The sequence below is a fragment of the Cynocephalus volans genome, chromosome 14, assembly GCF_027409185.1.
Source record: "Cynocephalus volans isolate mCynVol1 chromosome 14, mCynVol1.pri, whole genome shotgun sequence".
In the NCBI taxonomy this organism is placed as follows: Eukaryota; Metazoa; Chordata; class Mammalia; order Dermoptera; family Cynocephalidae; genus Cynocephalus; species Cynocephalus volans.
In genome coordinates, this window is record NC_084473.1 from 55,094,752 (window position 1) to 55,166,840 (window position 72,089).

The 72,089-nt window shown below is 37.9% G+C and overlaps 1 pseudogene; it reads left to right on the forward strand.

Moving 5' to 3' along the window:
- The first annotated feature begins 44,067 nt into the window (after positions 1 to 44,067).
- On the forward strand, positions 44,068 to 48,781 carry LOC134362520 (spermatogenesis-associated protein 31D1-like; annotated as a pseudogene).
- Positions 48,782 to 72,089: the final 23,308 nt, after the last annotated feature.

Below are 72,089 nucleotides of genomic sequence, written 5' to 3' on the forward strand. Positions count from 1 at the left end.
ATTTTACAATATACACAAAAATATCCATCTCCAAATGGAAAACACATATAATATACACATATTAAGAATTTAAAATTGATATCGTTCTCATTGGTAGCTGAGCCTCTTATTGTTCTGTGTGTTTGAATGACAGTCAAATTTAATATATGAACTTTAGATGTCCAGTGATGGTTTGTGTAACTTGCTGGCTAGGAATAGTCAATGACTAAGCCTAGACTTTGCCTACCAGAAAGTGTGAATCTTAGGTCCCATTTGTGATCAACATATGTTAGAAATCAATCTGTAGACTGCATTATTTAATCCATGGAGTATTTCTTCTTTCATGGCTTTCCTAAAATTTTAAGAGCATTCCAAGATAGTTGCAGTCCTGCTGGTTTGTGTATCATCATGATTACTCTTTAATCTCACCATTTGATAATCAATATGCCAATAATTCTGGGAAAACTGCTTAAGAAGCTTGCAAAATTTATACTCTAAATCATGTGATAGATTGAGAGTTGTGTAGATTGCTTCAGATGGAACTTCATTTCAAACTCAGTCCATTCTTCTGTCAGCTAGACCCCAAAAGGAGTGGTAATTTCTGGCAGAGGTTTTTGAATTAACTGGTAAATATTTATTAAAATGAAAACAAAACCAAAAATGTCAAAGAGGAGATGATTGATGACCTTAAGGTTAAGGATGACCATAAGGGGTTAAGATGGAAGGCAAGATTGTAGGTGGGCAAAGAAGAAGTTGGTAAGAAAGCTGTAGCAGATAATTGGAAATAGGAATATCTCAGGATGATGTTCTTGGAAGGTATTGTGGTTGGCAAAATCCTCACTTCACCAGACCAAGTCTCAGAAATAGGGTCTTAGTAGAAACAGAATTAAAACAGCATTAAGTACATTAAAAACTCTATAGCAAATAAAAGCTGTGGAAGGCACCTGCTTTCAAAACTAGCCACATTTATCAGCATTAAAAGCTTGTACCCGCAGGTAATCCTCTTGAATCATCTTCCTTTGTCATTTAAGGACACCTGGCTACAGAACTGTGATCTGCTGAGACAGAAGTCTCCAAGCTCTAGGGTACACAGATTATTTTTGGTTTTAAAGTGGAGCCCATTTTTACTTGAAATTCAATGCCTTTGCACTTGCTTTCTCCCTTATTTCATTTCCTTAAGCTCTGCTGAAATGCTTTTGCCACCATATAGCCTTTCTACAAATTGTCTTGGTATTTAGAGGATGTTTTATTAATTTGAGGGGATGGGACTGCTTCTGGTGCCACATCTGCAGAGTTAGAGGATGTGCAGAAAGCAGCCCTCTCTGAAACACCTGACTACACAGCCCACAAGAGAAAGCTGCAATGTCTGTTGTCTTGTCCTGCCATTTCAAGGATTGAACTGAAATCGATAATATGTAAAAAAGATTGTAGGTTTTAAACTTGTGACCACTGCTCTGGCCCCTTTGTCCTCTGCAGGATGACAGACTATGGATAGCAGTTATTTAAAATTTACCTGGCAAGAGCTTATTTTCTATGTATATTGTGAGAGAGGAAGAAGTAAAAGCAAAACATTTGGGCTTATTAATGGCAATCTGTAGATTTTTTAAAAAATAAGAATTTGGTGTAATTAAGGTGGCTCTGTGGTACTCTATATGCTTGGAGCAGGAGTGGGGGATCAGCAAGGGCTACTATGAGTCAGGCTGTGAAAAACAAAGGACAGCCCCCCCCCCATCTTTACTCCTGCCAACCTCAGGGGAAGCAGCAACCATGGCCACAGAGCAAGGTTAACCTGAATTGGTGGAAGCTGCATCAAGGGAAGATAGGGTTTCAAAGGAGCAGCAGCTCTCATCATCACTGGGTTTCCAGATGCATATATGAGAGTTCTGTGCCAGTTAATACAAGAGCTAGTGGAAGCAGAATCTCATCGGAGTAAGAGGCTAGCAGAACTTCACTGAGAGGCCAAGGCTCTAGCCTTAGTTGCAATTGGCTCCATTCTTTCCAGAATACAAGCTGGGAACCAGGCAGAAAATGAATCAGAAAGATAGGCGGACTTCATGTGAAGTTGATTAGGTGAAGGTGTGGGTGTACATATAGCCTTTGTTCTTACTCTGGAAGTCTTTGTGTAGGGGCAGAGGACCCAATCCTCTTGCTAAATCCAGCTCACTAGTGGGTACGAGTTTTTAATATTCTATTATGTCCATGTTGTGTGTGTTTTGTGAAGACAGGTGAAGATTCAGTGTGGCAACAAAGACTGGATGGACCGGGTAGGAAAAGGCAGGGTCTGATAAAAATGGAGTAACCTGGTGAGACTGCCAAATTAGATTTTAATAAAAACAGTCCTAATATTCCAGAAGTACAGAGTTTGAAAGCAACAACCATATGCTAAAATAAGATCATGTGTCCAGGATTATATATTTCCAACCATGCACTGAAAGTTACTTTACCTTGCTCTGAATCATGTCAGAATTCCTGTATCAAGCCCTTGTGTGTGTTGTCATAACTCAATGAAATTTTAAAATTCAAGAATAACTCATAAAACACATTTGTTACAGAACCATCCCTTTTAAATGAAAGCTTCTAAATATAGCTCAGGTGGAACTGAGAATTGGAAAGAGACAGTGGGCTTGACAATGCCAACACATTTCTTTAATTATACCTTCTTGAGGGTATCGCATAAGATTTAACAGAATTGATTAAATGACAGTAACTTACTAGCTAAAACAAAACAGAAAACACATTATCAAACATCTTTACCATCTCAATTAGTTGAAGAGTGATATTACATATATGCAAGAGATTCTATGAATTGCTAAGAATATCACATAATCAAGAACACACACAGAACTCAACGTATTGAACATTCAGACCACCATCTGAAAAATCAATCTCTCTTCTGTTTTATTTCACTTTTTATGACTACTTCAAAGTTTCAGTAGTCTACAATTTAAGGGTAATGTATTAGTTTTCTATTGCAGTTATAAAAAACTACTACTTTGTGGTTTAAGACTACACAAATTTAAAAGGTGTCAGCAGGGCCTCATTCTGGGGGCTCTAGGAGGATATCCATTTCTTTATCTTTTCCAGCTTCTAGAGGCCACCTTCCTCCGTGTTCAAAGCCAGCAACATTGCATCTTTCTGACTATTGGTCCACAGTCACAGCTCCTTTTTAACTACAGCTGGGAGAGTTTCTCTGCTTTTAAGGATCTACATGATTTGATTGAGCACACCTGGGCTAGTCTCCTCATCTCACAGTCCTTGACCTAATCATATTTACAAAGTTCCTTTTGCTATATAAGGTATCATAGTCACAGGTTCCGAAGATGAGGATGTGGACACCTTTGAAGGGCCATTGTTCTGCCTACTCTTTAATTCTACTTTCTTCCTAACTATGTTAATTTAGGTACCTTTAGAAGCATTGGCCAAGGCAAAGACCCAGTGCTACAAGTTTATTTCAGAGAGACACCAAGAAATTCTGAGAAGGGAGTGAGGAAAGGAGATAGGGAATAAAAGAAAGTCAAGAAAAGGTGTATTCGCAAGCTTGTTGCCATTGGGAAAATGAAGCTTGATCTCACTGGGCTCTGAGGAATAGTGTTTCTAAAAGTTATTCTACTGGAGGAGTGAGAAATCTGTGGCATTTATCCTCCAGACACCTGTCCTTATTGGTTCACGCTGCTGCTTAAGGGAATTATCTCTTAGGCACTCCTTGCTTGTTTGGCATGTGGGCCACACATGTTCCCCCTGCCAGACTGAAGACCTCAAGCAAAGGTCACAGGTCTTCTCAGCAAGCAGCCTCCAGTGTGAAGAGCTGAGTGCCAGGAGTTTGTGTGTGGGGCACCAATAGATCTTTCCACCTCCTAGATTTAATTCTTCAGCAAGTCCTACCTATATTCCTCTGTAATTTCTCTGCACTTCTCTCTTTCTAGTACTACAACTGAGATCAGCCTCTCTGCACCAGTCCACTAATCTGTTTTATTCCACTCCAATTTGTGCTATATATGGCTTCATAATCTGTCTTCCTGAAAAACATAGCTTTTATAGTTTTGCTTAAAGCAGACAAGCAAGTAATTAGAAGTCTTCATTGATTTCCCATCAGCCTTAGGAAAATTTAAAAAGAAAACTCCTCAGTCTAGACCTCAGATACTTCCATTCTAGCTCCATAATAACTTATCTTTGTCTCCTCTTATGCTCATACTATCTTGTGTGTATTAACTTTGCACTGCCTCTGGAGAGCAGGAGCACTGACCCAACTTGCCTGTCTCTGCTTCTGCTTTTTTCATAGTCCTTTACCCTTTGGATCTAAGCCTGGAGGCTCTGGAACTTTTTACCTGGCCTACCTAGGTTGAACACTCTTGTCTCATTACTCATTACTTGTTTCCCTGCTATTTTTGAGCTCATCTTATGCTTTCCTTTCTTCATGCTGTTGATCATAGAGTTTCTTTTTCTGGGCTAATGATCTAATTCCCTCTATCCTCAAAGGTTAAAGTGAAACCTTTTCTGGCCTTATTTAGCTTTCCATGAGCCCATTCCAGCTGGAAGTGAGATACTGCTCATCTCTGAACTCTTTAAAACCACCATTTTAGCTTTCATTATTTTTTGTTCATAATTTTAGCTGTCTTTTCATAGAATGTAAATTTAATCTCCTCAGATAGGTTCCAAAGTCTTTGAAGATAACAGAACATCCTATACTTTTGCCTCTCAAATCCTAGAATGTTTTGATTATAGGATGTACCCTTTAGCTGTTTGTTGATATATTTGTAAAATATAAACAATCTGTTTTGGAAAAGTATGTGCAGTGTATTTTGACCAAAGTGACCAGTAATAAAGGAAAAAAATCAGTATTTTAGTGAAATGTGTTGAGTTGAATGATAAAAAAACCCAATTTTTTTTTTTTGTCACTTAAACCAAGCAAATTAGAGAAAGTTAAAGAACCCAACATGTTTAAAACTAGAATATTTAAAACTATAGAAGTTTGGATGTTTCTCTCTAATTCTTAACGCAGCCCAAAGAGATGTGAAAATTACAAAGATCTTTTCCTTTTTTAAAACTCATGAAGTACAGTTAAAAAATGGGCTTTTTCATTTAAAATTTTCAAATTTCCAAAACTTATTTAAAAAGGATCTAGGATATAACTTCATATTTGAAAGGCATAAATATCCAGTGGCTTCTTAGATACTGGTTTTTCTATTCTCCATTGAGGGGAAGAAAAAATTCTGTTTTTATTTTGGTCTCATGTGTCCAGGGAATGGCCTGTAAAAGGTTGGGAAGGAAGGTTGATGATTTGTTATGGTATCAGCATTGCTTTTCTTCTGTGCACAATTGTACACATCAGGGTCTGAGCTTTGGGTTGCTTTTTTAATGTTGGAAGTAGTACTTCACAATGGCTTTAATCTGGCTCTTTGGACCCTCAGCAGCATTGCAGTACTGAATAAAGTTATCTGGTAGTGGGAGCATACTTTTTTATCTCTGACCTCATTAACCCCAATCAGTTGAGTCAATAATCAACACATACTGCTAGTAACACTATCCACCCCGATTCCTGGGCCCCACCTGCAGATATTTCAAGGTAGTAGGTCTGAGCTGTGTATTGGGCATCAGGAGTGTAATATCAGTCTCAGGTGATTCTAATGAGCAGCCAAAACTAGAAACCACTGCTCTGGTCCCTATTGTCCTCTGCAGGCTAACAGCATATGGATGGATAGCATGGATTGTAGAACTTAGAGGTAATACAGAAGTCATCTCCTCTCCTCTCCCAGGCCATTTAAGAGCTGAGCAGACAGATCCAGCAGTATTAAGAGAAATGACTCATATTTATAAAATAGGAGTCAGAGCTAAATTGCAGGTCTCCTCACATCTAGGCCTCAAGTACAGGCCTTGGACCAGCAGTGCCACTTGGGAACTTATTAGAAATGCAGAATCTCAGGCCGTACCCCTGACCTCCTAAATCAGATCTGTTTTTAACAATTTCCCTGGGAGACATGTATTCACATTCTTTTGAGAAGCATTCTTCTTTACCATTTGATGGAGTTTGTATGTGTTGTCCCCACCAAAACTCATGTGGAAATCTAATTCCCAATGTGGCAGTGTTGGAAACTGACTGAGTCATGGGGGTGGATCCCTCATGAATGGATTATGCTCTCCCTGGGTGGAGGCGGGAGTAATGAGTGAGTTCTCACTCTATTGGTTCCCACAAGAGCTGGTTGTTTAAAAAGACCCTGGTGCCTCCTCTCTCCCTCTTGCCTCTCTCTTGCTTGCTCTCTCTTGCTTCCTCTCGCCATGTGATCTGCTTGTACCCACTGGCTGCCTGCCACTTTTCTGCCATGAGTAGAAGAAGCCTGAGGCCCGTGCCAGATGCAGCTGTCCCAGAATCGTAAGCCAAATAAACCTCTATTCTTTATAAATTACCCAGTCTCAGGTATTTCTGTTATAGCAACACAAAACGGACTAAAACACCATTGCTTAACTGCTGTCTTTGAGAGTCTGGAGTCTCATTTACTCTGTATGCTCAACAGCTAGCACAATGTCTAGGACAGTTTAACTATATGTTGCGTTTTTTTTTTTCACTGCTAATTTTATTTTATTTTATTTTTATTTTTATTTTTTTAAATTTTATTTTGTCGATATACATTGTGATTGATTATTGTTTCCTCATCACCAAAACCTTCCTCCCTCCCCGCTCCCCCCAACAATGTCCTTTCTGTTTGCTTGTTGTATCAACTATATGTTGCGTTTTTAATGCATGTTTGCTGTAAAATATGTTAGACATATACTTTAAAACATTTATTGTTTGAATAAATGAACTCGATTATACTTTCTATATACTGTTCAACATTTCATCTGTGTGAGCCTTTATTGAGTACCTATTTTGTACGAGGCACCATAACTACAAAGGTAAATGAAATACTTTATAGGAGCTCACTATCTAGTTGGGGAGAAGAGATGGATGATAAACAGATGTGATAATACTGTGGGGTAAGAGCCAAAATGGAAATATTGTGGCATAAGAGCCCACAGCGTTTGTTGTGGGAACATGGAGAAAGAACATTGGATTTGGGTCTTTGGAGAGTCTTGGGGTTTTAAAGGGCAAGTTGAACGGGAAGTTGACTTCAGACAGTGATCAGGAGTCAGCCAGGTGATGGAGTTAGGGGGGATGCAGACAGCAGTGTTCAGAGGGCACCATAAGATGAGAGTGCAGCCTAGGCAAAGTTTCCGAGTACAGAGACCTCACCTTGTGTGTCAAAATACAAGGAAAACTACACTTGGGAGTGGCTACTCTTGATAATCCAATAGAAGTATGGCTGAAGGTGGGATGCAGGGAGAAGGGTTTCTGTATTTCTTATTCGCCTGGCTTTAGATGTAAAGGAAAATATTTAGAAAATCAGGGACAGCCCAAACATTTTATAACTTGGAAATTTTGTGTGTATGCATTTGGAGAGCTTGTAATTTTGCTCTTTTGGTCTATATCTTCAGAGCAGTCTAGTGGTCAGAACTAACAATTAAAAAAAAGCAGTCCAGTCCAATCCAGACTGAATCACCCAATGCCATTACCTTCAGAGTAGCTTTTCTTCTCAAATGAGACTGCGGGTCTAGAGATGTATTGTCCAATATGGCTGTTTGAGAGCTTGAAATATGGTTAGTCCACAAATTGAGTTGTGCTCTAAGGGTAAAATGCACACCAGATTTTGAAGACTTATTATTTAAAAAATATAAAATATCTCAAGCTTTTATATTAATTAAATATGGAAATGATATTTTTTATACATTGGGGTTAAATAAAATATATTATTAAAATCAATTTCACCTGTTTCTTTTCACTTGTCTAATGTAGCTAGTAGAAAACTTAAGATTATGTATATGGCTCACATTATATTTCTATGGGCAGAACTGGCCTAGACTATTTTAACCTGAAGATGCTACCAAATAATTACCTTTCTTTTCCACCCTGGAAACACTCCCAATTTTATCTGTGGCTCCAGATGAGTTGAAAGGGATTTTAGGTTTTGAGTTATAGAAGCACAACTTTTCAATGGTTGTGTCAAATTGGGGTAAAGTCAAATGAATGATAGGTAAAATTTTGCCTTTATCAAGTTTTAAAAAAAATTTTCATTTTAGTACACCTTTTAAACATCACTCGAATTATTTTTATTTCATGGTTATGCAGGTTTATGACTTGTCCAACTTCTAAAGCCTGAATAAAATGTCATTGTCACATACACCCTATCTAATCTGTGTTATTTGACATACTCTAGGTAGGGCAGAGCTTTAGGTTCTGTTTTCACTTCAGTGCAGATGTAAAAGTTCCACTTAATGAGAGCGTTGTGTAACTGTTTATGTTTCGGGAAGAAAAGGCTCCTGAATCTTCCTTAAAGCTTTAGATATTCTGTAGAGGGAATAAAGTGACATGCTCAAATTAACTGTGGCCAGACAGATCCACATGATATGAATATAAATGTTTGAGTCTTGCTCAAATTAAGGTTCTTGGCATCAGGGAAAGAGCTTTCTTACTAGGCAAGTCAAAATCACTGTATCTCACTCTTCTACTTGGGCATGTAGTAGAGGATTTGCATAGAATTCAACCGTGAGATTTTATACAATACACTTATTTTAACACATTTAAAAGGAACTTTTTTAGTGGTTAAAGATTTTCAGTCCACCTTTTGGAGGACTTCAAAAATCTTTCTGCTTTATATTCCATGATGATGTGGTTAATTGGAAAGACTATGGAGGCTGGAATGTGGGTTTTGGAGCCAAGACAGGTTTCCATGCCTCACCATCAGGTGATGAGAAGCAGGTCAGTTCACCAATAAACAGCTTTCTGATAGACTGATTCCTCAAATTGCTAATTCTCTAAAAATTACTTCTCAGAAAGTCAGTTCAACAAAATTTAATTCCCCTATTGAGCAATTCATGGAATGACCAATTTGCCAAATGAGCGATTTATCAAAACTTTCCTTCTGTTAGGTTTCCTAAAGTTTGTAGCAAATCCTGTTGAATAAGGTGACTGTAGCAGCTTTGGAAGATATTTCGAAGTTTCAGTTTTAGTTTGGTTTTAGTTTTTCTTGGTTTTTATTTTTGCTGCAGCCATTTTACATTAATTGATAGGCTCTGGCTAAAATGTGCTCTGGGTTTTCTCATAATATTGGTCTCTGTATTTCAAATCACAGTGTTGTGCTCATCTTCAAATCAAAAATTTCTTAAATTATAAAGATGAGTTTCTACCATTCAACTCATTTTTAATCTTGCCCATTGCTTTTGTACATTTTTCATTCATAGATTTGCTAACTGGATGAATCTAATGGATACTTGCAATATATTCAAGTTATAAATTATAAATTGTAGCATTTTAAGTTATAAATTATAAATTATAACATTTTAGAAGTCCCTGAAATGTAAACATATAGGAAATGACATTTAGCTGATTTGGACTGACAAATGTGTTGCTGAATTGCTGGGCTGAAATGGCTATGACAAAATAAAAAACTAAAACTAGGACTACACAAAATTAAACTAAATATTCAAAATATCATTAAGGGATGTTGAACCATCCTATGTAATTCAATTTCCTAGAAATTTTATAAAATGCAGAAAGTTTATGGCTTCTATGTCTTTGGCTGTGTAGACTTGGTATTAGTTTGCAGGAATGTTTGAGATGAAAGGCATTAACCATTATAAGTGGTAGAAAAGAAGTTGGAATGCCAGAAGGGGTTTTATAATAGACCATGTAATTGGTACCTCAAATTTGATATATACTCGTTACCAATACAAAATGAATTTAAATTCCTAAAAATTGTTGCCATGAAGACAAAATGAAAACCAGTCAACTAAAACTAAAGATAATCGTCAACAGCTTTAATGACTACGGATAATATTAACTGCTGTAAAAGTTAAAGATAGTTTAATAAACAAATTCTTGGTAAATTCATCAAATTGGCCATTCTTCAAATTCATCATTTGGTAAATTGGCCATTTGATGAATAGATTTTCAGCACATTGACCTAAAGTACATGATTTGGAGTACGTTGGTCTAGTCAACTGTTCTAAATCTCACTTCCTTTACTCTATGAATAGTAAAGATGACTACCTCTCTTAGGGAGTTTGTGAAGGTTAACCCCAAGGTTGTGTGCTCTTCAGTAATCCCAAGGAAAAACAAGTTTGGTCTAAGCCATGGATTGAAGAGGGGTGGAGGAATGGAAGGAGCCAACTACAGTGATATCTCTGGGTGGCCCTTGGTCTCAAGCAGATGTCCAAGCTCCAAGCATCAGTTCATGTCCAAGTACACCCTCCTCATTTATGCACCTAGATTATAGGAGTGTTCTAGGGGTGCCTGAAGGCTGACTGGGCACCTACTGGAATGTTTCCCAGGTGAGAGCAACCTGTTGGTTTCTGCCCCTGTCCACTCTACTTTGGATTTTTTAGTTATCAATATTGCACATTTGTTTGCTATCCTTAAATAGTCTCTTATCAAAAGGAGATAAGCATACACTTAACTGTACTATAGCCCCTGTACATTTCTGTGCAAAGCAAGTCTATTCTGGCTGAAGCACACTTGTGTATTCAAATTAGTTAGAATAATAAATTTTAAAAAAGAAACTTTTCCTAGAGCAGACCAACAAACTTCTGTTGAAAATAGCTACTGCCTAATTTTAAAAGCTATAGAAAAACTTGACTCTTTCTTCTTGATATTTTATAATGTTAGAGGTTTTCCCAAACACAGCAAAGTTTACAAATACATTTATGGTGCATCTAGCCAATACTAACGCTTTAGACCAACTGCATTACTCTATATAGTTTTAAGTTTCTCTATCTTCAGGACTTCTAAACAAAGTAAAAAGCACACACTTTCTTTACATTTCCATCCGTAAAATGCAGCACAAATGTCATTACATTTATTCAGGGGAAAAAGAAAGAGACATCTCCATGCTCTAGAAACCATTGACAGAACATATTGCAATCTTTTCATTAAGTTCACACAAAATGTGGATTTAACGCATGGGCAAAACATTCTGTCCCTAGAGGTTCCAATGCCCGTAATCCCACCTTGAAAATAGCTCCATATTAATTGTTGCAGCCAAGTGGACACAGAGTTTTACTGCTTGGCACTTCTACTTCACAGATAACTAACTGCAATCATGGAGCCCTTTGTTTTTCATTTTCTAACACATCCTTATTCAAGCAAATATTTTATTTGTTCCTTTCAACCCAGAAAATCCATGTGGATCAAGCTAAACATTAATGCCTTTACTGTATTTGTATCTTAACAGTATGACTTAAAATATTTATAAGTACATATACTTGTAAGTATATACACATATGTAAATATGTGTATATATACTTTGCTTTAAAATTTGACATCTGAAAATATCATATTTCATAAACCGATGTATTGCAAACCAGTCATCCATATTATGAAAAAACTAGCTGAAGCTCCCTTTAAGTAACCATATCCCTAGTTAATTTAAAATATGATTCAATTTATAAGTATTTTATTTCACTTCACTCCTGGGATGCATTTATTGTTTAAAGTGAGGTACACCTGGATGAAATGAATGTTTATAAGTTCTGGCTTACCTTTCCAATTTCTGTGTCCCAGGTTGTTAACTGTTGAAGTCTTTATCTAAAATCATGCACTTTAGCCATTTAATAAACTCAGAATAAGTGAGTTCCCAAGATAACCATTGGGACATATATTACACTCATTCTCTTAAAAAAAAGAAAACAATTTCCTACATGGTAAATCCCTCACTACCCACAATTCTACCTTACAAATAAGAAGAGCTCAGTTGTTTCAGGGGATTGTACACAGTTTGCAACTCTGGCATGGTAAAAAATCCTGGCACATAAACAGGCAGTAGGAGTAGGAGTAATGTGCCAATTTTGAATTGTTCACTGTTTTTATTATAGGTTCTAGGTTTCAGATGAACAGGAGCCTCCTATTGCTTTTATAGCAGGATATTAAATTGCAGCGTCTGGCAGGCGGCACCTGCCCTCTTCCTGGCATGCTCCAGTCAGTTGTTGGTCATGTGATACTCTAATGCAATGTATATTTTGTGATTTGTTCTTCATGGGATTTAAACATTGGGGAACACAATCTTTCCCTGAATGTATGCAACCCGTGGTGTCAGGTCTTGATAAAGGCTTCACACTACTAAGATTCAGTGCCTATGGAAGGTCCTGCCTTCCACAGAGGGTTTTTAGTGGTGGAATGAAATAAAACCTTGTGAATATCTTAGACAAATGTATACAATATCTTATTGCCTTTGGATGGGAATTACCTGATCACTGTTTTGCCCTGGAAGACTGTTGATCACACACTACGATGTGTTTAACATCACCTAGTATTTAGAGAATTAATCATGTACACACACACACACACACACACACACACACACACACACACACACACACACACACACTCTCTCTCTCTCTCTCTTTCTCTCTCTCTCTCTCACACACACACACTGATCTCTTGTATGTGCTCTGTAGGGGGATCAGTATATTCTCCCCCAAAGCTGAAATCAGGAGTATTTTAAATAATAAACTTTGCCTATACTGTTTATGATTTATCTGTGAATACGCAATGATAGATTTCAAAACATTGGAATGAACAAATAATGCAGTTTTTTAAAAAAAAATTTCAGTTCAGAACAATGCTTAAGTTTGTTATTAAAATGAAAGACACAACTTTAACATTCTTAGTTTTGATAGCATTATCTGAAGTTCATTCGTATGGCATTTTCCTTAAAGGTCCTGATGGAGTTTGGATATGTTGTCCCTACCAAAACTCATGTGGAAATCTGATCCCCAATGTGGCAGTGTTGGATACTGATTGAGTCCTGGGGGCGGATCCCTCATGAATGGATTAATGCTCTCCCTGGGGGAGGGGGAATAATGAGTGAGCTCTCTTTCTGTTAGTTCCCGCAAGAGCTGGTTGTTTTAAAAAGACCCTGGCACCTCCTCTCTCCCTTGCTTCCTCTCGCCATGTGATCTGCTTTTTCTCGCTGGCTGCCTGCCACTTTTCTGCCACGAGAAGAAGCAGCCTGAGGCCCGTGCCAGATGCAGCTGTCCCAGAATCGTAAGCCAAGTAAACCTATATTCCTTTTAAATTTCCTAGTCTCAGGTATTTCTGTTATAGCAACACATAAACAGACTAATACAGGTCTATCCTCTAGAATTGTTTAGCTGAGCTTGCATCTTATTACTCAGTTAAAAATGGCAATTAAATCTATTATTGCAGAACTGTGGAACTATGGATGGCTTCTTGGAACGTAATATGTTTAACCTTTACCTATTTATTTATTGAAACAGAAAAATCATAGGATTAGAATAGATCTTAAAGTTCTTTATCCCAATCACCCATCTGGTACTTAAATCACCTCTAAAACATTCTTGCTAAACCGTTGTTGTAGGTGTAACTCAATTATCATGAGTCACCCCAAGATTGGTCTTTTATCCAGCATAGCACATCCCCAGAATGCTGCTTACACATTTGATTAAGAGGAAGTTGAAGCATCTTCTGAACCAGAGAAAAGGTTACTACAGGGTCTGTTATTGACTCTTGAGGGTGTGTCACTTAATTTTAAGTTTTAAATACCTATGTGCCCTTAGAAATTAGGGTTTTGTTTTTAACTTCCTTGGAGTCTATGTCAAATGAAATTCAGTTACTACAAGTCAATAATTGAAATTTGAAATGGTGTGAGAGGCAGGGGTGTGCTGAAGTGGGTCCCCTACGTGTTCTTATGGCTCACAAGTTAAGTGACATCCCTTTGGTAGCTTGAAATCAGCCATGGTGGGAGCATTTACACCACAGAAATTGGCAAGTAATTTAAATCCTCCTCAACTTACCCAGTTGTTAAACCTTTATCAACACACTATTGCATAAGATGCTCATAATTAAAGGAGACAACAGGTGAAGTATATTCCAGATACGCTGCCTTAAAGAAAGAAAATATGTTAAGAGGTTCTGGCTTTTTAAAATAAACATTATGGTAATGTAAACAACTGAAAGAATGAAATATAAAACCTTAAGCTAGAGACTATTGTAAAAATATCCTTTCTCTTAAAATGATGGGTTCTATTTGGGTTCAGTTCTTTAACTTCTTTGGTAAACAACAATTTACTTAGCTGGTTTGCAGAAAACTACTCTTCTTTGCAAATATTCTATATGGTGTAATTGCTGCATAGTTTTGGATAACTAATCCGTGAACTAAAAGTCTCTGAGTTGACTTGTGGAAGCATTATACAAAGTAATGATACCCATTTTTTAGAAATCTGTGATTACGTATGGATGTGATAATCTGTAGCAGCACTATCAGATAAATAATACATATTTAAAAAATTTCTGTAATTACATGTTTACCCAATAGGCCAGAACGACTCTGTCCCAAGGAGCTGTTACAGACTGAGTAAATAATACATGTTTTAAAGTCCATAATTACATATGTAAACGATAGACTATCGAGTAAATAATGCACATTTTAAAAAGTCCATAATTACATATTTACATGATAGTCTGTAAATTCTGTAATTACTTATTTACACAATAGACCATAACAGCTGTTACAGTCTATTATGTTAACTCTCATAGAATTATATTATGGATTTTTTAAAACACCATAAAGAACCTAAGGAATGGAATGATAGAAATGAAATAAAATATAAACTTCCACTCCCTATAGCTGTCTCAAAAGAGGAGTATTTCAAGTTCAGGTAAAACTCATAACTTTATTGATAATTGCTGACTTAAAATTTATTTGCAAAAATATAAGTTAAGAAATCATAAAACCAGGAATAACTGGGTGATATGTCTTAGGCTAAGTTTTTCACCATTTCCGTGTGTAAAACTTGTTCTTGGTGGCATAAATAAGTCATTGTATGTAACTTTTATGATCCTTAGGCTTCTCATAAAATTACAGTGAAGCGCAAAAACTAAAATTGTATTTGTGTTCTTCATTTATTCTTTAAGTATACCGGAGTATCCTCTAGTTGGTACATAATAATAAGATGTTGGGGCGTGTGTGCATAGGTTATATATAATGATAACATGCATTTGTATGTTTTTCATGAGGATCATGGTTGCTTTCTTGACCTCCTCAGTGTCCTCATGGGTTATGGACTCATGCGGTACGTTTTATTTCTCAGCGTCCTGAATTTATTCTAAATTAAAACACTAGATCAATATAACTAAAGGAGATTTCTGTTCATAATTACTATTAAATAGCAAGGCTAAATCAAACAAGTGAGAATCTGTCATTTACTGATGTTGGATCGTATACTCATATTCTTAGTAATGAGTCACAGTATGGAAGAAACCTTTGGTCCTATAGGTTAGGTATTAATTTGTAAAGTATTTGACAGCTTGAAATAAGTCAGCGCTTGATTTTCAGAGAGCTGTTATACAAAAATAAATCTTCACATTTTATAAAATTTATTTTCACTTCATATTTGAGCTATAAACTTCTGACATTTCTCAACAATATCCATGGACAAGGTTATTTAAACCAGTGACTTTCAAATTTCTTCAAATGCAACTCTTGGTAAGAAATATTTTATGTCTGGATCCAGTACACACATACATACATACAAAACTTTTACAGAACCATACATACCCTTATAAAATGTAATGTACTTTGATATCTATTCTATTGTATTCTATTTAATTTTGTAAAAATCCTGGTAATGCACCAAATTGATTTCATGATCCACAAATGGATCACAATCTGCAATGTGGAAAACACTGAGTTAGACAGTGCTTTTTATTGCTGGGGTATACAGGGCTTCCTTACTTCATAATAGGTAAATAAAATCTGGTTAGATTTGGAATGAAAGTCTTCTACTGGTGGATCATACTTGTGTAATCTAACAAAGGTTGACACATTATTTATGAATCCAGAAATATATAATAAAGATTTAAAGTTTTCTCATCTATGTCTCTAGCATTAAAAACATTGAAATAGCGCATGCTAGTGTACATTATTGAAGGGTTTTGGTTATTATTGACACTGTAGAAATTACTTAATGGGCATTTTTTCATATGTCTGTTGGCCATTTGTATATCTTCCTTAGAGAAATGCCTACTTAGCTCTTTTGCCCATTTTTTAATTGGGTTGCTTGTTTTCTTCTTGTAAAGTTGTTTGAGTTCCTTATATATTCTGGTTATTAATCCTTTGTCAGATGTATATTTTGCAAATATTTTCTCCCACTCTGTTGGTTGTCTTTTAACTCTGTTAATTGTTTCTTTTGCTGTGCAGAAGCTTTTTAGTTTGATATAATCCCATTTGTTTATTTTTCCTTTGGTTGCCTGTGCTTTTGGGGTCATATTCATGAAGTCTGTGCCCAGTCCTATTTCCTGAAGTGTTTCTCCTATGTTTTCTTTAAGAAGTTTTATTGTTTCAGGGTGTATATTTAAATCCTTAATCCATTTTGAGTTGATTTTAGTATACGGTGAGAGGTATGGATCTAGTTTCATTCTCCTGCATATGGATATCCAGTTATCCCAGCACCATTTGCTGAAAAGGCAGTCCCTTCCCCAGTGAATAGGCTTGGTGCCTTTGTCAAAGATCAGATGGCAGTAAGTGTGTGGGTTGATTTCTGGATTCTCTATTCTATTCCATTGGTCAGTGTGACTGTTTTTATGCCAGTACCATACTGTTTTGGTTATTATAGCTTTGTAGTATAGCTTAAAGTCAGGTAGTGTTATGCCTCCAGCTTTATTTTTTTGGCTCAGCATTGCTTTGGCTATGCGTGGTCTTTTATTGTTCCATATAAATGTCTGGAGAGTTTTTCCATTTCTGAGAAAAATGTCTTTGGAATTTTGATGGGGATTGCATTGAATTTGTATATCACTTTGGGTAGTATGGACATTTTCACTATGTTGATTCTTCCAATCCAAGAGCATGGGATATCTTTCCATCTTCTTGTATCCTCTCTAATTTCTCTCAGCAGTGGTTTGTAGTTCTCATTATAGAGATTTTTCACCTCCTTGGTTAACTCAGTTCCTAAGTATTTTATTTTTTTGGTGGCTATTGTAAATGGGCAGGCTTTCTTGATTTCTCGTTCTGCATGTTCACTGTTGGAGAAAAGAAATGCTACTGATTTTTGTGTGTTGATTTTGTATCCTGCTACTGTGCTGAAATCATTTATCAATTCCAAGAGTTTTTTTGTAGAGGTTTTAGGCTGTTCGATATATAGGATCATGTCATCTGCAAACAGGGACAGTTTGACTTCATCTTTTCCAATCTGGATGCCCTTTATTTCCTTCTCTTCTCTGATTGCTCTGGCTAGTACTTCCAACACTATGTTGAATAGGAGTGGTGAGAGTGGGCATCCTTGTCTAGTTCCTGTTCTTAAAGGAAAAGCTTTCAGCTTTTGCCCATTCAGGATGATATTGGCAGTGGGTTTGGCATATATGGCTTTGATTATGTTGAGATACTTTCCCTCTATACCTAACTTATAGAGGGTCTTTGTCATGAATGAGTGCTGAACTTTATCAAATGCTTTTTCAGCATCTATAGAGATGATCATATGGTCCTTGTGTTTGAGTTTATTAATATGGTGTATCACATTTATTGATTTGCGTATGTTGAACCAACCTTGCATCCCTGGGATGAATCCCACTTGATCGTGATGAATAATTTTTCGTATGTGTTGCTGTATTCTGTTTGCTAGTATTTTAGTGAGGATTTTTGCATCTATATTCATCAAGGATATCGGCCTGTAGTTTTCTTTTTTGGTTATATCTTTACCTGGTTTTGGTATCAGGATGATGTTTGCTTCATAGAATGAGTTTGGGAGATTTGCATCCGTTTCAATCTTTTGGAATAGTTTGTAAAGAATCGGTGTCAATTCCTCTTTGAATGTTTGGTAAAATTCTGCTGTGAATCCATCTGGTCCTGGGCTTTTCTTTGTTGGGAGCCTTCTGATAACAGCTTCAATCTCCTTTATTGTTATTGGTCTGTTCAAATTTTCTACGTCTTCATGGTTCAGTTTTGGGAGCTTGTGTGTGTCCAGAAATTTATCCATTTCCTCCAGATTTTCAAATTTGTTGGCGTATAGTTGTTTATAGTAGTCTCGAATGATTCCTTGTATTTCAGATGAATCAGTTGTAATATCGCCTTTTTCATTTCTAATTTTGGTTATTTGAGTCTTCTCTCTTCTTTTTTTTGTTAGCCATGCTAATGGTTTGTCAAAAAAAAAAAAAAAAAGAAGAAATTACTTAATGGGAGCAAGGTGGTGTGATATATCAGATGCTCAGAATGTCCTGCTTGATCAGGGGTTTATTTCATGGGTGCTATTGGTGTTCCCAGGGCAGAATTGGGAGCAGGGGAAAAAAGGGAGAAATACTTGTTAATGTTTCCTAACCCCAAAATGATAACTAATCAGTAAGAGCTTTTCATCTTATTTTTATGGTGATTAAGTTCTTGAATAATGAAATTTCACAGGGTATTGAAATTTATCTGAATTTTAATGAATGAGTTAATTTGAAATTAGGTTCTCAAATGAAAAAAGTCACAGCTATTAATTTGTAAAATCAAATATTTAGAAAATTGTTTTACTCTCCTTTCCATTATACATGTTAATGTTCACTAAAATATAGTATGCTAAGATTTTTTTTTGTGAGATACAGAGTAGAAAAATGTTGAAGAAGCTGTGCTTCTGATTGTGTAAACGAAAGGTCTAAAATTGGTAAATATTTACTAGACACAAATATCTAAAATCTATACTGACTGCTAGTCTCTATCTTGTCCATCTTTTACATTTGGTGACCAGAGAGAATGAAGATTTGTGGAGGTATTCTGTAACATTTATAACTTTGGATAACCTCAGTGGGTAGAATACCTTCATACCACAGCCAGTTTAGTTTTGTCAATTCAGTCATAATCTCAAATAAGTATCATGCCAAGTCTTTTATTTTGGGTTTTAAAAAACACCCTTTGTGCTCTTGTTTCATTCACTTCTCCTGGATTCCTTCCCTTAGAGTCCTCCATTCATCCAGCCTCTCAAGCTCCTAAGTCCCTCCCTCACTCCCCCCCCATCAGTCAAGACCATATATTTTATGGTCTAATTTTCTAAATATTTCTTGAACTTGCCCCTTCTTTCCATCCCCACTGCCATTTTCTACTTTTAGACACTCATGATTCCCTACCTGAGTTCCTCTAAATCTCTGGGGTGACCCTCTTCCTGCCTCCCGTCTACCTCTGTCACTGCATCTTTGACCCTGCTGCTGGGGCAGACCTTCTAAAACTCAGATCGTGATCATGCCCGCCATCTGCTGAGAATTCCCTTTGTTTTTGCTTTCTCTGACCAGCTTTGCCCATCCATCAGGACATGGTGGAAGCAGTGCCTCCTCCTGTAGGGCTTCCGTGGCTCCCCTGAGGCCCCGTAGAACCCTGGGCATAGCTGTATCGGAGCACCATGCAACTGTTTTACTGCATGTTTGTCTCTCTTCCCCTAAACATGTTAACTTCTCACAGGTAGTGACTATATCTTTTCGGCAGGAAATATTAAGCTCTCAATAAATATTTGTGTAGTGATTAGATGGCAGAGCCACTGTCTCAAAATGTTAACCTCCAATTCAGGCTGGTATTTTTCAGTTAGATTTGTCATGAGTTGAACTTGATCTTCTCAATGATTACTAAAGAAAGTGGAAACGGGACATAGAAGTCTTAGAGAGGTGAAATTTCCCCTCCAAATTACAGACTCAGTCAGGAATTGTGTGGGTCTAGAATACAAACTCTTGAATCTACCACTTCCATCACAAAGACTGTCATAATTTGTTCAAAAACATCATATTTTTAAGAGAGATTGAAATCTGCCCCCTTCCTGGCTGTTTCATATGTACATATAAATTGTTTCCACATTGCACGTAGCAGCTTTTTCTCTAACTCTATACCCAAATTGGATGTTGCAGTTTTAAGACCTGGACCACTTATTTAAAAAAGAAAATCTAAAGAGGTTTTGTTAAAGAGAAAAGCTGAAGAGCTATATTCTGTAACTATGCATAGACATCATTGTGAGTACTTTTTTATGAAGAAATTTTCCTCTTGTTATATTGTTTTGAAAGTTTGTGATTTAATAGCCAATGATTGCATCACTTGCCTATTATAATGCCAAGTATGTATGTGTCAGAGAAGTTATTTTATATGTATTTGTTGTTTTCTTTTTTATTATTATAATGAAATTTGAAGACAGAGATAGATTTCTTCCCTGCAGTGTTAACTCCAGTAAGGGTTAGCATTATGGAATGTCATTTGACTGGCTCTTATAATGATAAATATTTCCAAGACAAAACCTATGGTGAACCTGCCTTTATGCTCTAGAAATTTCTCTCTCCCTTGGCTACTATTTTACCTCAAGGAGAAAGCAGAGAAAATATTACTTCTAAAAATTTGACAGAAATTAAATAAAACTCATGTGTATAAAGAACATCTTTCCCTTTATATTATTCTGCCATCAGTTATGCAGTATGTAGATCTTTTTCTTTTCTTTTTTTTTTTTTTTTTTGCCCTTCTTATTCAAAGTTGATGCTCTTGGTGGTGCTATTGTCCATTTATAAATATGCTTTGAAATACAGGGTGAATGCCAGAGATATTGATTAATTAGATTCTTTGTCTAGTGACCATTCGTTCAGCTATTCATTAAAAGTATTATTGAGTACCCCTTGTTGGAAAGATAAAAATGAACACAAATTCTGGCCTCAAGGAGTGTAGAGTCTAGAAAGGGTGATGAGATATGTACACAATATGACAGAAATGAAAGAGTGATATGTTATAAGACTCTAACTTCTTACCAGCTCTGTCACTACCACCAAGTCTGAGTCACCACCTGTCTTGTCTTGCTTACATAACCGCAGGGGCCTGCTAATTAGTCTCCCTACTCTTATTTCTCACACACCGAAGCTATTCTCGCAGCTATTCTCGACACAGCAGCCAGAGGCTTCTTTTGAACTGAAAGTCAGATCATGTCACTACTCAGCACAACACTCTGTAATGGCCCCCATTTCACTAACAATCTGCCCTCTAAAGCCCCCACACCAAAACCAGACCCTCCAACCCCATTTCCTGCTCCCTTTTTCCTCCCTCCTTTCCTCAAGCCACTCTGGTCTCTTTGCTATTTCTTAAAAATAGCAGGCGTGTTTCTAGCTCTTTGTATTGTGTCTTCCTGCTGTCTGGAATGCTCTTCCTCACATATCCATGTAGAACTTCAACGCCTCCTTCAAGTCTTTGCTCAGATTTCACCTTCTCAGTAAGTCCTACCTTAACCAATGTATTAGGCCGTTTCTGTTGCTTCTAACAAAATATCTGGAACTTGGTGATTTATAAAGAAAATGAAATTTATTGCTTACAGTTTCTGAGGCTGGGAAGTCCAAAGTCCATCTGGTGGTGGAAACAGTGACCCAGGGGTGTCACACTGCAAGATGGCGGAAGCAGAGAAAGCAGAGAGACAGACTCTCCTCTTCTTTTTAAGCCCTCAGAACTACACCCCTGACCACCATTTTTAATCCATTCACTATGGCATGGTCCTATAATCCAATCAGCTCTTTAAGACTCCACCTTTCAATTACCATAACGGGATTTCCCACCCTCTTAACAGTCACAGTGGGGGCTAAGTTTAATACATAAAATTTGGGGACATAATTCAAGCTTCAGTGAGTTTTGGGGGGACATAATTCAATCCACTACAACCAGAGTGTTAAAAATTGGAACCCCCTGCATTCCCTTGCCTTTACTCTGCTCTACATTTCATGTTCCAAAGAATCTATTACCTTTTAGATGCTATGTGATTTTTTGTGTGTTATTCTATTGTTTTTGTCTGTTATCCTTTGTTGGAACCTCCGCTCCATAAGGCAGCAGTCTTCTGTTTGCTGATACATCTGAAGCTCCTAGAAAAGGGCCAGCCCATAATAAGTGCTCAATGAATATTGGTTGAATGAATGAAAAGATGAGTGAGAGTTACAGATAGAATATTATTCAAATTTACAGGTGAAAGAGATTTATTCTAAGAGGAGGGATTGGGAAAATCTCAAGGAAGGTTTGTCTAAGTTGAATCTTGATATATGAGTAATGCAAATACATTTTGGTGAAACTGTCTTGTTCATCATTTTAAGTTTTTATTTCCTTTAATATTGCCTCGTAATTCTTATTCATAATGCTTTTGTTAAAGTCAGTAAGAGGCACATTAAAGGATTAAGTACATAAAGAAATAGGAAAACCGTTATAACATTCTTTTTGGTAAGAGAGTATACTTATCACTTAAATCTGTGTATGGTTCATTTTGTTTTGCAGTCTATTTTCTCCAGACCAAAAGGAAAAAAAAAAAAGAAAAATTTGCAGCAATCACATTGTCAGTCACCTTTCTCTTACCCTTTCAAAATTATCTGAGACCTGATGTCCTCGAAGCTGCCTTCTGTTTGACTTAAGTCCAACATATGCTTTAAAAATTCAGTCATTTGAGTGTTTTGCAGCTCTTTAACTTCTTTTCATTGACATATTTAGAGAAAAAAAATAACTACATAAGTACTAACATCAGTTAATTAACTAGTATGATATAATGCTAACAACAACACCATTTAGCTTATAGAAGGATCCTAAATGGAAATGTCTGCCTGATTTCTGCCTTTTTTTACTTCTTACTTAAACTGCTCAAAATGAAGCTTTTACTGCAGCACCAAACACTGAACTCAGAAGTTCAGTACTAAAATGACTGGAGGCCATGCTGAAAATTAAGCAGCAGAGAGCTAAGGAACAACATCAAATGCAATTCCAAATGATGCTTTGCTAATTTGGTGAGATACTGTTGCTAAGGTACTGGTTTTCTCTGCATGCTCACCTCTTATTCTTTCTTGACCACACTCCAGTCAGGCTTTTATTCTTGTCACTCTATGGAAATTTCCTGTACTCATTGTTGACATCTCAACAGCATCTGATGTGTTTAAAACACTTTCTTGGCTAGTGTTCCTGGATATCATGCCCATGGTCACTCTTCTGCCTCACTGGTCTCTCCTGAGTGTTCTTTGCTGGATCCTCTTCCTCCTCACTACCCCTCCACATAGTGGTGTGTTCCAGGGCCCACTCTTCATGTGTCTCATCCTCTGGATCTGTACCCACTCTTGAGGCAATCACACTTATTCCCATGGTTTATATACCATTCGCATGTCCTTGACCCCAAGTGACCTCTGTAGCACCTGCCATTCTTCAAAGATCTAACTGATTATCATCGTCTAGTAGGCTTCTCAAAATTAACATGTTTAACACAGAAAACTTGGTTTCCACCTAGACTCACTCTGCAAACCTCTCCTCCCTCAGTGTTCTATATCTCAGTAAATGCTACCATCACCATTCATGTGATTGCTTAGGCCAAAAATCCTCGACTCATTCTTGACTTTTCTCTGGCAGACTGTGCATCCAACCCATTAGCAATTTTAGCTGGCTCTGTCTTCAGTGTTTATTGCAAATTTGATCCTTCTTCCCAATTTCTGTGCCCATCAAGTCACCATCATGTCTAGGCTATGCTGCATTAGCCCCCTAACTGGTTTTTTGCTTCCACTATTTTCCCCTTATAGTGCATTCTCAACCCAGCAAGCTAGTGAAGTTTTGAAAAATAAGTTAAGTAATGACACGCCTCTCAATGAGTTTCTACCATACGTAGGGTAAAATTCAAAGACCTTTCATAATCCACAGGCCCCATACGATTTGGCTCCTATTCCTTCTCCAATCTCATTATTCATCTTCTTCCCATCAGTCCTGGTACTCCATCCTCCTGGTCTCCTGCAGCTCTTCAGCCCCCTCACAGCCTTTGCACTTGGTGCTCCCTCTTTCTGGAATGTCTTTATCCCAGGCAGGCACATGACTTGCTTCCTGTCATCATCCCCTGCTCTACTTTCATGTCACCATCTCAGGTAGAGTGTCCTTGCCCACCCTATCAAAACAGCACCCCACTCAAGTTGCTTCCCAGCTTTGTTTTCTCCATAGCAGTACCACTATTTATTGATTTTGTGGCGTAGTGTTTGTCTTAAGACTATAATATGAAGGCAGGGACTTATTTGTTTACCTCTCTGTTCTCTGGAATGTGGTAGGCATTTGATAATTTTTTTGAACAAATGAATAGTTGCTGAATAAATATAAATTATTTAAGTCTGATTTTATTTATTTTTGCCTCCCTTGTTTTCCTTGTTTCTGCTTTCCTCATCAAAAACATGTCATATTTGACCACTCTACATGTCCTATCAAGGGTGACTTTTAAAAAAATTATATTAATCAGAAAACAGTATAGACCCTGGAAAACTTTGAAAATATTCACTGGAGGGCCGACCCTGTGGCTTACTCGGGAGAGTGTGGCGCTGGGAGTGCCGAGGCCGCAGGTTCGGATCCTATATAGGAATAGCCGGTGCACTCACTGGCTGAGCGCGGTGTGGATGACACCAAGCCAAGGGTTCCGATCCCCTTACCGGTCACAAAAAAAAGAAAAAGAAAAAGAAAAAGAAAATATTCACTGGAAATTATAAATCTCAACCCATTCATACCCTCTGTCTGGCATATTATATTAGCTTAAGATAATTCAGATACTGGCTGCAGTTTTTTTTTAAAGGTTTTCTAAGAGATATGGATTCTCATCAAAACCAAATAGAAAAAGAACGTGAAGGAGAGAGACACAGACAGAAAGAATATGAATATTTAGTGCCTTCTGCATAATTTCTATTCAGTCCGTGAAAACTTTGTGGACACTAGATGAGTTAGTTCCTATTTGCCATGACCCAATTCAACCTATAGCCCTTTGGCTGGTGAGATTGGAACTAGATTTTGTGAAGGATGTTAATAGGAGTTTAACATAGAATCATGGGGATAAAAAATAAAATGAGAAATGAAAGCAAAATTTCAGGACAGGAGTGAGTTGCCCAAGCACCTATGTACTGACAACCATAAGAAGACAGAAAAGGGGGCCATTTGATTCCTGGGCTCCCAGTTGGTCTTCCCCATCATCCCGTTCACCTTAGGGTCTGCTCACCTTCTTCCTGCACTGGATTCTGCATTGATGGAAAAGTAATTATAACACACTATTTAGTTACTTCCCACCCACCGGGGCAGAAGTAAAGGTGAGCTAGAGCTTTAGGATCAATCTTTCCCTGATGCTTTGGCTATTTTGTGTATATATTTGCTATCAGGAAATTCTCAAAGGAAAATTGTAAGTAATATCAAAGTAGACCTATATGAAAAGTTCTCTTAGAAAAACTGCTTGCCTCTGGAGCAAAGGCAGGTGATCCTATGGTCAGTGGGCCCAACTAGGAGTGTATCAGTGCACATGATTTTGAGCAGCCTGTGCAGATATTTATTATTTGATTAAGTAACTGCCTACATTTTTTAAACCAATAATTTATTTAATTAAGTTAGTCTGAGAGGTTGGTAGAGGCTAGTCTTAGTGAAAATAATGAATTGTGAATTTTTTTTAAGATGCAATTTATTTTCAGTCACAGAAACTAGCAGCTAATGACACTTTGTCAAGTAGAGATCCTGCCAGATCAAAAAGAATTGTTTCTTATTAGTATATTGTTTATGTACAAATGATGATACCAAAGGACTGAAGAAAAAAAAAGTTGAAATGCATTAAGGAGGTTAATGTATATGTTCTCCGTAAAATCTTATTTTTTGGATTGATATAAATTAATCTTGACAATATTTACTTTTTATAAATTTAGAATTACAGTAGACAAAGAGAAATTTTAAACTGCGTATTTGAATAAAACATTAGGATATACAAACTGGTAAGTAAGGAGAGAATATTTGAAATGGAAAGTATTTTAGAAAACCTGGGTATAAGGCACATCATATCGTTGGTTATCTCCTGGGCCCAACTTCTTTCGTCACTACAGGCATAGAAACTGAGGCTGAGGACGTAATGTGGTTTGATTATGATAAAATTTCTGGTGGGTATAGATGAAAGTATATTTGAATACAATTCATTCGAAACAGTGTTTGGAGATGTTTTATTCAAATGATCTTCCTATTTTGTAGAATTATATTTTCACTCTGATATACAGATAGTCCCTGACTTGATGATTCAATTTATACGATTTTTCAACTTTATGAAGAATTTATCTGAGTATTAAATGCATTTTCAATTTACAATGTTTTCCAACTTATTATGGGTTTACTGGGACATAACCTCATCATAAATAGAGGAGTTTGTGTAATTACAAACTTTTCTGAAGTCTTTCTTAGATATATCTGTGGGCTTACGTAACCTTTACATAACCGTTAGTTATATAGGTTGTTAAAAGTTATTCCATCTAGTTATTAATTCAGATAATACTAATCTATCATAATGCATCCATAATGTTCTTAATTCTTTTGTGTTTGGTAATTTTGTTTCCGTTCAAACTCAGTTTGTCAGCCTCATTATATTTGTGTTCGTTCTTTTTTGTTGTTTTTTAAATGGGCATATGGCACTTAAAATTAATTAAGCGCTTTTTTTCAGATGTTTTCTTGTGGTGTAATAACTATAAGATTAAACTGAAGAGCAAAAATAACATTCTGTTTAAAACGACTACAGTGTATGGCTACAGTAAGTTTTTAAATCATGTAAAAATGAGTATATTTCATCAGTAGTTTTATAAGCTTCGTATATTATTCTTTTATGTCACATGTTTTAAACAAATCAGGCACAATAATGTGCATGTTAGAAACCTACCAGAAGTCTGTGCAGAGATGATTGGGGACTTCACATCCATTTTCTAATTCCTAGTTCTCATACACTTCCAAACTTGGGAGAATATTGCATTACACAAGCCATGAAGAAATTTGTTAAAACAATTATTCTTTTCTTTTCTTTTTCTTACTTCTGTGGAAATTAAACAACGAAAAGAACTTTGTTAATTCAATACTGTATTATGCCTGAGGTTTTAAATACACAAAAGTCAGTAAAATAAAAGTGATGGTTCCTACAGCAAGTATAATTCAGCCATATTGTACATATATATTAAAGCATAAAAGTTAACACCATATGTACAAAATACTACATGGGCCCATTTGTGTCACTGATGATAAATGCATAATTCCTATAGGAGTGGTGAACTCTTATAAAAGCCCAGGATTTGAGTCTCAGATATGAGAGAGGTTTAGGTACGGTTGTGGGAATACTGCTGCATTTATTCTGTAAATTTTAAATTTCAACCAGAAAGCTGTTGAAGCTAAAATTTCATTAGGGAAACAATGCTAAAATGTCTAATTTTTCTACATTAGAACTGTAGAAACAGTCTGTTTCTACATTATAAATTCAGTGTGGTCTTTGCTGTTTATTGGTCTTTGTGGGTCATTTATTAATTTTTTTAAAATAAATATTTGCTGATAATTTACTAGTCACCAGACTACCCTAGACATTTGGATCAGCAGCAAACCAGATGATAGTCTTTGCCCTCAGGAAGCTTACATTCCAGTGAGGACAGGCAGACAGTAAACATAACAAATAAGTGAATTATAAAGTATAAGTGCAATAAAAAAGGAAAAAAAGAACAGGGAAAAATGGTAAAAAGAAGCATTAGGAGGTCAGGAGGTTGGTAGATATGTTGCAATATGAAGGTACTTCAAAAAATTTGTGGAAAAATAGAATTGTAAGATAGTATGAATCCATGAAGTTTTTGAAGTACCCTCATATAGTAAAATAGGGGAAGAGGTGAGAAAAGACTGGAAGGCAGTAAGGGAGTCAGCCAAGTTCACGGATAGAAGATGGTTTCAGACAAGGTGAACAACTGGAGCAAAGGCCCAAAGGCAGGAACGAGATGCAGCCTCAGTGTGGCTGGAAGGCATGAGTGAGAGGGAGAGTAGTAGGAGATGGTATCAAAGTTAGTTAACAAAAGGCTCAACAGTGAAGGGCCTGGAGGCCATTGTCTGGGTTTTGACCTTTTAATTTAAATGAAAGGGTGCAAACAGAAGGCTTTATGCAGAGAAGTGACGTGATCTGACTTTACTTTTAAAAGGGTCACCTTGGCTTTTGTGTTGAGAGTAGATAATATAGGGACTACTGTAATAGTAAAGGCTTTTTTGGAGACTCCTAGAATAATCCAGGCTATAGGCTTGAACCAGGCTAGCAGCAATGGAGTAGGGAGAGAAATGTTATACTTTGGAGCTAGTTTGAAGGTAGAACCAACAGGATTTCATAATAGGTTGGAGATGGAGTCTGAGAATAAGAAGGAAATCAGAAGTGACTATAAGATTTTTGACCTAAGCCACTGGAAAGATGGTGCTGCTATCATCTTAGATGTATAATTGTTGGTGAAACAGGTTTGGGAAGGAAGATTAGAAGTTCAGCTTTGAATATGTTGAATTTGAGATATCTTTTAGATATTCAAGTGGAGATGTAGTCAGTTGGATCTGAGAATGTGGAATTCAAGAGAAAAGTCTGGGGTGGAACTATAGATTTGGGAACCATGAGCTCTGGATGGTATTGGAAAGTCAAGTGTCTGAATGTGATCAAGGGAGTGAGCGTAGGTGGAGAAGAATAGGGCCCTGGAGCACTCTGATGTCAAGAGGTTAAAGAACAGAGGAGGAATCAGCAAAGGGGACTGAGAAGAAATGACCAGTGAAGGGAGAGAAAAATGATCAATTGGGTCAGATGCGGCTGATGGATGAAGTAATATGAGGACTGAGCATTGACCACTGGATTTAGCAATGTGGAAGTCATTGGAGACCTTGATAACAGCAATTTTAGTGTAATGGTGGGAGTAAAAGCTTAATTGTAATGGGTTCAAGTGAAAAACTAGAGAAAATGTTTATGTATGACTCTTTTGATGTATTTTGCTAAAAAAGAAAAAGGAGCAAAGAAATGGAATACTTGGAGAAGGCTGTGAGGTCAAGAAAGTAGTATGCTACTTATAAGTGTTTAACAACCAGCTTTCTGGGAAAAAAACAATTCTGATTTGTAGCTTTTGCCAATTTCAGTAGTGTAAATTCCCATATCATGGCTGATTTCACTGAATGCAGAGTTGATGTGCCCAACTGACTCTTGTTTGTATATCCTGAAGGGACTAATCTGGTAGAGAACTGAAAATTGATAATGTAAGTAAGAAGGGGGAGAACTTTTGGATTAAATTTCCCAGAGTAGTTGAGAAGAAATATGATCCAGTGCACGAGTAGAGGGACTGGCTTTAAATATAAGTATATATAGTTTATCTATATTAACAGTGGGAGAAGCTAAAGCATAGAGTGAGGATTCTAGAGGTTGTAGAAGCTGCAATGTTTATTTGCATAGAACAGAAGCCCATTTAAAATTAATAAAGTTTTAATGTAAAAAATAGTGAATTTTTTAAAGGATATACTGGTAGCTCAGAAGACCTACGTGAGACTAATTGTAGTTGAGCCTCATGAGAGAACTCATCTCTTTGCCCTTGAGTTTTAGACATTTCTTTTTCTGTCCCTGGAGACTGACTGTCTTTCTTCCGTTTTCTCATAGCCAAATTCGGGTTCTCTGCTCATGTATCCAATAGAGAAAGGCAAATTGCAAATAAGAGAATCCATTAGCTTAGCTGAATCAGTCTCCATCCCTGGTCCAATCAGCTTAGATCAGAAAGCAGGAGCTACTGGCCAGTTAGAGAAAATTCACTCTAAGGGTCTGGCACAGGTTCTCTAAGCAGGATGGGGCAAAGGATGAAAGGATAGCTATCTCCAGGATGGCCATTAGCAGTTTGGGGAAAGTATTGAGTAGATATCTTCTGTGTCATTCATTCCTTTTTTCATTTATTCACTTGTTTATTTATTCAGAACCTAATTATTAAAGAACTACCATGTGCCAAGCATTGTGGTATGTAATGGAGATATGAAGATGAATGAAAATGTCCTTATCCCTATCATTTTTTTATTTCCATTTTTCTAAGTGGTTTAGTCTTCATCATTATGAAAATGGTTGTGGTGACAGTACTGGTTGATCATGTCTTAAGGATCAACTGTTGAGAATATTTTGTACTATTTTCGATACAAATGTTAGTCATTAGCCCAAAGGCATCATGTACCTACCAAAAAATGATTGTTAAAAATCATTTATTGTCATTTTAATTTCCTATTAAAAATGAATCCTTTTTGGTAATATTTTATACTTAGTTTTGTGAATTATTTAGCCTTTGTGATAAAAAGAGCGTGGATTCATTACTTTCATATATTAAAAAAGTTGAATTACATCATGTTAATGTTTAAAATAATTTGTCTTCCAAATAATTTTTTGAATCATATAATAATATATGTACATTGTTAAAGGGCTAAACATTACAGGAGGGAGTAAAATGGAAGTTAAAATCTCCCTTTCTGAGCTCTTCCCCCTTAAAACTCCTACAACCATTTCTTATGTAGACTTTGGGAAATTTTTATGTATATTTAATATATTCATACACACACATAGACATAGTCTTATGCATGAATAGCAGTTGATGTTTGTTCTTTGACATTCCTTGAATATTCCTAAGAATATTTATAGCATTGAGATAAAAAGTAACTTAAATCCCAAGGACTAACTTTCTCCCTTGAACAGACTTGAGATAGAGTCTCAAGTCTATATTTTTCCTGTAATAATAATCCCATTTTACTGAATTGTGTTTCAGAGAAGTTATATTACTTGCCTATGGTCACATAATTAGCAAATGGCACAAGTTGAGATTCAAAACCACACTCACATTATACGGGACTCTACTATCTCCCAAATGTCCTTAACACTTAATGATATGCAATTATATCCTTTTCTAATGAACTTTAAAAAAAAATTGTTTTCTGTAAACCTTGTTATAGTGGCTGTTGGTAATGGAGGCATCACCACTGAAATATTTTGCTCTCTATGGTAATGAACTTCACAGGTTCACTTTTTTAAATTTTTAAATTTTTATGTTTTTATAAATGCAGAATATTTTGTAATTCTTACTCTTGGATTTGATTATTTAAAAAAAAATGTATTGGGGCTGTTTTCCTGAAAGTTATAAAAGACCATGACTTTCTCTTATGGTCTTTGGTTGCCAAACTAGGTTGACAGGTTCACTCTCATACCTTCCTGTAAGAACAATGGTAATTGTTTTGGAAAGAAGGGATACATATTTTCAAGCATCTTTAAAGCCACATATTCTGTTGGCTGAATACTTGAGCCCTAGATTTGATGTGTTTGTTCTCTTTAAGAAAACAATATCCCGTATTTCCAAGGCTGGAAAGTATAACCTTAATTTCCTTCTATAACTCTGCAATTCTGATTGCAGATAGAGAAAAGAAGGAAGGGCACATAGCTCTTTTTAGTGTTTGAGGATTTGACTTTTCCTGTACCAGCCTGTAGATTACAGGAATCTCTAAAACCCATTTTCAGCAAAAGAGCATTAGTTTTTAAGGTCAGTGTCACCATGCATAACATTTTTGTACTGTTTTTATTAAAATTTTTTTTGTTTTAGTTTGTTTGTTATAGTTTTCTTTTGGAAACTGAGTTGCCTGCATGGTAAGGAAAATGCACCTGCCTTAATAGTTAATGATGGAGAAATTAATTTAGGGACATAAAAAAAATAAAAACCAATAAAATTCCACCAGTGATGTGGGAAGTGAAAATATCCCCCAGGTAATATGGAAACAATGTCAACTTTGCTTATTGCCATGTGTTCGTTCCCTCTCTCTTGCTTAGCTGATACCCTGCTCTGTCTTCCCAGTGAGTCATGCACATTTATTGAGAGCCCAGCAATATAAGTGCTGAGGGTAGATACAAAAGAACCAGAAAATAAGGATAACTACCTGGAGGAATTTATAATCTAGTTTCCTTTTTTATTCCTGTTTTTCCCACTTAATCTTTCTTTGTTTTAATCCATTTATTTTTTTTTATTTGTGGGGTCCTCAAACATTTTATTTGACTGTCATGTTCCTTTTTATCCTTTAAGTAGACTTTATTTCATTCAGGAGTACAGTTCAGACATTTTTATTTATTTATTTTTAAAGAAAATGTAATTTTATTAATATTATTTTTAACATTCTAGGATGTTATTGTGGAGCAGTTGGGAGGGAGGGGGAGAGGGAAAAGGGGAAGGAAATGGGATGGAAGAAGGAGGAAGGAGGAGGGGCAGGGTTGAGGCTTGTGGTGCCCCCCTCATTCCCACAGGGGAGACCAGTGGGCTTCTAGTGGTAGCTTGGTCATTGCTGGGCTGGGTGCAGATTTTGGGGGTGTGGCAAAAGCCCTCGACCCCCACCATCCCAGCTTGGGAATCTGGGCCCTCATTGCTGTGGCTTGGTGGTCATTGCTGGAATGGTTGCTTGTGTTTGGTGGGGCGTGATCGAGGCCCTCACCCCCCAATGGCCCTGGCTCAGGAGAGCCCAGGGCACTTCATGCAGTGGCTTAGTGGTTGCCACTAGGCTGGCTGTGGGTGTTGGGGGGGCGTGGCTGAGGCCCTCAGGCCCCTACTGCCCTGGCTTGGGAGAGCCCATGGTGCATCCTGCGGTGGCTGAGTGGTTGTCACTGGGCTGGCTACGGCTTTCAGGGGGGCATGGCCAAGGCCTGAGGCCCCCCACCACCCTGGCTGGGAGAGCCTGGGGTGCTTCTTGTGGCAGCTCAGTGGTCATCACTGGGCTGGCTGTGTGTGTCGAGGAGGGTGTGGTTGAGGCCCTCATCCTCCACCCTCGGGATTGGTTGCAGGTGTTAGGCATTGCTGAGGCCCCCCGCTCTCTCCTCTTTCTGGTTTGGTAGCCCAGGGGACTTCCGGTCCTTCTAGATGTTATAGGTGTTTTTTTAGTGAAATGAGACCTTTACTAGTTAATATCAAACTTTGTCTCTGGTTGTGGATACTTTGTTTTTTCTTTCATTTCTGTGTTGGATTATTTGCTGTTCCCACCGTTTAAACTCTGTGCTAGAACTAATTTGTTGTCCTTTGCTTACTTCTAAAATGGGGGAACTTCCTGTGGGGACCAGTACTTGAGCCTTGTGGTTGAGCTGAATTGCTGCTTTGCTGCTGATTCTCTAGGGAAGTTTTTTTGTGCAGCTCAGGTTTGAATGGTTGACTTTATAGGTACTTTCGGCTCTCATGTGATCTGGTGCACCTGGGTTGTGTAGAGACTCTGAGTCTTTTCATCAAACCACACCCCATGCAATTCTATATTCCTAACCAGTCTGTCTGAGTGGTCCTGCACTGATTGGGGGTAGATCAGCTGTTATTACTATGCCCCAGTGTTCCCCTGGTCGGCTGGTCTCCTCCACCATCTGCACTCCAAACACTTCCCATGGGATGGGCCATGCGCCAGTCCCTTGTGATGACTCACTGGCCTTTGAGTGGCTCCTTTTTTGCAGTTGTTGTGGCTCCTCATTCCTATGTGGGTCCACGGGAACCCTATTGGTGATCTTGCTGGCCCGGGGGCCTCCAAGGCCCTCTTCTCCCCCGCCGCCTCCAAGCAACTCCATCTGAAGGGCACAGCTGCGGCTTTTGCCGGCTTCTGCTCCATGCGCTCAGCAGCTCCAGCCTGGGCATGGCCGGGGCTTGAAATGGTCAGAGTGGTTTTTTTCTTTCTCTCATCATGGCTTCTCCCACCTTCTTGTGCTCTATAGGTCTCTCCTCCTCTTCCCCTGAGCTCTACTGGTCCCAGCTTGGCTGTTGTTGCTTTTTTATAGTTGTAAATTGGTTGATTATGGGAGAGAGTGATGCTGGGAACCGTCTATTCTGCCACATTGACCAGAACTCCAGAAATTTTTAATTCTCACTTTTTTTTTTAACATAGGCCAACGGCATATGACTGTGCAGAGTAAGATTGTAAATATTTTAAAGACAATTTTATAGGTGATCATAATACTATAGGAATATGTGTATATGTATAAAATCCTGTAGGCCTAGTTATAGCTATGTGTTTCAATAAGCAAAGTAAGCCAGGCACAGAAAACAAATACTGCATAATAACACTCATATGTGGAATCTTAAAAAATAAAAAAAGTGGTTCTCATAGAAGTAGAGTGTAGAATAATAGTTACCAGAGGCTGAGGGATGTGGGGATGGGGAGGAGAAGTGGTGGACTAATGGGTTCAAAACTATACTATCTACCCAAAGTGAATCATTGTTCAGTATATGCATGTATTGAAACAATACATTGTACCCTACAAAAATGTACAAGGAAATGTTAAAATACATTTTAAAAATAATTAAAATGCACATTTCTGTAAAGTCTATGTTAAAATGATCAAGTTGTGTGTTATTACTGATTAAACATACACAGTTGTTAATATATATTTATTCTTACCCATTTTGATTGTAGTTAATTTTTGGAGTAATTGCAATAACATTTGACAGCTTTAATTAGACCTTTCCCAAAAATGCTGCGTCAACACAGATAAATAATCATGAAAATACCCTGTATACACATACAGACTCAGAGGAATTACTGCTAAGACTTTGTCTACACTTAGCATTTCAGTGTCCTGTTTCTGTTTTTACCACTGAAATTTCTTAAATCTGTTTTTGGTGATTGAGGGAAATACTAATATTAAGCAAAATAATGTGTCTTTTGCAAATATAAGTATTTTGAACAGCTTAATTGGCAATGTTCTAGAACAATGTCTTAAATACACACAAACCAAAGAATAAAAAAATCTCTCCCTCTCTTTTCTTTTTTCCTCATTTTTTTTTTCAGTGGGGAAGAAGCAGAAAGAATTAAAGGGGTGGAATGATGACTCTGGTAGATTCTAAACCTCAGATTAAATGCCTCCCCTTATGCATCTGTACTAAGTATCTATTCAATTCAGTTTAGTTATATGACATTGTGCTAGTTAGTGGTGCAAGGGAAGCACCGGTCAAAAAATAAATAAAATTAATTGAAATTTAATCAATTTGCAAATTTATTGTGGTTGTGGTTAAAAATAAAATAGAATCACTATAAGTGGGCTTAAAGCAAACACTATGACATTAAAAGACATCTACTGTTTAGAAATATGTATTAACTAATAAATACTATACAGTGTTTCCTGCTTTATGCAAAAGTCTACACCACCTACACAACAAATGAGTAGCCACCTAGTTAAAATATTGTTAACCTAATGTAAAAAGGATAATGCTTAACATTCAGGAAAAAAAATTGTCATACAATTAGAAAAAGGGGAAAGTGTTAAACAATTTACATTATAATTTAAAATAGATGAAGAATTTTTTTTTAAATCTGACAAAGGGGCCGAGCCCGTGGCGCACCTCCTATATAGGAATGACTGGTGCACTCACTGGCTGAGTGCCGGTCACGAAAAAACGACAAAAAAAAAAAAAAAAAAAAAATCTGACAAAGAAAAATATAAATTAATTTCTTTTGAATGTGGTTATTGTGTTAGTGTGTTTCTTTCACTTATAACAGAATACCTGAAACTGGATAATGTATAAAAAAAAGGTTTATTTCTCATAGTTCTGGAGTCTGGGAAGTCCATGGTCCAGGGGGCACATCTGATGAGGGCCCTCTTCTGCAGTGAAACGGTATCACATGATGGAAATGGCCTGAGCAAGAGAGAGCTAACCTCCTCACTTGCTGTCCTTTTAAAGCCATAAGAACCACACCTATTACTCTATGAAAGGATCAGTCCATTCACAAGGGCACAGTCCTCAAAAAGGCCCTACCTTTCAAATACCATATTCAGACTTTATACCCTCTTAGCACTGTTACAATGGGGAACAAGTTTCCAATACATGAACTTTTGAGGGACACATTTAACCCATAGCATTTATGTTTGTAAAGTAGACTGAAAAACAGACAAAGCCCTGAGTTCACAAAAAGGCCCTCCTCTTATGGTGACCATGATGAAGCAATGCCAGCTCCCGACAGTTCTCAAAGGGCACAGAGAATGCCTGCATCGGGTTGAATCAGGGCGGGCAGGGCAAAATGTTTGATGGTTCAGAATGGATGGTAACTTCAATGAACATTCTGGTTGGTTAGCCTGATCCATACCACAACATGGGATTTACATTTAACAAGTTGCAAAGAATAAGTTGACATGTTGGAGCCAGCATTTGTGACATTGAAATGAAAGTGTTTTGAGAGAAGGAAATGAGAGCCATGATTAGAAGGCCTTAGCTAGCGAAAATAAGACCAAAACAGACTTTCAATATTGAAGGTAGTTTTTTCCCGTTAGAATTGAAAGTATTTCTTTATTGCAAAAGTAACAAATTTTTTCTGTGAAAAATTTTTAAATGATATAGGATGAATGACCTCCTCTTGGAGATAATCACTCCATTTTGGTGTACATTATTTCAGATGTTAAAACATATTTAGAAAGTCAGAATTTTATACACACAAATACTTTCACATAAATAACAATGTATTTCTAGGTTTCCATATTTCATTGGGTATATATATTCATACAGTTATATATTTGTATGTTCAGATTTATGAATTTCTCAGATTAATTCATATATCTGAATATATAATATATAAATAAATGTATAGATATATAAACATATGTATATATCAGCCTCATCTTTTAAAAAACCAGTTGTATGTATTCATCTAAATGCATCATAGTTAGCCAACTGGATGTAATTTTAACTAAGTTTATATTGAGTCCATTAAAAATGTGTTTTTATTAGTTTGTATTAATTCACCTCTCCATTACCTTGATTAACTAAAAACTGACTGCATATTATTAGGTAACTTCATAGAAAGAAGCATTTAAAATTAACTTTTAGGGTAAACTAAAATCAAAAGACCTGTATTGTATTTCTGGCTTCAAGAATTAGATATGTGAATTCATAAAAACAATTTTGCACTAATGGTAGTAAACATATGGCAGATGATATGTGGTTATAGATTTGTTCTCTAAGTTTGTTATAATTTTTAAAAGAATTCAGAGTCATGGTTGACAGCAGCTCTCACGAGACATTTCTAGGAAACAGAATCAAGACTACCCACAGTGACCATCAGTTTAAACCAGAGAGATATTTTTAATGGCTACGTGAGAACTTTATGTTAATAAAAATGTGAAAAGTTATCTTATGAGATGGTTAATAATATTTATTTTTGTTTTCTACACTTTTTTTTCTTGTTAGACCATGTACTGAACTAAACTGCTGTTCATCCCTGGTTTTATCCTATTAACTATATAGCAATTTCTGAAACTTACTTCTCCTTTAAAGCTTCATCAGCATCCTTGATTCCTTTAGATCCCTTCTCTTATGATTGTATTTTTGTTAGTGTTGAGCTTTCTTATACTAATTTCCTTTCCACAGTTCAGTGAATTCTGAAACATTGATTACTTCTGGATACTTTGTCTATTGTTCATAGTTTTGCGTGCCATTTTCTTCCCCCTTAGATGACATGAGGAATGAGTGGCTCAGTAAGCTTTTTATATTCTGGCATTATTTTCACTCTAGAGATTACTGTCATATTTTGTTAATTTGTAAATTTGTAATAGTCTTTATCATCTGCTATATCCTTCTCTAGCTTTCTTTATATAGCATCAAAGGAATTAAATATATGTATATTTTGTGCATCTATCTTCATGCAAGTGTTTATGTTTTTGTGTGTATGTGTATATATATACACAAACATAAATACATATGTATGTATACATTCTGTCTCATACATGTATACATAGATGTGATTCAGTTTCACTTTTTTTCGTTTTTGGTGACACAGTTGTGTAATCTTGGTAATATTCGAGTTCTAGTTTCATTTAGAAAATGAGGCTTGTTTTTTTCTCCTTGGTGGATCGTTAGGCCCTTTCCTCATTAGAAAATTATTTATAAACTCAAGTTCTGTAAGAAATCCAGTTTCAAGAAACAGGAGATATTTTTAAATTTTTAAATGATGTGTTTAGAGCTTAAGAAATGGGGCACAATGATTTCCAAAGCATCCATTTTTTGTGTGCTTTGATAAGTGTCACAATATAACATTGGATTTCATATACATTTTAAAGCTCTGATTCATAATGTAGATTGTAATTTAATAAGAAATTTAATTTTGTTAGAAGATATACTAAATATTTGATAGATGTCCTGAAGACAAATGTTGTGTGCTAAAGAGAGTCATAGTTTAGCAAAGATTAAGATAGAGCTGAATCCCCTGCCTATTAGTTGTGAGTTGAGCAGATTACAGGGGTGTATCCTTTCCTTCAGGGAAGTCTAACTGGTATAATGTAATTTACTTTGGATTTTCAATATCTTTTGGTTACTTCTCCTAAAAGGATAACTTTGAAAGTAAATTGCAAAAGCGAACATATTAGACCCTTCTGATGAAGAATTAGAAAAACAGATCAATATAAGCTGAAGTGTGTATTTTTCTAAATCAGTATTAGCATGGCAACTAAGAAGTGATGTATATGCTTAAAATACAAATCAATCATCAATTGAGTTCTTATATCATTCTTGCAGTTAAAATATTCGGGAGCTATGAGTCAGGAAAAAAAGGTATTTTAAGCTCCTTGTGACCTGATGATCGCAGTATTTGACCACCCAGCATTGCTGCTGCAAGGTGGTCCTGCATATAAAAGCATATGCACCTGCAAATGTTGAGATTTTACAAATTGTTAATAAATCCAGTAATTATGAGGCATACTTGATTAGCCTCCTGTGAACTGAAAGGCATTGTTAAGTACTCTGTCCTTCCCACACATGGGATGCAGTGTATGAGAGGTTGCCCCTCTCCCCCAATAATCTTTCAGTTCTTACACTTTCTCCTGGGTGACAATTCTATAATGTTAGCATCTATCTACTAAGAACTAAACTGAGACGTCCTGTCCATTTTGCATAGAATACAGGACAACCATTAAAATGGAAACAATACTTTTTCCCTCCTGATGCAGAGAAGATTTAAATTGGTATCCTGGAGGTGAAAAGGGCATAGCTCATCACGCAGTTCCCAGGCTGTAGGGGATTTTTTTTTTTTTTTTTTTTCACATAGGTACCAGAACATGATTTTTCCTCCCCGATTTTGGGGAATGTAGTCATTTAAAAATATTTTTATTAGTATAATTGCTTGTATAGATCATGACCCTTAAAATATTCTAATTTTCATGGATCCCTTTTAAATATTTATTATTCAAATTCTGAGCAAAATGCATAAGTCTGTGTGTGTGTGTTTATTTCTGGATTTATAGTAATAGTGAACATCCATATAAATGAAGTAAAGAATTGGAGCTTTCAAATCAAAGTCTTTATTATTTGGAAAAAAAGATATTTATTGTCCATATTTTTGTCAGGTTAATATATGGTGGTATGGCTACGAGTTTCTGTCATTTCTCTTAGGTTTTGTTAGTTGCATTTTTTTTTTCATTTCATGAATAAAAGAAAATTCAGTATTCCTCTAATGTATGTACACTTGGCAGATTATTTTTCAGAATCAGTCTGTAGCTATAGTTTCTGTACCTATAGATGGGCAGATTGAACCAGTCACTGAATTCCCTTCTGTCTTTGAAATTCCTGGTTCTATGAAATTTGAGACAGAAACTTTCTGCCTTCTTAATGATCTGAGAATGAAGGTAAATTAAAATAATTTCTTTGAAAGTAAGATTGCATTTTCAGAAATAATTCTCAATGTTATAACCCCAAATGGCCCACCTTATAATTTCCTGACATGGACCAGCACCACTGCCTACTGTAGATGTGGTCCTTCTGAACTTTGCTACACAGGCCTAAGACCAGCAGTTAAATACTTACAAATTGAGTTGCACTTGTGTTAGAAACTGGATTGATAAAATAAATTACGATATCTTGTAGGTTAAGATTTGAGTTCTGCAATTGTAGCTGTTACGAATTACCTGAAAACCCTTTCTATATTGCATTTCTTATGGCTGTATTTTACAATTGCTCTAATAAAAAATTCTATACAAAAATTGTTTGATATTAATAGCAATCATTAACAACTTGATAGATTCTTGTTAAGTATATTTGCAATACATTTAATCTTATTAAACTCAGCCTTGAGTTGTTTCTTCCAAATATTATAGGTCTTTATGAAGCTAGCAATATAAAGAAGAGATTTCAACCATTTTCGGCCAAAAATTAGGTTTAGCTTAATGGATCAATTTTTTTCTTATTAAACTGCATCTGACCAGTGCCAAGTAATACATTCAGCATTGATCTTGTCTCACCCTGCTGTAGCTTGCATTCTCTTTATGTACATGAAAAATAAGGTGCCAGGAATGAAAACAATGCCTGTATAATACAAATATAGAATTTTTCTCAGACTTCCATTTGGTTTATCATTTCATTTTGTTATTAATGCCTTGTCTGCTGCTTTTCAGAAATGTGTTTTTAAAAAGCACATTTATTTCCATAAAGAATGCTTTCTTCTCGTGTAATTATAAAAAACATACACTATATACTGGAGTACATCAATTGTTTCAGAGGCATGGACAAAATGCATGAGCCCTGTTCACATGTGCAAACAGCTTGTTCTAAATGTGAAGCCCTCTGGGGACTTGGCCCATTAACACCAGGGATCTGAAGTCTACTGGTTAGAACTGCGTCTCAGTGTTGAAGTTATGTTTTTCATTCAGTAAAAATAGAAAGATAAATGAAAATGAAAACAGGTTTTAATAGATACAGATCATGAACATGACAAATATGAAGTGATGTCAGTGCTGCTTTGAAGTTTTTAGTCTTTGAGACATTTACAGTCATTAACATCAGCCCCCAAGCCTCTTCATACCACTCCTTCTCCGGCTTTTTTCTGCCCTAATACATTCTGCTTACTTTATTATTATTGTTATTATTATTTTAATTTATCAATATACAATATAGTTGATTTTCATGTCCCTTTACCAAATCCTCCTTTTCCTCCCTCTCTCTCCCCCGTCCCCCTCATCAACATCATATCTGTTCACTTGTGTTAACAAAATTAAGGAATTGTGATTGTTGTGTCTTCTAAAGGGAATCTTAAATTGTTGCCTCAGCTTGAAACTTCCCCTTGCTTAAAAATTTTCATTGACTCTTCATGGCCATAAAAGGCAGAATTGAAACTGGACACCTGGGCACTTAAAACTCTGGGGAACTGGGCTTCAAATTGGCTTTTTACCCTTGACTTACACCTCCCCTGCGCAAACCTTCGACTTAATATGTTTCCAAGTACACCTTGTGCATTCGGTTGCTCACACTCTTACCCTGGTTAAAATGCCATTCTGTTCTTTCTTCCTCTTTTCCACCTGTCCAATTTCTACCAATCCTTCAAATCCCAATTTCATATGTCACCACTGCTTCACAAGGTTGCCTACTCACTTTGCACAAAATGGGCTTTCAATGAAAAAGCAGACTTTGGGGTCTAATAAATTTGGTTGGAATACACCATAGACTAGATAGCTGCAGGACCTTGGACAATTTAGTTAACCTCAATTTGGTAACTTCATTTACTCCAACTTCAAAGTAGAGATTATAATATTAATTACATATGGTTATTGTGAGAATTAAATGCATTATATACATAATCTTGGTGTCTGAGAAATAATAATGGTTTTCTTTCTTCCCCCCTGAGCTCCTGTAGTCTGGACCATTCATTTGGCACACATTATTGCTGTGTTGCAATAATTTTTCTCTTTCTGTATTTGCCATCTCATCCACTGGTTTTTAAGTTTCACTTTCTATGATGATGGTCCCATATAGTACTGTATATTATCATGATGCAGAGCACAGTGACCCACACATGGTAGACATGATTTGATTAATTTTTTTAAAAATACTTTTCTGACCAATGAGTAAAAGAGAAAAGTATATTCTCCATTGTCTTTTCATACATTGTCCTTTGGTCCTTTGACAACATCAGGAGCCAGTCTTAGAATTAGTTTTAGATTTTTATTTTGATTGGCCTTAAAAAAACAAACAAACAAACAAAAACACAAAGGAAGTGATACTTGGTGGGGACCCAGAGCTCCTAGTAACCTAGAAGAGTGATAACCAATGTGAGACGTGTACATTGCAGGTAAGAGAATGCATTGGGATTCAAAAGACTTAAATGGTGTCTTTCAGCTTGAATCAGGTGTGGTTCCACATTCTCCACTGTGTTTTACCAGCAGTGACATGGTGATTTGATTGCAAGTCCTAGATAAGGCATTTAGAATATCTACCATACTGCTTGAACATAGTTCCAATGTGGGATACACTGTTGTATCTCTAGGGATAAGAAGTGATAGTCCTTGGAATGCTATTTTGTATTGCTGGGCCTTAGAAAATGTGAGGTTTTCAAAGCCATGACCTTTCCCATGATCTGATGGGAGCACCTCCTATCAGGAGTTCAGGCAGTCCTGAGAATATAGAAATCACAGAATATAGAAAATCATCTCGGGCAGTTCTTTGTAACAACTTCAGGGATGACAACAGTTAATAAGTATGTTTTGGGGAAGTATATAAGGAGCCTTAAAGTTGGGCTCCTTAGTGGTTCAAACTTATATAGATAGTAGAGACATAAACTATAATTTCATCCAAGGCAGCCAAAGTGCGAACATATGTTTTCTTTACAGACAGGTGAGGACAAACAAACCACATACACACATATGCATGCGCACTAATACAGCAGCATCAAAAACGAAATATACAACTCTATATGTGTGAGTGTCAAACTGCACAACCGGCCAAAGGATCTATTCTAAGTTTTCTGGGTGATCAGTACAGTCCTAAAGGTGTTCTATGTTGGGTATATGTTATAAATTAAAAACAAAACAAAACACAAAAATGGAATGGTTTTTAGAGTAATGCAGTTTTAAAAACAATATTTATATAAACTATGTTTTTTGTCATATCCACTTCCTTAGTCTCTTCTAATATCTAAGTAGTTACTTTTTACATTTTAAAAAGTGGGGGCCTGGAGACACACCACCAGCGCCTCAGGACCCACCAGGGGACATGAGCTGTGGAGAAGAGGACTGGACCCCCTCCAACAACCTGGCAAACTGCTCCAGTGCCTTGGGGCCCACCTGGGGACCCAAGGCATGGAGAAGGGGACTGGAACCCCCTCCAACACCCAGGCATACCTTGCCAGCACCTCAGGGCCCACCTGAGGACCTGAGGCTTGGAGCCCAGGACTGGATCCCCCTTCCACAACCAGGCACACTGCACCAATGCCTTGGGGCCTGCCTGGGGACCCAAGGTATGGAGCCAGGGACCAGACACTCCCCTCAACCAGGCACACCACTAAGCACCAAGGAGCATGCCAAAAGGATCACCACCAAGTGGGTGGCCCACCACAGCCACCACAATAATCATGGCTGCCTCAAAAGCAGCTAGATGCCACAACCACTATGCAGATTGTTCACCAGCCACTGGAGTGCATTAACACAAGTAGAGTCACCAGCAGAGATAAAGAAAAGGGATGTCTCTCTTCACGAAGCCCATTTCAGAGTGACAGAAGAAGCATCTGCTCTACGATAATATTGGGGGACCTGGTCACACCTCTCAGCATTGGATCAGATTATCTAGGCAACAAATCAACAGAGTAACCATTATTCTTTCAGAAGGAGAGAAGAAATCTAGGGTAATTAGAGGGGGGAGAGGAGGGAGAAGGGGATGGGGAGAGATCGGACAAGGGGCATAAAGAATAATTATGATTTGCAAAAATTGTATATACTAGTAACATGGATTTGATCAACATATCTCAATGTTGAACACCCAAAATATGTACAACCAATTTTGATTCAATAAAAATTCAAACACACAAAAACGTGGAGGCCTGGCCCAGGGGTGGGGACTGACAGGCAGCACTCTTGGGCTTTCTCATGGTGGCAGTGGTGGCCACAGGTCTCACTTCTGGCTTCTGGCTTCTGTCTCCCTGGGCTCCAGAGGCGAGATTTGCCTCAAGGAGGAGGTTGTGGCACAGCTTCTGGCCGCCCGAGTGACGTTCCTCCCCTGGCCGTTGGGTCCCCGAGGGGAGCGCCTCGCGGACTGTCGTGGACCTGCCACGCGAGGCCAATGGCTACTGAGACCACGGGGGAGCTGGGCTGGGCAGCGCCTGCAGGAGGTGCTGGGTGAGCGCAACAGGTGCTACAACTACTGTGGCTGCGCTCAGCACCGGTGTCCTGGCCTTGACAAGCAACCTGAGGTGCCGTCATAGGAGTAGCATGCAAGTGAGACTGATGTCTCATTTCATCCTATCAGGGACACACAGGCACTTCACATACAGATGGTCAGCTATGAAGTCGAGAACCTAGAAACTATGGCCAAACAAAATGGTCAGAGAACTTTCAAGGGAAGCTGAGGAGGGAAGAAAGCTGCCTTGTATGCCAGAAAGCCACATGGGCCAGCATCCAGCTACCATCCATTTTCGTCATCTGTTATGTCCAGACCCCCTCTGTGAGGTGCATAATAGAGCAACTGCTGAGGTCAAGACTACCCTCCTGGGAGTCCCTGGAAGATGCTGCTCCATCTGTGGCTCTTTTGGCTTCCACAGATCTTGTGACTGAGTCATCATTCACTGTGACATCTGTCCTCTCAGCAACCCCTCCAGGAAACCCCAAAGCCCCCAACCTGAGCCTTCTCCACCTCCTCCATCTGTTCTCTCACCTGACCTGATTACCCCCTTCACCCACTCAGTTTCACCTTCTCCTCTGGGTGACTCTCTACTCCCAGAGCCTTTTCTCCCTTGGATTCCAGATTCCCTGAGGACCATCTCCCACCCACCTGCTTGCCTTTCTCTCCATTCCTCCACATCACACTCAGTGAGGAAAGCCTCTTCTTCAACCAGAGGTCACTTTGCTATGGACACCATCTTTTCGTTTGACCTCACCATTTTGCAAAATATCAATCCCTTACCCAATTTTACCCAGGCAGTGAATCCCAGTGATTCAGGTGTTGTCATTGTGCACCACCAGCCCTGTCTGCTTCACTACCACCAGACTACACTTTAACTGTGACTGAATCAAAATCGATATCCATCCTATTGAGCTTTTTGGGGAGATATCATCTCTAGATAGTCCTGGTGGGTTGTCCACTTATGTCCCAAACATCAGAGGCATTGTTTTAGTCAATTTTTGTTGCTTATAACAGAAATACCTGGAACTGGGTAATTTGAAAGAAAACAAAATTTATTGCTTACAGTTTTGGAGACTGGGAAGTCCAAAGTCCAGGGAACACATCTGGTGAGTGTCATCTTTGGTGATGGGGCGGGGTATCACATTGCAGATGGCGGAGCTAGAGAGGCTGACTCCTCACCCCTCCTTGAAAAGCCCTCAGAACCATGCCTATGACCACTATTATTAATCTTATCAGGGCATGGTACTCACAATCCAATCACCTCTTCATGGCCTCAGCTTTTAATCACCATAATAGAATTTCCCACCCTCTTAACACTGTCACAGTGGGGGTTATGTTTTGGGTGGACATTCAACCCACAGCAGCGTTGACTGTTCAAACCTGGTAATATCAGAAGTCTTCATATGGCAGGTTCATGCCAAGAACTTGTTCCCTCCAACTTGGCACAGTGTGATTTCAAGCAAGAGCTTCTTGCTGTCCATTCTTCTGAGGCCTCTTTTAAAGGGAAACGCTACAGCCAACCTTGTGGAGCCTGGTAAAGTCTCCTTTCTCATCCCTGATGTTCTGGAATTCCTGGAGAGACAAATCAAAAAGAGGGGCTCCTATAACACCAAGGTCAAGGGTTTAGTTCCCCATACCAGCCAGCTGCCAAAAAACAAAACAAACAAACAAAAAAAACCGAACAATCTTTTCCAGAACAAGTTAGGTCAGACTGCTAATTAAATTTTTTCAGGGAAAATGTTAGAGTCAATTACTGATAAGTGTGACTTCGTGGTCTCCCTTTCTTTTACGATCTGCATAGATAAACCAGCGGGGCTACACATGCATCAGCAGCCCCCATATCCTAAGATCTTTCAGGAACATTTAGAGCAAAAATGTATCCAGCTCTCCTGGGTCTTCCATCTTTGCAGGGCAAGTCTGTGCACACTATTGTATTTGTCTCAGGTGGCTCTTTCTCAGCCTCTGTCTTCAATAGAATCTCAAATACCTCCATAGCCCACCAATCACTATACATCCCCATCTGCAATCTCTGTCCTTGCCTGAGACCCAACCTTAACCCTACCTCAGACTCTTACCCAATCTCTACATCTCACTCAGGGCCAGTCCCAAACCTACCTTCAATCCCTACTCCCAATACTACCATACAGTCCTTGTCACAGATTATGATCTGTGGAGTATGTTTTCATAGACCCCAGAATGAGACTCAGTATCTTATCCCACATGAAATTCACAATCTGGAATGGAATGTGTTGCAGAAAGAACATGAAAATTTATTGCACACCTTCTGTGGTGCAGAAATCTCAGGAAGGCTTTTGTCCTCCAGCTCCCAATCTCTCATTGGTGAGCCAGTCCTCCAAGGCCTATGTTCTAATCTCAATCTTCCCTGGAGACTTTCCTCTCATCAGTGAGCTTCAGAAGAAACTAGAGCTCCACCTTAGAAAGAGGCTCATCCAGTAGGGCTTGCCCCATAGGATCCATGAGTTTCTGTCACTGATGAATCCTCAGAGAGAAATTCCTGAAACATATGAGTCCAAGAGGACTTATGGACTCTCATGGATCTCTTTGTTTAGGCGTGAGAGCAATAAAGATGTAAAGTATTTTGAATTGAGCCAACCAGAAGCTTCCATGACAGGAGCTCAAATGTGATTTTGCGAGGGAAAGGTATGGGGAGAGATCAGGGGCAGAGCCCTGAGAATGACCCAAAAGACCTTCTGTAGAATGACTCAGAGAATTTTTCAGATGAGAGTCTGGTGTCTAAATCTGAGAAAGACCTAGAAGGTCACATGGTGAGTCTCAGGAAATAATTCAAGGGCCTCAGGGGTGAGCCCAGGTCAGAAACAACTCAAAAATGCCATGAAAGTACATGTGAGCAAGAAATCTGAGGAAATGAATGAGGTGTGGATTCCTGGAACTATGCATAGTTCATGGCATTTTATCAAGCAGACCCTGCCTTTTCCTGAGAAATCTGACAGCTGAATAAAACAATAATTTGGCACCAAGTGGTGGATGGGGACCACTACCTGAATACCTTCCAGGATATTTCCTTCCTTAGTTCCAGCAAACAAAAGACATTGGAAGACCATATTAAAAGTTTTCATTCATGTGAGGATAATGTGGGGCCTTCCCCACAAGATCCTAGAATCCATACAAATCTTTAACCTGAGAGAGGACTCATCCCAGTTTCTTTCCCATCCCAACACTCTCTCCTCAGCCAACCTTATTTCTGGGGTGGATTCCAAAGCTAGGGTCTTCAAGCCTCTTAGAGGAAGCTCTAAAATTTTCAATGGAGATAAGGTAGGAACAACAAAGTCCCTGTCCTGGACCACTCTCTGCCACCTCACCTGTGGGCAAGGAAGGACAGGGAGCCCTGGGACAATTACTCCCCATATCATACAGGAGCCTGTTGAGGACATTCAGAAAACTAAGAATGGCAGATGACCTTTCCTTCCCACCCACCAATAGCATTATAGACGAGTGAGTCCAAAGCAGACTGTGCCAGACAATGGATGCAGCCCAAAGCTGCCCACAAGGCAAGCTGGAGCTGGACATGAGCCAAGGGATGAGAGAATAAGTTCAATCGATAGAGTAGAAAGGCCTCAGGGCAAAAAGAGGAAGAATTATGTCCAAGATGTCCAGGGAGGTAGGGCAGAAGAGTGCTGTGCTCTTCCATCACCATCTAGGGATACCTTGACATCCATCCAGTTGGATAACTTGCCAGTGATAAATGTAAATACAGGTAGAAACTACCCTGACCATGAAATGCCCCCCATTAAGGATATCAGTTCCCAAAGATCCTAAAACAATAGAAATTAAAAATCAGATGGTGAATGAATTAAAGCTTAAGTTGAAGACTGGACAGCATAGCCAAGCTCATGGCCATTCCACTGACATGTCCTTTGCCTCAGATAATTTGACTTCTAAGGCCCTACTGACTCAAGCCCAGGGCATCTTAAGTGGGGAAATGGCATCATCTCAAGTGCTGTGTGCCCAGTTGGAGGACAGCATGGAGCAATAGGAGCCCTGGATCTTTAAGATTTGGGGAAGTGCCAAGATAAGAATTTACTACCACCTGCTAAAAGAGTAAGCCCTCTGGGATCCAAAGCAGGAGAGCTTGGTGGAGGGGATGCCGGGCTGGGGACAGCCCAACCCAGAAGGGACAGCCATCCTGCCCAAGACAGGGCAGCAGAGGAGATGCGTGGGGGCAAATCTTCCCAACCCTGTCACTGAATGGACAGCCTCCTCGTGTAGGCTTTTTCAGAAAAGAGATGAGGCATTTTCACAGTGGTTTTCTCCAAGCATAAAATGCAAAGGGCACAGAAGTTCCCTGGAAAGGGGCAGCTCCCTGCCTTCATCTGTGCAGACCAGAGGCCTAGTAAAAAGTAGAGGTGCTTTTACTGGGACTATTGAACCTCAGAAAATGATGACAGTCATTGGGAAGTTTCCAGAAGAGAAACTGGTGGGTAGGCATGGGATAGATATCACCTGTTCCCAAAAAAATCTTTCCTCCCTTGTGAAGTTTGGGAAACCTCAGCATAAGGCAGAACTTCAGGCCCAGGCAGAGTCTGTCCAGGGGCATCCCTGCAAGTGACAAACACCAAGTCCTGCAGTCAAGATGCTGCCTTTGCTGGCCAGAGTTATCCTACAAGGATTAGATGGATCAGAGACAGGGACAGACAGTCCCAGAATGTTGTGGAATTTAAGGACCAGCTATCATGTCAGAGGAATACATCATCTGTACCTCACAGGGAGCCTGTGCCCCATCCAAGCTCCACCTGCAGGTGTCAAGTTGGTCAAGTGCCTTCTGCGGCTGCCCCTGCCACTACTGAAAGCACTGTGTTCGCAGATTTGACTCTACTATGTAAACAGAAAATGATTCTTCAGCATTTCAGAAAGAAAAAATTCCCTCCCTAAATAATTCATTCTTTGTTGAGAATATTAATTCTCCCCAATAAGTGTTCCGATAAGAAAAAAAAATTAAAAAAGGTTTTATATACCTGCCTCTTCTTAAAATTTAAGACTAAGATAAAGGTTATAGTGTTATTGTGAAATTTATATTTTTAGAGTACTTTTTAGGCTTCAATGTTGCAGTAAAGTCCATGAGAAAAATGTTTTTAAGGCTAGTGAGAGAAAACATCTTATGTCTTTATGATATTTTGCCAGAGACAGTTATATATACTGTGTTTTCAACTACCGGGCATGCAGTTAATTGGCACTCTTGATTAATTTGCATTAAAAATAAAAATAATATCTATAATTTTTTTTTGATTTAAACTACAGAAGAGACAAAAATGAAAAGCAAAAATTTCTCTTAACACATAAATCCCATCTCCCTCTGGAAATCACTTTTATTTCTTTTCTTCTTTCTTCCCTCTTCCCCTCCCTTTGGCCCTCACACCATCTCTTTTTCTTTCTCCCTCTCTTTTTGTTGTTTTCTTAGTTTATAGTGTAAGATGGTAAAATTATTCTTTTATTTTCTATGTTATCAATCTTAGACTACTCAAACGATAGCCTATGAAAGATGTGTTCATTTTATACCACCACCGCCTTCTGCATCCTCCAACTCTGCATTCTGATTTTTGTCAGCTTAATAACATATGCATTCTACTCTGTAGTTATAATCAAGCTGCTTTTTTTCAAACCCATAAGATGATTTTATACATTTTAACCCAATAAAATAGTATTATGTTATGTAAGTATTATTTAAAGCAGAACCGGGTGTTTTGGTTGGACTTTGGCAAAGAAAAGGTAATAATATTTTGCTAAACTTCCACCACTGGAAAAAGGGGATCCCAAGCTTCCAGGTCACATAGATGTATATATTTAAGTTTCAGCAGACTTTTTTTCTTAATTTCCAGGATTTTTTCTTTCTTTCTTTATACAACAGCCCGTTATTGTTAATGAATACCACATTCTTTCAAGTCTCTTTGAAGATACTGGTTATAATATTAAAAGTTTTATTTGGTGAACAGTATCTTTTCCCCACTAACTCATCTGTTCTGTGACTTCTTGGCTTTTTTCATTCATGCTGTTGTTGTCCCTCAGCTATGGTGATCTTGGGTATCTGTTTCCTGGGCAGCTTTATAGGTTTCTGACAGCCCTGCCCTTCATATGGAAGTGCCTTGTACATGAGCAGGGTGAAATGTTTGTCAGGGTTTTCTGAAGGAGGTGTGGGTATGGAGCTGGCAGATACCCTGGGGATTCTCACACTGGGCAAATAAGGAGGCTTTATTCTGGCCAGAGAGAACTTCAATCTCTTTGTGTCCTCCACAGTTTCTGGTGTGAGGGTCTAATATTATATCAAGCTCTGCTCGATTTCTCTCTCAGCACCAACTTCCTCTCTAGGCTTACTTACCAACCACATCACTTAACTTTTGTAAGAAAGCAATTCTTGGGTTTTTTTGGGGGGGTGGAGAACTATAGTTTTCTATTGCTCATTTTACGCACTAGAGAGGGAGTAGTGAGAAAGGTCCCTTTATCCTCCTCCCTGCCTCCACTGAGAGCCCACACACAATCGACTTCTACTCCTACTCTTTGAACTTGTTGACTCAACTTGGGTTAACGTTTCCACTGCTGTTTCAGCATATGGTTTTCCTTCCAGTCTTTTCTCCTTTAATTTACTTCCATTTTCTTGAATCAAGGTCCGCTGATATTATGGTGTGCTTCTGGGTTGCTTTCTTATTTGCCAGAACTCTTTTTTTTTTTTTTTTTTGTCTTTTTTGTGACCGGTAAGGGGATCGCAACCCTTGGCTTGGTGTCGCCCGCACCGCACTCAGCCAGTGAGCACACCGGCCATTCCTATATAGGATCTGAACTCGCGGCGGGAGCGCCGCTGCACTCCCAAGCGCTGCACTCTCCTGAGTGCGCCACGGGGCCAGCCCTGCCAGAACTCTTAATGGGGCTTTATTCTATGGGAAAAACAAGCAAAAAAAACTCTTCCATCATTTCAGTGGGACTTGGGAAGGAAGGAGAAGTGGACATGAGTGCTTGGTTTGCTTTCTAGAGGTGCAATCAAGACCAATGGATGACCTGATAGAATGTGCTTTTTAGAAAGATGATTCTGCAAGTAGTTGGAGGGTAGCAAGAGGAGAAACTGAGACTAGGTGACTGGTTAGGAGAGTGCAACACTCGTTTGGGTGCAAGACATAAGGGTTCCAACTAGGGCAGTTGCAGAGATAGAAAAAGATGAAATCATATTGGATATTTTAAAAATTATTCTTTAAGAGCCATAAGAAAGTAATTCTATATACTAAAACAACAGAAAATTCCGGGGGTACCCTGGGAGCAGTACATGTCTCAAACCTTTGTGTGTAACCTCCTGGGAAATTGAGAAACAATGTCTAAAGTAACCATCATAATGTAGTGCAAAATCCTTAATTATGAAAATAAGAATTCTTTATGCCAATTAGACTGCATTTTCTAGGATGGAAATAGAGAACAGTTTCAGCTAGGGTTGAAAGAATAAGGTTTTAAAATACTGTTGTTTTCTACTTGTATAGAAACTTCAATTAACCAGACTTCAAGAATCCATGGTACTCTCATTTGATTTTCATTTGTTTGCTTATTTGTTTCTTTTAAGTCAGGAAATAGATATGATGAAAATTCTACCTTCATTTAGTTATGTGACTGAAACTTACATTTGAGGGAATTAAGAACTGTCTTGCTTTTAAGGTAGGGCAAGCAAAGCTAGATTAGCAAGACTCCAAGGTGACTGAATTTATATTTTCAGTAGTGGTCTGTGTTTTTGCTTGTATTGGAATTAAAAAGAATCCAAACAAATGCTTAAAACAATTTCTCTAGTTTCTTTGATGGTGTTAGCAGATTCTTCATATTTTAATGTATTTACATAAATTGTGAGCATTAGAAAAACAGATAGGGGAAATGGAACCAGATCACATTTAGTATAATTATCATTGTACTTATCCAGTATGAGGAAAAATAGACTAATCCTACATATTATGGGTCTATTAAAAATGCTACTTTGTCAAATAAATTTTTTGTTTCCCTAATAGTTCTGTAGTTACTCCATCATATTGTAAAATGGTGTAGAAACAGTTATTAACTATACTCCCAATGAAGTATACATTTATTTCCTTTGCGGATGTACACTTTATAATTTTTTCTGTTCATAATTTGTGTGTTATCACACAATTACCTTTTCTCCTAATACAAAATAAGTGCAAGATGATTTATGCAACTTTTGAGTCTTTTATTTTATTAGATTAAGAATATTCTAATACTCTTCAGAGGAAATCTATTTTCGTAGATTTTTGTGTGTTGGAGAATGTTTTCTTTCCTTTGCTCATCTCTTTTTGTTTTTCCTGCTTCTTTGTGTTTATTTCAGTCAATAAACAGATGAAAAGAAAATGCCTGCATAACGAAATGCAAAGTGTGTTTTTGTTTGCTAGTTGATAAATTATTTAGGAAAGATGTGAGGAATGATAAAAACATAACCTGCATTTGCAAGGCACTTTAAAAAACTTTCTAAAGCAGCAAATGTATATGGTGTCTCATTCTGGCTTCTGAATGGTCCTAGAGTTAGTGGACCAGGTAATCTTTCCTGGATGGGGATTAGAAGCCTGTTTGCAGTGACTCATCCAAAACCCTGTAACTGACTGTGCTACAGACAAGTCTTGATTCACATCTCCTAATTCTGTTTTTGGGAATTACCCTCTACTATGAGTAAAGCACAAAAGCAGAGTCTATAACTGATAACAAATGAACAAAGAAGGAAACTAAGTGTTTATTCTGAGATTTTCAGCAATCTTCTTCATCGATACTGAGTCCCAGTATCATTATATTGTTTGTGCAGATATGTTGGTTGGCAATCTGCACTAATTATTAAAAAGGCCAAAATAAACAGATTTATGTGTAATCACGGTACACGCAAACATGTGGCCAACATTACAGAATCTAGAAACCAGAGGGGGCCTCAGCAAGATCTTGCCCAGCATCCTGATAAACACAAAGAAACTGAGTCTTGGAAAGGCCCAGTGACTTATCCAGGATCACACTTGTTATTTGTCTTAGATCTGTTAATAAAAATTCAGCTTTCCTTATGTACTCCCAGCCTAGGAGTCATATCTTCTCCTTAGCTATATCTTCCCATTCACAAACTAATAATTTCCCAAATCATTGAAAAACTGGAGTTCTTTACAAGGGAATTTCTAGCTCTACTGAGCCTTTAACGAAATGAAAATGTCAAAGTATTTCTGATCTGTGTTTCAAAAAAAAAAGTAAATTGAAGGGGGCTATGTGAAAGAAAGAAAACAAAGTTGTATTCTAAGTCCTTGCTATACAAAGGAACCAGCTATTCCAGGAACCAGCAGCATCAGTGTCACCAGGCAGCATGTGAGAAATGCAGAGTCTCCGGCTTTAGCCCAGACCAATCAGAATCTGCAATGATCCCTATAGGATTTGTATGCATGTTAAAATTGAGAAGCATTGCTGTACATTAACACAGTAAGGAGAGTGAATTTATTTTCTCTTTTCCCATCAATTCTTTTTTCTTAGGCAAAGATGTCTTTATGTAATAAGTTGTCAAGGTTTGGCTTTCTGAAAAAGTAGAAGTGGCTGTTTAGATTCTATGAAACATTAGAACCCTATGTAAGAAATCTCTCCCCCAGAATTGTAAATTGCTGTATTTTTAAAAATTGTTCTTTATGTGCCAGATATTAGGAGTGTATATAGTACCATTTTGTGAAGAAAATAAATGAACTAGTATGTTCTATTACAGACACCTTATTCATGATGCTAAGGATCCTCCTTTGTTTGGAACATGGAGGTTTTCACTTTTGTCTCCATGTTTGTATAAAGCTTACTCTTGTAGGTTCAATCTCAGTTTTTGAAATTATGGTGTGAAAAGCTCAAAAGAGAATCAATTTTGCATCTAAGATTTTAGAGACAAATTAAGGCAACATGAAATCAATAATGTATTTGCATGTAAGCAAGGGACATCCATTGACAAAACATTTACCTCAATAAAATGCCGACCAGCGATATTGGACTTTAAAGCAAACATTAAGTTTGCCCAGTATTTATGTAATATTTTCACAAAATGTGAACTAACATGGTTCTCATTATTTAGATATATTTTATGTTATTCACAGGATACTAAACTAATGGAAGGACTTTCTGATATTTTTGCAGTCTAAATTTTGTTGTTTCCTTGATTTATAAGAAGGCTCTGCAGGTACATGTCTGTGAGGTGAGGGAAATAGGACTTGACCTGTGTCTTAGGAGATTATTAATAGTATTTGAATAAGGAGAGAGGATACAACAGGCATGGGCAGGATACAGGTTTTGTGGGGCCCTAAGTATTTACACTGTTGGGTCCCTTTTTAAGATAAATAGTGCAAATTATAAATACAAAATTAGATACAGAATCTCATAAGAGGCTCATACAAAGATTTCCTGGCATATCTGTCTCTGGGAAAGCATTCTGAGTGGATGGAGCTGTACACACAAAGGTGCAGGGGTCAAAATGAACTGGTGGATATTGTGCTATCTGTATGGAAAACCAAAGGGGACTTTGTTTCATCCACTGTCATTATTCCGGGGAGAGGCATTACCTCGAGATGAAGATATAAAATAGGGAGACTGTCTCATCACCATCTCTACAGTGAAAATCAAAACTCATGCCTCAATCTACCCTTGCAAATTCTCACTTGCCATATGGGTCATTCTTAGGATCTAGGAATGGATGCATTGTCTGGCTTTTCCCAAATGTTACTAACTCCCAGGTGGGGGAACCAGTTTAAAAATAAACTCTGGCTCTGAAAGTGAGGTGACAGATTTCCTGTGAGCATGGTGGTGACTGTGTTTATTTTACCAGAATTTTAAAATAAAAGTGTTAGAAATGAGAGAAATATTTTCAGTGGAAATAGAGAACAATCTATGCACTTAAAGTAGTCCATGCTTTTATAATAAATTGTTAATTTGAACGGATTGGTTTTTCCCTAGTGTTTTGCAGCAACATCATTTGTAGGCTACTAGATTCTAGTTTAGTGAAAGGAATTCCAAACCGTTTGCCTCGCCACCCCAAACACTTCATAACATTCCTCAGTTAATTTGAATGCTCAAAAAATGATTTTTTATTTGCTTAAAAATTACATAGCTCTTTGAAGAATAGCCAAGCAAATGGGCTTTTAAAAAATTGTGATCCTAGAAACATCTGGGGATCTGTAGACTAAAGAAATAAATTAATGAATGGGTTTAGGATGTGCCAGGACAATAAGGTTTCCAACAATTCCTGGCTGAGAAAATTCTGTTCTTTTAAATCCCAAAGGGCAAATCATGTCTTTTTCATTCATCACAGTCTTGGGAGCTCCTAATTTTAAACTGGTGTGTAGGTGTCTCTCTGCTCACAATAGAACAAGTGAATCAATAAGAGATGAATAGTTTGGGAAGATTTCAACTGCTTCTGTACCTACTTTCATTACACACAGGGCACAGATGCATCAAGGTCAAGAGTTACTTACAGATACTGTGATTTGGGTCCAAGAGAAGTTTTCTCTTGAGTGGAATTCTCTTGAAATGTTTTTGCAAACACACAGCAATTTAGACTAACAAAGACAATCCACTTTACTAATATATTTGCAGTAGTAGAAGAGATGCTCAAATTCAGGATTCGAATACAAAGGCAACAGGAGAGGCTTGAATTTAAAAATCAAAACAAAACAAAACCTCACTCACCAACTTGTATGGTTCCTCCAGTCTTTCCTCCCCTTGGATTTTCCTCATTTTAATACATTTACTGCTCTATCTGGTTAAATCCCAAATTACCACTTCAATTTATCAGCCTGGCATGGTCTCATAGAACAGATCTAATCCCTGTGTCAGCACCACACTACAAGGGCTGCTCCTGCTTTAACTTGGTACTGAGTTGCCCTGGATACAGCTTCCTACCTAACTCTGTGGACCTCACAGGGGGCGCTTCCAGCCCGCAGGCAATGCAAATGAGTACAGGAAATATTACATTAATTTCTAGGCACTTCAAATAATAGTTAGACTGAATCCCTAACTAAATTGGTAGAGAGCAGTTAGGTGACTGCCTTTCCACTGCTGGGTAAGGTGCCTCCCTGCTGATTGACAGGTTGCACTTCTGAGTAGGGGAACAGGCTGAGTTTAAACTTTGCTCTCACCAACACGGCTTTCTATCCAGCAAGTAAAAGCATCACCAGAGTCACTTGGGTATATTTGCTCTTAAAAACCTTCTCTCTCTATTTTACACACACACACACACACACACACACACACACACACACACACACACACACACACACGTGCATATATAAAAATAGAATGTACTTTTATGGTGTATACACATATGTATCTATATCTGTGGACCCACAGGAATTTTAATATGCCTGGGTTTGGAAAAGATTTGGTGTATAATAGCCTTGTTAGGAACTCTGCCTATCCAAATCCTATTGTCCCACAATCTCATCCCTCTGCCTCCATGAAACAGACATTTGTGTTTACTGGAATCATCATGATGCTAACTGAGAGGCAGAAGAGTATGGTCTATAGAAGCGTGTCCTCCAGGCTGAGATGGTCAAGAGTAAAATCCCAGCTCTGTCACTTACTGTCTGTGTGTTTCTGAACAAATTTCTGAATCCTTCTGTGCCTGTTTCTTAATCTATAAAAGGAGGATAATGATAGTAACATACTGATTAGGATAGATGTCAAGATTAAATGAGATAGAACAGTGTATGTTATATTACATATAACAAGTACATAACAAATGTTAGTTATTTCCTTATGATGTTATCAGGAAATGATAGAATATGTTATATATTTAATTACAGAACTGAAGCTTAGAGTTTTACCCAACTTGCCTAAAGCCTAGTAAGGGTGGAGCAGGGAACTCCATCCCTGGTGTTTCTGACACAGAAGCCCTTGTTCTTATCCATGTGTTTTTTTGATCCCTGCTTTTGATTGCATGTATTAGTGTTGCCTGTTTCCTTATCCAAGACCCCACGTTATACTTTGGGATACTGTCTATAGAGCTTTGGGCAATGTGGAGCCTATGGGATGCATAATAAAGATGTACTGCTGGATTAATTTGTGAGTGCACCTCTGCTTCTGATGCTATGGAACAGTTCTTAACTTCTGTCTGACAATACACTGCTTTAAAACCTGTTATACCGGGTTTATCTTTCAGAAGCTGTCTTTACTAAATTTGTATCTTCTTTTTTCTTTCTCAGCACAATTTCACTTAGCTCTATTATATTCAACTTGTTTGTTGAGATTGTTATTTAATTGTAGATAGCATGGCCAAATAAATTGTAAATTGCATTTTTTTCATATTCTTCCTTAATTTCTCTTGCACATCAAGGAGCAGTAAATAATTATGTACACATCAGAGATTCCACATATAAACAAATTGGGAAATCAAAAGATCCATTTGCATTTTTACTGGATGGTGTTTTTCCCTCAGATGGTTTAAAGAAATGTGCTGGTGAGTGTAAAGTTGACTGTTGCCTCCTGGTCGCTTTTGTTTTATTTGTCCTTTTTGGAGAGATTGATACTGTTGACCAGTTCTTTCTCCCCAGAGCCCCTTCTCCCTGGGACTTCAGTGACACCTTGTTCTGCCGAGTTTCCTCCTTACTCTCAGCAGCTTCTTGGGCTCTCTCCTTCTACCAGCTCTTAAATTGCCATTTCTTAGGGCTCCTCTTTGGTGTGTTTCTCCCTGAAAGCTGTTGCCTGGCTACTCTCATTCATGCCCATGACCCTCCCTATCGTACCCTGCATATTGTTCCCCAAACTTCAAACCTGTATCCCTTTTGAGCGCCAAACCTATATACTCACTGACTGCCAGATCATTCTCCTGCCTCTCTCCTCACCCCACAAAACCATGATGTCCAAAGCTGAACAGTACCCCACAATACCCCAAATCCACTCTTCCTCTGTATCAGATATCTAAGTGGATGACGCCACCATTTATCCTTCACAAAATAAAAAACTTGGCTGTGGATCAAGATTCTTCCCTCAGTCAAACACCACATCCTGTAACTATCACATCCTCAATATCTGCTGAATCCATTTTCTCTTCTCCATGCCCAGTACTGCTATCTTAGTTTTGTTCCTTACTGTTTCTTGCCTGTGTTATTATAATAGACTTGTAAATGGTATCCTGGGCTCCATTCTCACCCCCTCCAATTTATCCCCTTTCTGTTTTCCAGAAAGACCTTTCTAATTGTAGGTCTGATTATGCCTCCTCTGTGGTAAAATACTCTCAGAGCCAAGCACCTAACACCATAGCCAGGCAGAGAATGCAGATCAAGACCTTGTTCCGGCCCATTCCTTCAGCCTTTATGTACTACAGTTCTTCACAAGAAATTATGTTTCTGCAATTCAGGCAACTGGTCTGTCCTTGAGTGAGCACTGTCCTTGTTCTCTCACTTGGATGGGAGTGGTAGAATGCAGGGCGGTTATTAAGCATATGGACTCCTGAAGTCTGACTACTTCAGTTGAAATCTGGGCTCTGTGTGACACTGGGTAAATTACCTCACCTTTCTGGACCATGTTTTTCTCAACTATAAAAGGGGAATATTATAGTATCCACCTTACAGGATAGTGGAAATATGTAAAGCACTGAAAATAGCAAGTGCTCAATATAAAGTAGTTGTTATTGCTATTACTTGCCCTTTAGTTCTTCAATTGCTATTCTTCTACTGCCTGATCTAGCTAATACCTGCTTCCTTTTCTAAAATTTAGCTTGCACTGTATGTTCCAACAAGGTTCTCTGGCCTCTCCTTCAGGGTCCCAGGGCATCCCATGCATACCTCTACCATCTCAACTTAATTCTGTGTAGTTGTTTACCTGGCTTGAGCGCTTTTATGTCTGTCTTCCCCAGCACCAAGCACTTATGTCTCAGTAAGTGTTGAGTAGTTTGTTTAAGAATGTAGGTGAGTGTTTAAAGAAAAGACTGTTTTCAGTAGCTTGGGAATTAACTACTTATTTACTCTGTGACCTTGGCCAGAAAGAGTGAGTTTTCTCATAGGGTGGTTGGGAGTATTGAGTATATATGATTATGCTTTAAGCACTTTAAAAATATTAATTATCTGAACAGCTGATGATGGAAATGGTATTTCCACCAAATTTGGCCTTGATGTATAAAAGCCATTTACCTTTGTTGTTTAGCTATGTGGACAGTTATTCTTAATTATTTTTCCTCTGAGATATTACAGCACAGACACTTTGGCTGAAACATATCATGAGATAGAGAAAAGAAAGAATGCTAGGCCAGAAGGCATGAAACCTGGTTCTATTCTGTATTTATTCCTGATTGCTTTGAGTAAGGATGTGGCCTGTCTAAAACTCAGTGTCCTTGTCTGTAACAGAGGACTGGTATAATTTTTTAGTTTCCTCCTAGTAATCACAGTCTGTGATTTATATCATCTGAATGAATGCTGTAGCGATGATTAAATTCTTATGTACTTCAGTACACTTAGTCACCTCATCTTTCCTCCTTTATTCCATTTCTACCAAGAAAACAAACAAGTCAACCTGGCTACCAAGAAGTTTATTCCAAATAGTTTGAAATATTTTCTGGATGGTTTAAAAAGCACTTATTTGTGTGGCATGAGGGTGGCTGGTGAAAGAGAACTTTGGGTCTTCATGTGAGATCATGCTGCCAGAGAAGGAGATGGGGTGGGAATGCAATGGTGATGAATGAAAAGCCTCAGGTCTTTTGAAGTCAGAAAAATGATATTAATGGAGCCATCTATCCAAAAATATTTTAGGTTTTATATCATGAAAGGAGAACACATTGTAAGGTCTGCTTTAGATAGCAAGTAACCCAAGAAAATGCCAGAAGACAAAACAAAATAAATAATATTAGCAGATTCTGGTCCTAAACAGACTAACGACTCAATAAAGTACTTGAGAAACTTTATTAAATAAGGAATTCATGGGTTTTAGAAGAGCAAGGTTAGACCTAAAAGGAAGCTTTCATTTCTGGAATACTGATTAAGCATTTACTATGTGTCTGTCATGTACTGTTATAGGAACTTTGCACATATTAAATCACAACAACCCCATGAAATAGGTACTATTGCTATACCCACTTATCAGAGGAAGAAACTGAGGCACAACTATACAAATCACATGGCTAATAAAAAGGACACATGAGATTTGAATTCAGGCAGTCTAGCAGAATATGAATCTTACTTCATGATAAAACACTTTTATCATAAATTTAACATTTGAGTTGAAAGGCTTTCCTGGGGAGGAGGTAAAAGCAGGAAGAGGATAGCATTAAAAAAGGAAAAGGGGGTCAGGAATAAAATTTCCAAAATTCTAGGGCACGGCCAAGATTGTTACATTATCTTCCTAAATCTCCAAAATATATGGGAATTATTCCATATGTTCAGTCATATAAAAATAGCAGTTCTGATAAATGGGTTAGTACAAGATGATATGTGCAGATATGATTAGCCACTTGTGCATAATGGTATCATTGGCATACATTGCCCATGTTTTTTCACGTTCATATATCCTTCAATATATGGGAGAATTGTGTGTGAATGATTTTTTACTGTTAAAATAAGTGGAAAAGTGTAAAAGAACATGGAACCCCTATTTTCTATGGAGCATTGTAAATTTGGAAAGTTGTCAAAATTGCCAGTTACTTATTCTTTTTCAGTTTTTAAGACTTTAAAATTTTAGATTATCTCACATGAATCAAAAAAGTATATAAAACATACATACAGCACAGCTTTAATCAGTATTTCCAAATGCACATCCATGCATCTTTCATTCTGGTCAAGAAAAGCGCATTCCCAATATACTAGAAGCTTCCTCCCACCCTTTAGCATCCTGATCACAACCCATACCTTTCCCTTAAAGGGCGCTATCCTTATATCAGTTTTGTTTTTAACTCTTTTTTTAAATCAACAAATATTCATCAAACCACAGAAGCCTACTAAAGAAAAAACTTTTCATGACATAACTAAAGAACTATAAGACAGGCTTTATTTAAGGGGGGCTATTCAGACCATCAAGATAAGTGTAGGGACCACTGCAATGGGGTTTTGTAATGGGGGAGGGAGATTGGGCTCGGTGGTGACTACAACAAGGAAAGGTGGGAATTTATAGCTAAGGAGCAGGGGTGAGGAGGTGGTATAAGTGGATGGAACATTACTAAGAGGAAACATCAGGGGTCCAGGGGAACTCTGGCCAAACTGACCTGGCAGGATTCTTGCAGGAGGCAGGCTAGGGTGATCAGACATCACCTGGGGGTTGGGGAGGATGAGGAACCTGATCAGATAACAAGCATGGCTAAACTGATGTAGCGGGATTCCTGCTGAAATCAGACAATGCATAGACAGCACCAAGTCCAAAAGTCAAGGCCTGGTTGAGAAGAGAGCTCAGAAAAGCCTGAGTAGGGTTTGGTTAAGGAGGAAATCTTTGTCAAGCCTAAAAATTGTTTTACTGTATACCATTAATCTACTGTCTTGCTAGTTTAATAATCATAAAATCATACTGTGCAATGCTAGGTTCCTAAATGAAATTCATAAAAAATGTTATCGATGCTTCAGAAAAAAACCCGTTGTGCTGCTTGTTCCTAAGGAATCATTGCTATTCACTAAGAAAGAATGTCCTGTACTTTATGTAACAAGAGCTAGGACAGTACCTATTAAACAGTTTAATAGAGTCAGTTTGGTGGAATATACTTGTACTTGACAACTATTAACTATTATGTTATATTTATATTTCACAAGGGCTTTTGAAATCATTTTCTCAATCCTTGCAATAGAACTGAGAAATATTTTTATTACCACCTTTTATAGGTGATAGATGAGCTAATATCTTTATTAGTCCTTTTACAGATGAGGAGAAATTGGGGTGCAGAGAGGCTGGGTGAAGTGCTCAGGGGCACACAGCCAGGAAATAGCATTTCAAGACTCAAAACCTGGTCTCTGCTTTCAACCCTTTCTACTTGATCACATGCTGTATTAGTCCGTTTTGTGTTGCTATTACAGAACTACCTGAGACTGAGTGATTTATAAAGAAGAGAGGTTTATTTGTCTTATGATTCTGGGACAGCTGCATCTGGCACGGGCCTCAGGCTGCTTCTACTCATGGAAGAAAGTGGCAGCAGCCGGCGGGTACAAGCAGATCACATGGCAAGAGGATGCAAGAAAGAGAGAGAGAAGGTGCCAGGGTCTTTTTAAGCAACAAGCTCTCGTGGGAACTAATAGAGCGAGAACTCACTCATTACTCCCCCTACCCCCAGGGAGAACATTAATCCATTCATGAGGATTCTGCCCCCATGACTCAAACAGCTTCCAGCACTGCTACATTGGGAATCAGATTTTCATAAGAGTTTTGATGGGGACATCCCATCCAAACTCTATCACATGCTTTTTTTAAAAAATAAAATGTTGAATAGCTGTCTTTTAACTTTTTGAAGTAACGTAATTTAACAGGTGCTTTTAATTCAAAAAACTTCTTAGCAGCCTTGTCAGGTAGGTACAACAGGAGTTTTAAGCCTCATTTGGCAAAACAAAAACAAAAACCCTGAGGTTCAAAGATGCGGAGTCACATGGCTAGCTGATGGTGGAGCCTGGCTTAAAGTTGTCTTCTGTGGACTGCAGAGTGGGGTTGGGGCGGAGAGGAAAGAGGGACCACTGAGGGGTCACATCACTGCCTCTGTCCTTCCTCTTCAACCACTGCTGCCACATAAACTGCTGAACTGTCCTTTAACACCAGGGAAGACTCAGGAGGAAGTTGAGACAGGTTTGGGGAAGGTTCCCGCACGCCCTCCCCCCGTGAAAAAGCCTAAATTAGGAAGAACAGAGAAGCTGGAAGAGAAACCCAAGAATGGAAAGGAATGGAAAAGGTGGTCTTGAATTTTAAAGTAGGAGATTTATTTATTAAACAGGCTACTACTATTAAGACAGGGACACCTTTAGAGTATTTGAAATATTGTAAAAAGCAATGGTGACTATAGAGAAAGAAACATCAAGAAAATGATTTCTTATATTGGTTTCAAGGTCACTTAGATAAAAGTATAGCTTTATTGCTTTTAAGCATTTTTTTCCTCTAACCCTATTATTTCTAATTTTGAGGTATTAAGAGATAACATTTAGCCCTCTTTCATCTACCAATAAATAACATGTGAAGACTAGAAGCATCTATCCTTAATCTGGTTTTCAAACATTCCTTCTTGGTTCTCCTGCCTGTCTCAAGGAGGCAGGCAAAATTCTTTTCAGAAACATTTAAAACATATCTTAATAAAATAATAAGCACATGCACTTGTAGTGCTTTTAAAAATGAAAGGAAGGTAGAACCAAAATCAAACCATTATCGGGTTTGCAACTTTATAAAGGTAAGAAACCTTTATCAAAGAAGTAAAATGGATCCAGGGGGACGAAATCTTACTCAAAGTAATTTATAATATTAAAACTGGTAGCTAATTTTAAAGTCATTTCCTGAACACACACTTCAAAGTGATGATGATATCAGCACATTGCCGTTCCTCTCTCAAATATTTACTCACACATAAAGCCAACAATTAAAGAAGTAAAGCCAACCAGGATTTTCACAGTCCAGTCTTTGTCTCAGAAAGAATCTATGCCTTTTTTTTTTTTTAACACCTATTCAAAGTATTTTGAGATTTTTATATGCCTAGACTCAATCAAAAAATTGAATTCAGATGTAACCTTTTGCAGTATGTGGAGCTAATGAAATCACCCCAAAGGTCATTTACTTAAGCAATAAGCACTTCAAATTGATCCTGATCAGTTAAACTATCAACTCCAGGTAATGATTTTTTCTGTCTAATTTTTTTTCTTTGGGTACTTATTCAAGTATCAGAAGTTGAAAATGGGTTTGTCCCTAGTGTTTAATATCCAATTTTCTACCAATCACAACACAAGACATGCTCTGTTAGATTTATGATACTCTTAAAATGAGTTTTATTTTACAAGTCAAGGTACAATCAGCAATTTTGTTGACATATTATTATGACTATGTAAAACCTTAGATAAAAGCCAAAAAGGAGATAAATCTGTATATCTCACATCTGATAATTATATATTATGGAATAATTTGAAATATGTAAGGATATAGATGTAGGCATATGCATTAAAATAAATGACACTATTTCAAATTCAGCATTTTTAGCTCAGATTTCAAAATCACTTTTTATTTCTTGTCTCTCTAATAACATTTTATAAGTCAGACTGTGTTTAATAATATCACATACCATTTCAACTCAATCAAATAAAAATATGTCAGTAAACTTAAAGCACTAAATTTACATACTCTTATTAGTTATACATTATAAATTCTCTAAAAATTTCTAGTAATCGGGTGACAGAAATTTAGCATTATAGTTAATAGTTTGATTTGTGATAACACTAAGAGTAATATAATTGTCACACAAATATATACCAATATCTCATCTTTTTCATTTGAATGCTTAATTTTGGGCCAGTTCACAGCATATAGCTGCTTCTCTAGAATATGAGCAGAGAAATTAAAAGTGGACACTGAAGACATTAGCTGTGTCATCTAGTCAGCAACCCTGGCAAAGCAGCTGATAGTTTCTGAGGTTGAAGAGTTATTGAAAAGAGATTCGGGGTCTTTGGATTTAATTTTTTTTTTCAGTTGTGAACTACTACATTCAAATATATCAAGTAGCATCTGCTATTGGGAACTGAGATCAGAAGAAGAAACTAAAGTTAAATAGGTAATGGTGTCTCCCACAGAACCTTAAAATAATTAATTGTCTATTTATTTCTCAAATTTCAAATACATGATTTGTAGAATCACTCATCATTCTTTCACCAAGAATTATATCTAGGGGCCCGCCCAGGGTCTTGAGGCATGGATTTGAGGTCGACCCCTCCTCCCGCATCCAGGCAAGGAACATGCCAAAAATACCACTTCCATGTGGGTGGCCCACTGCAGCCACCACAGTAGCCACGGTTGCCGTAAAAGTGGCTAGATGCCACAACCACCATGCAAATGGCCTGCCAGCCACTCCAGTGAATTGAGACAAGGAGAGTCACTAGCAGAGATAAAAGAAAAGAAGAGGATGTCTCTCTTCACAAAGCTCATTCCAAAGTGGTAGAAGAAGCATCTACTCTGCCATAATAGTGGGGGACCTGAACACACCTCTCTCAGCTCTGGACAGATCATCTAGGCAACAAATCAACAGAGTAACCGTTACTCTTTCAGAAGGAGAGAAGAAATCTATGGTTATCAGGGGTGGGAGAGGGGAGGAAGGGGGGGGTGAGAGAGATTGGATAAGGGGCATAAAGAATAAGTACAATTTGTAATATGCTAATAATATTGATTTGATCAACATAGTCAACATTGAACCCTCAAAATATGTATAATCAATTTTGATTCAATAAAAAAAAAGAATTGTATCTATTTATCAAAAAGCCTTTATTTTACATTCTAAGATTTTCATTTTGGCTAGATATTTATATTATAAATATAATGATATCATTTGGCTATTTTTTTCTTCTGTCATTCAGATAATTGATTTGACATCCCTCATCTAATATGTAATCAAATCTCGTTGGCTTTACCTTCACAGTGTCTTGAATCCAACCACCGCTATATCTCTGCCACCGTGGTCTGAGTCACCACATCTGTCACCTGGACCACAGCAAATAAAAGCACAGGTTTCCTTGCTTTTACTTTGGTCCCTGATAGTCTACTTCTCACAAAACAGTATATCTTCCCAAATTAGATTATGTCACTCTCTGGCTTAAAACTCTTCCATGACTTCCCTTTCACACTTCAAACAGAATGCTAAGTCCTCACCATGGCCTATGAGGTGCAGTGTGACCTGGCTGCATGCTTCCTCCCCACCCCTTCCCCCCACTCCTGTGTTCCACCCATGCTGGCCACCTTACAGCTATTGAGACTTTGCTGTTGTGGTCACCTCCCCATGGAAGTTCTGCCCCCAAGCACACATGGTCTGTGCCTTTACTTTAGTTTTCCGCTCAAATAGCAGTTCCTCAGAATAGCCCTCTCTGACCATTTATCTCAAATAGATCTAACCCTCCCTATTACTCTACCCATTAGACACTACGTTAGTTTTCTTCACAGCACTTATTGCTATCTAAAGTAATATTACTGCTTAATTGATTGGTTGGTTAACTGTCTGGCTGGCCCGATATATCTGACTGCCCCAGAATGTGTGCTCCTGTAAGTCAAGGACTTTTTCTCTTTCTTCTTCTTCTTTTTTTTTAATTAAAGTTTTTTAAAATTATTATTTTTTAACTTTTTACTATGACCTTTTTTTTTTTAAAAAAAAAAAAAAAAGGTAACCAGTAAGGGGATCTTAACCCTTGACTTGGTGTTGTCAGCACCACGTTCTCCCAAGTGAGCTAACTGCCCATCCCTATACAGGGATCTAAACCCATGGCCTTGGCGTTATCAGCACCACACTCTCCTAAGTGAGCCACGGGCGGGCCCCCCATATGACCTTTAAAAAAAAAAAGTATATATTATATATATTATATATTATATATATATATATTATATATTATATATATATAATATATAATATATATATATACTCTGTAGCTGGGAAGTAGAACTAGTAACTAAAACATACCAGCACCTGATAAAAAATTTGTTAGAAGATTATTTGAGGACTGAATTTTCATTTTAATATGATGTAACATAAGTATCCCACATTTATTCCCCAATAATCCAGCACCTTGCTCCTTTCTGTTAGAAATGCCATTATTATGATAATGTTTACTGTACATATTATTATGATAATATTTACTATACATTTGTGTCTGTCTCAGGGATATCTTTTCTATCCTTCTATGTGATTAGTGTTTTGGAACCAGCATCACACTGCTTTACTGTTGTAGTTTTGTGATGTATTTTATAGCTGACAGTGTAAGTTTTCTCTCCAGTACTCACCCCAAGTTCTTATTTATTCTTGCCCATTCTTATTTAGTTTTGCCAGATGAACATGAGAATGACGAATTCAAGAAAGCTGTTATTTCGACTGGCATTTTGTATGGCTATAAATTAGTCTGGAAATATTTTGCATTTTTTTTTAATAGTAATGAATCTTTCAATTCAGGAGAAATATGTCTCCATTTATTCAAGTCTTTTGTGACTCAATAAACCTTTGTTGTTTTCTTCGTTTCTACATGTTTCTTATTAGGATTTTTCTCAGGTATTTTATGTTTCACATGTTATATATAAGTTTCCAATTGAGATTTAGCTTTAGGTGATATTTTCCCAGTGAGTCCCACCTGGTTTCTCTGTGCCTGTAACTAAAGATTTGAATTCATATTAGACTAATAATTTTTAAACAGTAATTTCCTTTTTTCATAACTCATGACTTTGATGTTTTTAGATTTAATAAATATAAAATTATATATTTCTAAAATTTTCACATTATGGTCATTTCTCCCTATTCCTGTTACTCCTTATCTCCTTTAAAAAAAACAAACAGAATTTATACAAAAATTGCTTGTCAGCTGGACATTTTATTAATCATCCATCCATCATGAAAGTAAGTTTAACACTATTTAAATAATTACAAGTCACTTAAAATCAATTTTTGGAAAAAATTTTTTTTACCAGTATATAAATAGGAAGAATTTTCAGTATTGCGTCTAGCAAGGAGACAGCATTTCTTTTTTAAAAAGAATAGTCTAAATGGTGAAAGATAAAGCTAAAAGAAAATCACTAGACCTTGAACTGTAGAAAAGCATAACAGATATAAAAATAAGTCAGAACTATGTAATATACCCCTTCCTTTAGCATATGTACATTTTATAGGCTTAGTTTATATAAATGGCAAAACTATGTAAAGTAAGTCAGAAATAACAAGCAGCCCTTCGGCATTACAAATTTCTTTTTTCTTTTGTTTATTTGTGAAATTTCTGGATGTAACAAATGTTCATTTCATTTCGTGTCCTGCTGTTGCTTTTCATGTTTGAGTCCCACACTGTTCTCAGCTCAAGCACAAGACACTCATATCAGATGCTGTCCTGGAGAAGCCCAGGGGCTCTGAAATATAACTTATCCCTATTAATCACTGTTAAATAGGGAGTTGGAGATGTATATGTTATAATGTGAATAACCTATGATGGCCGCTGGCACGTTCTGTTTGTGAAAACTGTGACACCTTCTTCGTGAGGATTTTGTCCCCCACATGAGGACTACCTTTGAATGGAGTCATGCCGTATCAGCTAGTGTGGAGCTTCAATACTCTTGTGCTGTTTCCTGAGAGAAGATGGTCAGTTGAAGCTTCTAGAGAGTGGTAGACTTTTTAGTGTCCCACATGGCAAAAATAAAATTCCTCTGTTACTTTATTTGGTTAGTGTATATCCCTGTGCTTTTCTTGATGATGTTAATAATTAATATGAACTGTCACTTTGATAACTGATTTTAAAAGACCCATGTAAAAGCAGCTCCTTAGTTTCTGAGGTGAGATGCTGAGCGTGGGGGTGGGGGTGGGGACGGGGAGAAGCGCAGCTCCAGAGAACTGCAAAGGAGCGACACGATGAGGTCACACGCTTATCTTTAAGAACCTGACAATAGGTGGCTTTAAATTAAATATTATCATTTGAAGAAATGAGGTCTGGGCTGGTTGTCACTACACAGAGGAGACCTAAATTGGGCTGTACCACTGAGGTCCCAGCTCCACTGGCAGGGACACTGCGCTGAGACAAGGGGGCACAGCGATCTGCCTGTAGAGGGGGGTGGGGTTGCAACTTCATTTTCCTCTGACATATTTTGTTGGCTGATTAATAGGCTGACACTAATTTAGTCTCAGAAGACTAGAATGTTCTGTAACAGGATAGAGAAGGAAGGGAGGAGGAGTAGAGGGGGAATAACAGAATGTGGGATGTCTCGGAATTTGGGCCTAGGGAAACCCAGGGCATATTTTGAAGACCTTACTCGCTGGCAAATTGAAAATGAAAAAGCCAGTGCCTTAAACAATTAATTTTGCTAATCATGCAATCTAAATTGTCACACTTAAGTATCTCAGTGTTGACCTGTTTAGACAATATGCCTTAATCCACAGGGGAGTAGTTTCAGTAGATCATGTTTAAGTTAGCTAATTAATATCAAAAGCAGCATGGAATTGACTAACAGGTAATTTAATCAAAAGATAATTAAAACTATTGAAATTTATAAATTTGTTTAATTAATATTAGTTAATATTATAATTTTCAAAGTCTGAGTTATGCCGATTAAAGTGTTCTCTCACAAATACTACTGAAAATTAATTACATATTAGTATAATCTGCAGAAATAGCCTCTTGATGGACTTCCAGCTATTCTTGACTTTTGCAATAAATATCCATTGGACCCCATGCTAGATCCCATCTTCCTCAAAGTATTAGGTATTCTGGAAATTTTGAGGCCTTCAACTTTCTGGATTTGTAAGGGATCCACACAATAGTAGCACCTTTCACAGCAGAGAGGTTGGTTCTTTGGTTGGGATGTGTGGGTGGAGGGCCTGGAGGTGGGGTGGCGGGGAGGGCGAGGACTCTGAGGCAGGAGCTCAACCAGCCAGTTCCTATTTGGCTCCTCATCGTGACATCCTCATCCAAAGGATAGTTGGGCAGGAAGGTAGAGGGGACAGTTCTGATATGCAATGTTGCCTGAGGTTCTTTGCTTCTCTCTGTACTTTGCTATAATACAGGCCCGTGGGTGAATTCATTAAGAATGATGTGAAAGGATTCAGGTTGAGTATGTCTGGGGAGCCCGTAAAAATCAGACCTCGTGAAAGAAGCCCAACAGCCTATGATCGAGCTGTGTTATATCTGCAGAGAATATAGAGAAATAAAGGAGAAGTCAGGGGTGGGTGTGGGGAATAGATGTTTTCTCCCCTCTTACCTGCCATAGGAAAACAAGCTAACGGCACATTATGTTCTTCATATTCTGTTAGGGAGTTGGCGATATTTCCTTACCGAAGTGGGAAAATACCTCCAAGAGCCTTGGTACACTGTAAAGATAACTCTTTATTGCTGCTTCTCCCAGTATTTAATCTTTGACTGTTAAGGGACCTAGAAAGAGGAAATGGAAACCAGAAAGCTGAGCCAAAGGGAACTCTCTTTGGTCATTGAGGATTTGTGCTATTAACCTCTCCTAAACCAAGAATGTAGAGCCTGCATCCTCCTCCCACCACCAGTGTATATAGCATGTAGCACTTTTGAGGTTGCCCTGTAAATATAAAATGACTTTGCTGCCTTCAATTATGAGACAGTTAGATGCTGAATGGGATGTCATATAACCCTAATACTACATATAGAAGCTTCTGGCTGAAATGTATATACAGTAAAGACAGATTTACAGTTGCCTTGAGTTTCTCTTTGAATTTCCAAGATTTATCTGAGCTTAAGGTCTCAACATTAGTTTCATGCTGCCAGAGCATTTTTCAGAATTCACACTGGAGCAGGATTTTGGGACTAGTGCTGAATTTCCTCTGATGAACATATGCTTTTGGTCTTGTTTTCTGTGGGGGCTGTGACTGCAATTGAGGGTTATGCTCTTCATTTTGTTTTAGTCACTTAATGTGGCCCACCATCAAAGATGCTTTTTCTTAATTGGAGTATTTTGGGAGAACTAATGAAGGAAAAGTCTTGTTCCTTAAAAATTAAATCACAGCTGTAGTAGTAGATAAGACTGACATATTCAGTTCCTAGAAAGATGCAATCAATGTTGAATGCATCAGGTGAGTTCATTTCTCAAGCTCAGCCTTAATAGCTTATAAAGAAGATTGATTAAGTTCTTGTCTGATAGATCAATAGTGGAATGAGACTGAGCTTCCCTCCTTCCCTTCTTAAGTGTGAATTCCCAATATGCTTAGGGGCATAGAAAAGGCAAACATTTTGAAACAGAGTTAAGGCTAGGACTGTGAACCAAACTGACTCCATTTTCCTTGCAGAGGACACTTTGTTACTTTTGTACTCCTCAGTCATGAGACCTCCAGGACAAATGATTACCCACCCTGATAAGATAGATTGAGATAAGAGAGGAAACAGATATTCACTGAGTTGCAAAACCCCTCCCCAAGGCTTGTTTACTGTAATTGTAAAAGTTAAGTTACAGATTAAATTTAAGACCCCTTTAGGAATTCCCGCGTGCACACAAAGCTTCAATGTGACCGTTACAATGACCCTCCTGGGGTGACGATGATGAACACCACCACCATCTTGGACCTACTGAGCAGGCTCAAGGACAAAAGCCCTATACGAGCATGCACCCGTGACACAACCAGGAAGAACAGAATGGACCACCTCCAGTGACGCTGGCCTGTCCCCCTTAACTCCTTTCCCTATAAAGACCCTGGACAGCTCCCCTAGAAGGGCTAACTTTACTGTAGCTGCGCCCCTTATGCATTAGTCTATCTCCTCTTTTAATAAAGTGTTGTTGCTTTACTGCTGGGTACATTGTTCATTTCTATGACTTTGGAATCCAATAGCCTAATTCAGTCACCAGAGAAAATTGGAAAGCTTTGGGCACCAGAGAAGAAGACTCTAGCTGCAAGAGGCAAGTGGCCACTGGGACTATTTTTTTGCTCCCATGTCTCTGCTGCTGGTAAGTCTCCCTGGATGGCCTAAATTCTGACAAGACATTGCTTTAGTCTCTCTTACTCTCCTTTTTTCTTCCTCTTTAAAGTGACTGCCAAGCAACTACAGCTTCAACTCCTCTCATGCTCCTTCTGGCCGGCAGCGGCTTGCCCTAACGGGTAACTTGCAGAGGTGGGAAAGCCAGTTCTACACCATGAAGACCTTGCTTGAGCAGGTTCCCTCTGACAGGGGGATGCATGAGAGTGGTGGGATTCATTCCCATGCAGCGCAGTGACTGGAAGTCCAGAAGCCGCTAAAATTTGAAGAAAGAGAGGGGAGATGCCGGGTATCGATCAAGCTTTATTAAAGGAAAAGAATCTGCTGGGCTGCACCCAAAGTGGATGGCAGCCCGGGGCTGCCCTCAAAATGGAGGACAGCACCAGGTGTGGGGGTAAGAGAGCTTATATAGTGCGCCCTTGCAGAAGTAAAAGGGTTTCTGTTTAAGTCACAAGAGAGGTTTGGTGCTGGAGTAGAAGACAAGGCCGGCAGCTATTTTGTGCTTATTGTGTGCAAAATGGTGCCCGTCACATACAAGATCCATCAAAATTCTCTTTACCTTTCTCTGATTTTCTGAACCGCCTTCTGCTATTCGGTTGGACTGCATCTGCTACTATGGAGGTATACCATGGAGG